The sequence below is a fragment of the Rhinolophus sinicus genome, chromosome 11 (genome assembly GCF_057876585.1).
Source record: "Rhinolophus sinicus isolate RSI-liver-muscle chromosome 11, RSI-T2T, whole genome shotgun sequence".
Taxonomy (NCBI): Eukaryota; Metazoa; Chordata; class Mammalia; order Chiroptera; family Rhinolophidae; genus Rhinolophus; species Rhinolophus sinicus.
In genome coordinates, this window is record NC_142511.1 from 17,830,494 (window position 1) to 17,902,323 (window position 71,830).

The window sequence follows — 71,830 nt, forward strand, 5'->3', positions numbered from 1 at the left end:
GAAATTTCCGAGCCAGAGGCCTGCTCTGGAATTCTTAACTCTTTCTCCTTTCCAGCACGGAACAGGAACAACTGAGTTCTTAAGAGTTCTCTCTGTCATTCTGTCCGTGCACTGGATTAAAAAGCCGTTGGGAACAGAGCGCTGTTAGAAGATACAGGAGGAAAGCATCTGTCCCAGACCCCAAATGCTCGTCTGATGAGGGACACTGAACACACACTAAAACCAAACACCTCCACTCCCCACTCCAAATTACCTCTAATACAAAGATGTAGTTAGAAACACCAATCAGTAATGACAGGACTGTAATTTCAGTCATGGCCAGTGATGGCCTCCACGTGTGAGGCACGGGCTGTGCACTGAGCACTTTCATCACTGTTCCGTTCAGAACACATGGCCCAGAACAATCCTGTCTATTAACCCCAACCAACAGTTGAAATGACAGACCACAGGGAGTGGGTAATTTGCCCAGGGTCCAGCAGTTGGCAAGTGGGGCTGAAATTGGGCTTTAAGACTGCAGACCTCACAAACTTAACCATGATGCTAAAGATCTGGAGGGATAATCTGTGCCTCTGACATCTAAAATTGCCTGTAAGTAAATGCAAACGTGCATGCATTTTCACATGTGTGTTTCCACACCAGGGATCTGGTCTCGGCCAATCCTTTCACTGGCTCAGGGTACTCACTGAGCTGGGAGACTTTAATCAAGTCACGTATCTCAAGGGTGGAAATGCAAACCTCCCATGTTCTTTCCTGCCCTGGAGAGTCACTGTGGTTTAGAATCTCTAGAGCAGTCATTTTACAAGTGTGGTCCCCAGACCAGCAGCTGTAGCATCCTGGCACCTGGGAGCTTGTTCGAAATGCAAAATTTTCTGGCCCCATTCGTGACTTCCACTGAATCAGAAATTCCAGGCTCAGCCATCTGGTGATTCTGATGCTCCCTCAAGTCTGAGAAGCACTAATCTAAAAGGACTTATGCTTTCCAGCTGCTGCCAAGTTTCTAGAGCCCTTGCTCTACTGATGAGGCAGGAGGCAGCCCGTAAGGGCTTGTCCTGGGACGAGGGCTCTCCAGCCCATGCCTGGCATGTAATAGATACACAATACATGTATTTTGGTTAAAGGAATAACTGACACCCAGAGTTCATGTCTCTGTTATCATGTCAGGAGGGGACTGTCACTAGGGTGACACCTTGGCTGGACTGAAATGCCAGGATCCTCAGGGGTTCAGGCAGACCGTAAACACCCTGGACAGCAGGAGGGGAAAACTTTATTTCCCTTAAGTCTCAGGATGAACCCAGACCCCGAGACAGGCTCACCATGCTTCTGACCTTTGGAGTTTTCAGCAGGAGTTATCAAAATTGTTAAAAGTTACCACAGAAATATCTGGCTCATCTAGTGGTGAGCTGATAGACGATTGTCGGAGTAAAAAGCTCTGGCTTGCAGCATTTGCTGACTCCCAAGGTGTAAATACTCCCATCATGGCCCATGGAGACACCACTGGCACTAGCAACTTGCTTGAAACTAAAAGGGTCCTTGTTTTAAAAGAAAGCATGCAAATACTATGAAGTCTGACAATTAAGTTTGTCATTGTTGCAATGATGTTGCTACCCTTTCTTGATATTACAAGGATTATTCATTTTGAATTTGTACCAACTGGACAAATGTTTCACCAAGTTTACTGTTTGAAAGTGCTGAAAAGGCTGTGTGGAAAAGTTAGACAACCTGAACTTTTCGCCAACAATTCATAGCTCTTGCATCACGGCAATGCACCAGCTCACACAGCACTGTCTGTGAGGGAGTTTTTAGCCAGTAAACAAATAACTGCATTGGAACACCCTCCCTACTCACCTGATCTGGCCCCCAATGGCTTCTTTCTTTACCCAAAGAGAAAGGAAATACTGAAAGGAAGATATTTTGATGACATTCAGGACATCAAGGGTTGTGTGACGACAGCTCTGATGGCCATTCCAGAAAAAGAGTTCCAAAATTGCTTGAAGGGTGGACTAGGCACTGGCATTGGTGCATAGCTTCCCCAGGGGAGTACTTCGAAGGTGACCACAGTGATAGCAAAAAGTATGTAGCACTTTTTCCAGGATGAGTTCACGAACTTAATTGTCTGACTCCGTACATATGTATGTGGAAAATCAAACAGCACAAAAGACTTAAGATGAGAAACATCTTCATCACCTTCAGTCCCGCTCCCAGAGGGAACCATCCACAACAGTTGCTGGGTTTAGTTCTACTGATGGTCGCGTCATAGCTCCACACGGTGAGCTCACACCATCATGTATTCGTCTCCCATCCCCAATGTCCACTGAAGCCCTGGCTTGAACGAGTAGCAACCTAGCTCATCCCTAGCACCTTCTACTCCCTGCCACCATCCACTCCCCGCTTGGTTATTTTGATGATACTTTGCAATTCTTCTATCAGTTACCTTTAAGTCTTTAAATAATAGTAGCAGGCCCTCTTCCAGTGTTTGTTCTTAGAAAAGGTGCTGTTATATGCACTTCAGGCTTATTAATGATTGAATCCTCACAGTGGCCCTCTGAGGTAAGTTCTATTTTCATTCCCATTTTATAGATGAGAAAACTGAGGCACAAAGAGGTTAAGTAACTTGCCCAAGCTAGTAAAAGGCAGAGCTAGAATTCATACCCAGACAGGGTGGCTCCAGAGTCCAGGCTTTTAAACCTCTCAGAGGAAGGTCTTATGAAGTTGCTTCATGTTGGGGAGCAGTTGCAGGGGGAAAAGCCATAGGAATATAAACATGTCAGCAAGCTGTAGCCTATTTGCTTTTATTGCTCTTACAATGAGCAGAGATAATGTCTACACAAGCCTGCCTCTGCCCTATCAGGTAGTTTGAGCTGGAATGGCTCAGGGCCCTGTCCACCATTAGAAATATGGAAGGTGGGAGTTGCTGAAGGTCTGTGGTCAAAATTTGTCTTTACATGAAGGCCCCAGGTAATTCTGAGAACATGTGTCTATCGCTATGGGCTTTTTTCCGACCCATTCACCCTGTGTGGTACTTGGTGGGCCCTTTCAAACTGGAAGATTTGAATTCTTTTTCAGGTTTAGGAAACTGTCTTCTCTTATTTCTTTGATAATTTCTCCCCTTTATTTTCTCTCTTGGATGTTGGACTTCTTAGATTGAGTCTCTATCTCTATGTTTTGTTTGTTTGTATTCTAGCAGATTGGTTGACCTTTTCTTTGAAGTCCTTATATTAAATATTTTATTGTAGCAATCACAGCTTTAATTTCTAAGAAACTTTCTTCTTTTTTAATTGTTTCTTTTTCCTCATCAATCTGTTTTGGATCAGATGCCATCCATATCTTCTTGGATTGCTCTGAAATTATACATTAGAATTATTCGAGTTCCCTGAGTTAACGCCATTTCCTTTGGGGCCAGTTGTTCTGTTTTCTTATCCTGATTTTTCTACTTCCTGGTTTTTCTTCGGTTCCTGAAGTTGGTATACATTCAGCATTCCTTTGTTCCAGCTCTGTTCATCTAGTCCTTACTCTGTCTCTGTGTGAGACTCTGTGCCTGGGACTGGGAATATGACAAGTTCCTGTCCTCATGGAGCTTTCCATTTCACAACAGACTCTATCATGATACAGCAGATTGGCTAAGCAATGGCTCACCCTGTGTTTGTATATTCCATACTGTATTTAACATTTTGGTTTCTTGTCTGCCAGCCCCACTAGACTGTGATCAGGGGCTCACATTTTACATATTTATTCCAAGGAGGTCCTTGGTAAAAGTTTGATACATCTTGGTTGAATGGAACTGAATAGAGTTCTGTGATTGTTGCTATATTTACACACACACACACACACACACACACACACACACACACACACACACACACTGATGCTGTAGAGTTGTGTTGGGGTCTTCTGGAAGGATGGGAGAGACCAGAACCAAATGGCATTCCACTGGAAGGTTTTGCAGAGGCATGAAAATCAGAGTACCCCACGGCCACTGCCCATCCCGCTCACCCATCCACTCACTTTCTAAATAAACACCAAGGATACCATTGCCTCTTCTCTCTCTAGTGGCTACAAACTGTCACTTTTGCTTGCAGTGTCTCAACATCCTACCTTCCACCTCAGCTCTATAATTATCATTAAAAAGAAGGGGAGGCAGGAATGCACTAACCAGGCAATCTCTGGTGTCTCCCTTCCTCTTCCTGCTCTCCCAGAGTGGGAAGCCTCTTTCCAAAGGACAATGGGCTGTGGGTCCAGAACCTCAGTTCATTCATTTGTTCATGCATTCATTCATTCAGTCATTAATCCTTTATTAAGGAAACGTTATGTATTAGATTTAGTGCCAGGATCTAGAGACTTAAAAAAAAAAGGATATGATGCCTTCCCTACAGGTTTCAGGAACTTACAGTCCAGGAGGCTAAAGCATTTGACATTTTTCCAGGAGTGAGCAGCAGGCCCCGCTTTCCTTGTCGCCCCAACCCTGTGTTCCCACTGAATTTGACCTCTGTTCCTAGGCCTCCACTTTAGGCTACTGCCTCCCTAAGTGGGAACTCAATAGATGTATGTGCTGGTTGAATGAATGAATGAATGAATGAATGAATGAATGAATAGCACTGCCTAGCATGGTGGGGATATGCCCAGCTTCTTCACCCTGAGGGGACCCATTGCCAACTCCCGAATTATTCTGGAATCCCAAGGACTATTTGAGACCCATGATAAACAGAGGGACCAAAACTCTCTGCAGCTTCATGCTTCCTACTGTGTTGCCCCGAAAATAAGACCTAACCAGAAAATAAATCCTAGCATGAGTTTTCAGGATGACATCCCCTGAACGTAAGCCCTAATGTGTCTTTTGGAGCAAACCTTAATATAAGACCCGGTCTTATTTTTGGGGAAACATGGGAAGGAGCTGACTTTCCTGGCCCAGGCGCCTGGCTAGGGAGAGCTGAGCTCGTTAAAATCGGGATCAAAGAGAGCTTGAGAAATGCAGAAACTCATTAACACAGGACCCAGACAGACAGGCCCTGGGAGTGAATGTGGTAAGGGGGGAGGGGTAAAGGGAGGCTCTAGGGTGCAAGGAGTTGCTGTTAATAAGTTTAAAGAAAGAAAAACATGTGTGAACATTAGGGCCAGAGCCCAGACTCTGGGATGCCTGTTCTGAAGCTGGGGCTGTGGTAACACAGAGGAGGCAGCCGGGGCTGCCTGGGGATGCTCTGCCAGGTGTGGTCACAGAGCCAAATGAGCTGTGAAGTCACTGGCCAATGATGAGCGGCGCTGGAATTCCCCATTTTCCTGCCTTCCTGGTCAGAAGCAACTGGCCTGCCCCTCCCGTCAGAGAGCTTCTTCCCTTCCCTTCCTGGAGAGGGGAGAGGGGAGAGGCCCTTGTTCCGAGCAGCCACCGGTCTTCTCCTATTCACGCTCTTGTGCAGTGGGCTTGGGCTGGAGTTGCAGACTCGGAGTTCTGTGACACAGTCGTGGCACAGCCTGGGAGCTCAGGCCAGGAATCCAGAAGAGGGATCAGGATGTCTGAAAAGGACGCAGGATACCGAGGACCGCAGGGGGCTCTGGGAATGGAGGGTTGACTCTGAAGGCCAAGTGAGCCTGCTGAGCGGACAGCACCCCTCCCACACTCCAGAGCAGCTCTTGGCAAGAGCACAGGCAGGCAGGAACAATGGGAGGAAGAGAGCATGTGCAGGGCCCAGAGGTGGGGGTGTCCGAGGCTAGGCCTCCAGCCCTGTGGGCATCCAGGGACCAATGAAGATACAGGGGTTGTGTCTGTAGGGGCAAGGCTGCTGGGCCTGCACTCAGTGAGGCCTGGCCCAGGGTCGTGCCAGGAAGAAGGCCCGGTCCTGGGGTGGACGAGTGGCCTAGTGCAGGGGTTCAGAGGTGGAGGCCAGGAACCAAAGACCCAGCTGTAACAAAAGTTACAAAGGGGTGTTTATCGGAGCTTCTTAGGAGGCCCCAGGAAGGTGGGCGGGTAGGTTTCCTGGGGCTGGCTGAGAAGCTTGAGGGACCTGTTTGTGAAACACCCGGGGTCTCTGGCTAATCAGGTTGGAAAGCGGTCCACCTGGCTCGTGGTTAGGGGCAGCACTGATCACAGTGGAGACATGGGGATATTTCTCCCCTGACACTCAGGCCCTCTGTCCTTGTGGTGAAGGGAGAATCATCTTAAAGAAAAGAGCAGTGAGATAGAGTTCTTTCCGTTTGCATGCATGTCCTAATCCCCCGAGAAATTAGCTTTCCCTCTTTCTTGCACCATCTCTCTCTCCCCAACAAGCCCGTCAGCCCTGACCAGACTGCAGATGGCAGTGGGGTCCTCCCGGACCAGAGCCCTGCAGGAGCCCCAGGGACAGCAGGGGAGGCCAAGAGGAAGAAAGGGCAACTCCAGAGCATGCCTAGGTGGCACCTCCCTGCCCAGCGGAAGCCAGGCTCCTGGACAGTTCTCTGTCTCCCTTTGTCTCCACCGGCAGGAGGGGCAGAGCCTACTTCCTCCACACTCTTGGAAACAACGAACAAGTTCCTGACCCTGTTCTCAGTGTGTGTGTGTGTGTAAGAGGGAGTGTATGAGTGTGAGTGTGAGTGTGTGTGAGTGAATGTGTGTGGGTGTATGACTGTGAACATGAGTGTCAATGTGTGTGATGTATGTGGATGACAGCATGTGAACAGGATGTGAAACCATGTATACATGTATGAGTGCTGAGCATGTGTGGTGGGTGTGAATGGGGTGTATGTGTGGTGTGAGTGTGTAAGGAGGCTCCCCACCCTGCTAGGCCCTGTACTCCCCACCATGCTGTGAGATCTTGGACAAGTTACTTCCTCCCTCTGAACCTCAGTTTCTTCATCCGTAGAATGGGTATAATACTATTTACATCATCGAAGTGTTGTGAGGAGTCCATCTTCAGAAGAATCTAACAGTTGGGTCTTGGAGAAGACCAGTGAGTTGTGAGAACTGTGGCATGAGGGGCCTGGGTAGGTGGACATTGATGTCAGATAGCAGAATATTTCCCATATTCTCTCCATGTCTTCACCCCAAACACACAGGCCTAGGATGTCTGAGCTGTCAGGACCTTAGAGACCACTAGAGGCCGAGAGAGGTGTCAGCCGGCTTCACAGAGGCCAGTTTGGGACTGGAGTCCTGCCTTTCTGACTTGGTGGGACTCATTCTGGCAAATACTATAGTGATTAGAGCACAGCCATCAGATCTGGATTCGAACCCCAGCTCTACCACTCAGCCACCTCACTTGTCTAATCTTGTTCTTTCATCCCCTAGATGAAAACAATACTAGCCCACACCTTGGAGTAGTGCTGGCCAATGCAATAGCCACTTGCCAGGTATGGCTGTTTCAATTTAATTAAAGTTACGTAAAATCAAAATTAATAAGAGTCATTGTCTCTGTTTCCCCAGCCATATTTCAGATGTTCAATAGCCACATGTGGCTGGTGGCCACTGTATTGGACACAGCAGACACACACTGTTCCCATCATCGCAGAAAGTTCTGTGGGTAAGCGCTGCCTTGGAGGGCTGTTGTGAAGACTGTACGAGGCAATGAGAATAAAGCGCTTAGCTCAGAGCCTGGCTCTGAATAAATGATGACAGCTGTCACTGTTATTATCAGAGCTTCCTGAATAGTCTTCCTCCCAGCTAAGGGCGGCCTAAAGGCCAGGACATTCCTTGGAGCCATGGCCATGGCTGTGGTCTGAAAGTATCACAGGATTTGGGGTGGTGAAGTGAACATGTCTTCTTGAGCTATACTCTGAGGATGGGGACAAATTGTTCAAGTCCTGTATTTTACTGACAAGGAAACTGAGGCCCAGAGAGGTGAAGCGACTCCCCCAAAGTCACCTGACAAAGCTGAGGCCAGAGTCCTGTTTTCTGACTTCTCACCCAATGATCCTGTCCCCTGCCCCCACTCAGGTACACCCAGAGCAGGCTGCATCAGAATTATCTGGGGGCTTCATAAAAACCCAGATTTCTAGGCCCCACCTCAGATGTCTTGAGCCAGAACTCACAAGGTAGAGCCCGAGGTCTGCTTTCTTACCAGGAGCTCCAGATGCTTTTGATCTTTAGCCAGTTTGAGGGCACTAAGCTGGAAGACCAGGGTCTGGCTGGCTCAGGCCCCTGGCGGCTTAAAGATGGCAAGCTCAGGATGCATAGGCCTTCTCGACCCCTCACACTCTCCTGAGCTAGTATCCCCAGCATGTCTTTCTTCCCCTTCCCCCTCTGACACACATCAGAAATAAACTCTCAGGGTGCCTTGGAAAAGGCGAGCGAGTGAGGACCTTCAGCTTCTTCCCATCAGAGGGGCCACGGCAGCCGCTCTCGCCAAGGTGGCAGAGGCTGGAGCTGAGGAGGCTGAGAAAGCACTCAGGCCACAGCACGGTGCTCACTGAGGGACTCTTCTGGCCTGGGCACCTGGACTTTGCCTGAGGCTCGTTGGCCAGGGAGGGAGCCAGTCACTCCAGCCCTGACTGCCAAGAGCAGTCCTGACAAGATGGCAGCTGTCCAGCCTTCAATGTTGTTTGGCTCAGGGAGACTGCTCTCTCTGACAGGAAGCCTTTAATCTCCATAGTGGTAATCACCAGTTGAGAGGGACCAGCTTCCCATTCCAGGGAGCTCAGTGGGATTGTGCAACCCGGCCCTTTGCAAGGAGAGCCCCCTTTCATCTGAGCATGCCAAGTGTCTTGTTATCCATGTAGCTGGGGAACAGAGACAACACTTGCCGGCATCTGCCCCCTGTGTACACACAGTTTAGCTGGGGCCGGGGGAGGGCTTAAGTGGGGGGTGGGATGGGCCAGAGTCATCTGGGGTGGGTGCTTTCCAGAAAGTCTCCCTGCTCTCCACATCTGGCTTCAGACACTGCCACATTCCAGGGGGAAGCTCTCAACAATGGGGATTCCCTTGGGACGAGGTGGGAACTGTCTCCTACATCCTCTGTTGAGGGCTTAATAGGTCTCAACTAGGGGACCTTTGCAAGTGCCAGCCTCCTCTTTCTTCCATCAAAGTCAGAGGAGATTCTCTGTCTGGCTGACACTGAGCCAGGGAGTGGTCAGGTTCAGAGGACCATGACACCCACTCCCCAAAGAAACTGGCATGGAGAACATCTGCATGTGGTTAAATGACCCCTCAAGGTTCATTCATGCATTCATTCATGCATTCATTCATTCATTCATTCAATGCTCCTTTACTGAGGGCTTCTTATGTTTTCTAGCTCTAGCACCTGCAGCACACAAAAGACAAGAGCACTTGTTCTTGTGGAGCTAACATTCTTATGGGGGAGAAGGGAGATAGAAAAGAAACAAACAAACAAGTTAATACAGAATGTAATCTGAGTTAGAGAAAAGGGCTATGAAAAAATATAAAACAGAGTAAAGATAGGAAAGAGCAGGGCTATTTTTTTATCGGGTGGTTGGGGAAATAGGCTCAAGAAATACTGACTTTTTGTACCTTTTTCCTGGAGTTAAAAACATCCTGACTCTCTCGTTGTCCCCTCCACTTGCAGTATCTTAGAAATCAGAGACCCTCGTTCGTCCCCTCACTACCCTCTCTGTATGCAACTTTCCTGAGAGTCAAATATTCCTGTATCTAAAGTTACCTATCATGAACCACAGAAATTTTATGATGTAATAAAAATTGGCAGGTTGATGTTATATCTGTTACCTTGAAGGCCACTTCATTTAAACCTGGGGCTGACAATAAGTTCTGCTCACATCACCGTGGGCTTGATCTCAGGAAAATGTTCTCTTTAAGCCATTCTCTTAACTGTCACTGTCCTGAACCGACTCTTTGGGATTGGCCCTGCCTGGTCCCGCCTTTGTAAGAGGATGGAGGTACAACGCTGTAATCTGTGATAAGGGAGGATCTGCCCTGAGGCCAGTCTGCCAGTACTGATACTGGGCACCCCCGGACTGATAGGCATTCAATCAGGGCACAAAGGCAAGTCCTTTCCTGGAGAGGCAGGGGTGTGGTGGGTTTAGAGGCAGAGACATGACTGGAGTCCCTGCTGCCTTGTGGCCTGGAGAAAGCACCAGATTGGGAGTCAGGTGGACTCAGAATCAAGTCATGGTGCTTCTACTTCCGGGGTTGCCTTGGTGCCTCTGAGACTCGGTTTTCTCATCTGTAAAATGAGGATGTTTACCTATCTTTAAAAAACTGTACACAAGCCCCTGGCATATGTTATACTCTTGATAAATGAGATTAGCTTCTTGGGCAAATAGCGTAATCGCTCTTAGCTTTGATTTTTCATCTGTGAAAACAAGATATCAATAGATCAGCCTCATGGGGTTATTGCAAAGATGTGATATGTAAAGTTGCCTGTCACAGGGCCTGGGGCTCAATAGTGTGTGTCTAATCTACACTGGGAGCTCATCCCAGAGTGAACCAGCAGGTAGACAGGTGCATAGAGGGGCATAAATATTGCTCAAGCAGCCCTTCACATTGCAAGGATGGGCCCTCTTGCCTGGCTACTCGCTTAGTCAATGAAGAGAAAGTATAGAAGGGGAAGTGAGAGGAAGGACTTCCTGGGTGTTTTTGGTGATTTAAATTCTGGTTTAAGAATTGAAACTGACAACATCAGTAATGCACCAGCTGAGCAGATCACATACTCAAAGGAGGGCGGGGTGGTACAAGATCAGAGGTTGGTGAAAAGTGCTATCTCATAGCCTCTACTTCCCCTGCCGGAGAGATGGTTCTGCTTTTAGATGTTCGCCATTAGCCTTTCCATCTGCTGACTCATCCTCACACAGCTCCAGCCCCGGAAAGCTGAGCATGTGGAAGGAGGCCTATTAATAGCTTTTTCCTAGGACACTCATCCTGACTTTTTCTAAGACAGTTTGACGTGAACCTTGATGCCCTAACACCTCATTCTCAACCCACCCACCCCGCCCACCAGCACTCTCATTATACAGACTGCGAAGTAACAATTCTGGGCACTCAGTAGTGCCCAGAAGGCTCTGGAGCTTCCATTCGGTCACCTCTAGATGTGTTGGGATTTCAAAATGGCGGCCTATTCATTTTGGTCAGAGAGCAAGGCATGGGAAGTTCTTTCTATAGTGTTCCCAGAGGGCTCCAATAGTATCCCCCCACAGCTACTAAATGGGAAGCTATAGCAGTGAGGAGGGGGATGCAGAACACACCCCCAAAAGTAACCCAAGGGCCAGCAGAGGGCAGAAAGCCTGGAGGGCAGAAAGCAGCAGTGCCAGCTGGCATGGCTGGGTTTGTCGGGGAAGAGGCTGTGCCCTCTGGGTTTCTGCCCACAGAAACCCAGACACAGTTGGAACCTGGCTTGGCAAACAGGTCACAGAGAGCAGAAAGCACCTGGACTGTGCGTGGTATGGGGGCTGTGGGGCCGGCTGCAGCCCCACACAGAACAACCTGCGTTGGGGAGTGTGTCCCAATACAGTGAAGAATGATGACTACGTAGAATACAATCTGTGCTAGAACAAATTGACACTCCCTGGGCAAGCCTGAAGAGATAATAAGTGGTCCGGGTTCTTGGACACTGTTTTGGGAAACTGGCCAGCACATTCTCCGTGAGGGGCCTTTGTACGGGTGGATGAATTAGAGAGACCTCATGTGATACAAGTAGTTATTTTTCGTCTCAGCTTTACTGCTCATTAGCTGTGCGATTTTGGTCAAGATGCGACTCCTCTGTGGGCCTCAGTTTCCTCAACTATAAAAAGACGAGGCCTAAGTTCTCTTCCAGAAGCGACGTTCCTGCTTACTATCACGTGTCTATTCAGAAAATGTGGCTCTGTTCAGAAGAGAGAGGAACAACTAAGAGGGTCAGTAGCTGGACTGGTGGGGATAAGCAAGCAACAAAGAGGACAGAGGGTTGGAGTTCTCTCTCTCTCTGTCCCTCAGACTCTCTCCCTATGCCTTTCATTAGAAAGGCATCCCTGGGCCGGCCCAGTGGCTCAGGCAGTTGGGGCTCCATGCTCCTAACTCCAAAGGCTGCCAGTTCAATTCCCACATGGGCCAGTGGGCTCTCAACCACAAGGTTGCCAGTTCAATTCCTCGAGTCCCTCAAGGGATGGTGGGCTGTGCCCCCTGCAACTAGAAACAGCAACTGGACCTGGAGCTGAGCCGCGCCCTCCACAACTAAGATTGAAAGGACAACAACTCGACTTGGAAAAAGGGTCTGGAAGTACACACTGTTCCCCAATAAAGTCCTGTTCCCCTTCCCCAATAAAATCTTTGAAAAATAAATAAATAAATAAATAAAAATAAAATTAAAAAATAAAGCCCTTCTTTGTAGAATCAACAAGAAGTACAATTCCCATTGTATACCACACAAGAAAAAACATATTTAAAAAAAAAAAAAAAAAAGAAAGGCTTCCCTGGGGCTCTTCCCCAACCACCTCACTGGCAGGCCCATGGGTGCACTGGAAGCAGAGTCTAGCTTTGGTTTTGCTGGGCCTGAGGCAGGCCTTCCGCTTCAGGCACTGTCAGCTGATTCTCTGCTTCCTCTTGCAACCCCCTTCTGGCCCACGGTTCTTCCTTTTTCCTCCATCGCTTCTATATTCAAATCAGGATTCAGAAGACTCCCCAGACTCTGTGAAGAAATGGAAGTGACGTAAAGGGGGTCTGGGTAACGAACAGAAGGGTTGGCCTATTGGGATGCGTGTGGTAGGAAGAGAGGCAGAGAGGAGAGAAGCCTTAGAGCCAGAGGAGACCTTGGCAGAGACTGTGAGTGTTCCTCTGACTCCTGACAACCAGCAAGACCTGCGTGGTCCCCAAAACCTGCCCTTTTCTGTCTCTGGAGGAGGTTGGAGGCATTCACTGAGATAGCCTGTTGCTCACGAGCCCTGGCAGAGAGTTGGGGAGGGGGGCAGGGAGGCACAGTCACCTCTGGCAGGAAAGTGTCCCTGGGGACCTGAGGTGCTAGGGGTCAATAGATTAACTGCTGGGATGGGAATACCCAATGCCCAGCTTCAGGATACTTGGACACCATCCCAGGAGAATCTGGGCTAAGAACCCCCTCCTCTGCCCCCTGAACTTGGCATGAAGGGAAGATGGAAGCCACTGAAATGATTTCCTGGCTGGCGCTCCAGCCTGCACGCCTGTCTAACAATTGCTCAAGCCTGCAGAAACCACCTTGCACACGGCCCTTGCATCCAGATTTCTGCAAAGTGGTGCCAGGAAAACATGGGGGAAGGGAGGGGCATCTGGCTGACGAACTCACTTTGAGCCAAGAGGGAGTTTTGGGTTTGAAAATGGATTGTCTTTTGCTCTGTTGATATTTCTCTGGCATTAGTGTGCTGACTGAAAAAGAGGCTTTCAGCCAAAAAGTAAGTCTTTCTGGAATAGGCCAGTGAGAACTAAACCAGCACAGAGAGAGGGCATTTTTCTTTTGGCACAGTATGCACAGCTGCAATAAACAAGTGGAGAATACCAGCTGGAGAAGGGACCATGGTCTAAGAGCACCGATTCTGGAATCAAGCTGGCTGGGTTCGAATCAGAACCCTTTGATTGGTTTGTGTGATGTGGCCTTAACTTCCTCCTCTGTCAGGTGGGGACGGTAATAGGTGGGGCTTAGACTGAGGGGCTTTTTGTTCTTTGTTTTTAAGTGGCTACAACTATACCTGGTACATGGTAAGTGCTTGGTAACTATTACTTATCATTTTATTACAGACATTTAGGGGCATTGTCTCTATTGTTAAAGACATTTATAACCTCGTTGAAGGGATAAAAAACAAACACATGCAAACTTATATAATAAACAATACTTTAAATGACTCAATATACCAACACACAAATGGGGTATGTGATGGAGTGCCAAATGGGTGGTACAGTGTCCTCAAATGCCAGGCTGGTCCTGCTGTGCCCACAGTCCATTTCCAGGTGACCAGTCCTCTCCTCCCTCAACCCTATGGAAGGGGCAGCCCAATGGGACTGTACAATCCATCACCTGCTCACAAGGGTGAATATTTGTCCCAGTAAGTGGCCAGCTGCAGGCCAGAGGGACCCAGCATGGCCTGGTGGGAAAAGATTACTTATTCCAATCAAATTCTCTCTAGGAAATCTGAGCTGGACCCATGGAAAAAATGAGATATACGCTGAGGGAGCAGAAGTTGAAAGGACACCCTGAGGTAGAGGGGACACGGTGGGACATTACAAGGGAACAACAACGGTGACTCACAGGCTACCCATCCACAGAGATGGGACCAAAGCAGACACACAGCGTGAGCAGAAAACACTGTGAAAAGGTGACCAGGAGGCTCTGGAAGAGAGACAATGGGAAGGGATGACTCCAGGAGCTGCCTCAGTTCCTTCTGAAGAAATGTAAGGGAGTCTTTGATTCTTGGGACCGAGAAAGCTGGAATGCATGGAGCATGGAGGGCTGTGGCAGCCTGAGCAGATGAGAGAGGCTCCTGTGTCCTGTCTGAGAGGCCAGAGGACATGGAATGGGCAGACGGGCTGGAGGGAGGAATGCTAGGAGGACGATCACGGCAACGGGAAAGCATGAAGCATATTGGGAAATGTGAGTAGACTGGTTTGGTTAGAGCCGAGGCTCAGAAGATCAGAATTTGGAAATATTCAGCAAGATGCATTGTTGTATCAGTTCAGAGGCTTTCAGGTGCACCAGCAGGAAACCTGACCAAACCCGAGTTACACTCTGATGGGAACGGACTGGCTCATGTTTGGGACAACTCGGCAGGTGTGGCAGACTTCAGTCAAAGTCCAATCCAGGGTTCAAAGACCACAGCAAGGACCTTGCATTTACGCCTTCCCACTCTTCTTCTGAAGGAGGCATTATTCTAAACCCTCCGGCCTGGCTCTAAGTCAATCTGCTGAATGATCAATTTGCCAAAAACATAATTTAAGGAATATTCTTGTTTAAAACAGTCAATTAAAATGCCATATTTTAAGTTTGATTCAGAAATTGGCTTTCAGATAATTGGCCTTCAGAAAATTGTTTTTAGGCAAATTGCCCTGCTTTCAGCTATTCTTGAGAACAAAGACAGCTGGTAGCAGCCCCTAGGGGTATAAACTTCTCTATTTACGTTCAGGAGGAGAAAGAGCCTCCATGCCCCAGCCCGACTAGCAGAAGTCCTGGTGTTCGCTCTGGTGGGTCATCTGGGCTCACATGCCACACCCTGAGCCAATAACACTGGCTTGGAGAATATGCCGGCTAGAGTGGACCTAGCTCAGTGCCTTTTCCTAAACCATTCACTAAGGCCAAGGTGATGGGGTAATGGTGGTGAGTTTAAGCTTTTCAAGCCCTACTCCTGAGCTGGAGGTAGGTAGAATACCACCCTGGGCACATGGCTGGGAAACTCCATGGAAAGACCTAGAAGGTCACAGATGCAGAGGAGGCAATTCATGATGCCGATTACAACTCGGGGACAGTCTTGAATAGCCAACGAAAAGGTTGGGACTTTATTCTATAGGCAGCCAGGTGACTCTGGAGGTTTGTAGACCTGGGATGCAAACTCTTCCAGGTGGTATGTTAGGAAGACTAGTCTGACGGTTGAATGGATAGGAAGAGGGGAAAGTCTGGCAAACTCGTGCAGCTGTTAGAGAATAATAATCAGGAGGTTAGGGAATGAGGCTGAAACTAGGGAACTGAAGTGAGAAAGGAAAGAGAGGGGCAACCAGGAAGTATGTTGAAAGAAGAAGTGATTGAAATGAGTGTCTTATTAGACATTATGGAAGTGGGTGGATGGTGGCAGAGGGAAAAGTCAAAAATGGCTCCAAGGTCTCTACCCTGATGAAATCTTGGAATGTCTGCCTCATATCCTTAACCTTTTTCTCTAGAAGCTATCCCCTCACTCACAGGCAAGGGTCCTTGTTCTGGAACCCTGTTGTTTTGGCAGCCTAGCACTCCTTCTATTGCTGTGAATGGACCTTTCCTTCCTTCTGGAAACTGCCCACTCCCCATATCTCTCCATGGTTATTGTGGAGGCCACTGTGTTAATACCCAACCCCATCTGGGTGCACCTGACCTGAGATGGGTCAATCTAAACTCTTTCTCAACTTGGCACTAGAACTGAGAAAGTGATGTCTGCCTCTCTCGGGGAGATTGAAGATGGGATTGGCGCAGTTGATGACCTGCTGCTGACCCCGTTCTTCCATATAACCAAGGAGCAGAGGAAGCCAGTCTACAATATGGAGAAGAATGAAGCAAAGGCAGACATGGCTTCAGAGAGCAAGCCTGGGAGCAACTGGCTGGATCCTTGAAGGCTGTCCGCTTTCTGCATGTACTTCCTGTTCATGGGTCTGTGAGATTCCCTCTGGCTTCTTCATATACAATTTAATCAACTATTTCTGCATTCGGGAAAATCAGAAGTAGCTGCTGGTTCTAAAAAGAAGCTACAGTTGACCCTTGAACAACGTGGGGTTAGGAGTTGAAAATTTGTGTATAACTTTGGGCTCCCCCAAACATAACTACAGTTGTCCCTTGGTATATACAAGGTACTGGTCACAGGACACCTATGGATACCAAAATTCCCAGATGCTCAAGTCCCTTGTATAAAATGGCGTAGAATAACGCATACAGTTGGCATTTGCGTCTGCAATTCTGAACCGTGGATGGAAAATACTGTTTTCAGTCCTTAGTTGGTTGAATCCACGGAGGCAAAACCCAGAGATATGGAGGGATGACTGTATATTTATTGAAAAAAATCTGCATTATAAGTCGACCCATGCAGTTCAAACCAGTGTTGCTCAAGGGTCAACTGTACATCAGTTTGGAACTTAATTGCATTACCAGTGAGTTTCCTGGAGATATTCAAGCTGGACCATCACTTGGAGGAGCTGTCATAAAGAAAGGCAGATGCGCAAATGAGCTTGGTGAGCAGACCCTTAAGCACAGAAGGAAGCCGTGGAAGTGGGTGAGATCTCCCAGAGAGAAAATGTGGAAAGAAATTCAGAGGAACTTTGCAGAACAACCACATTTAAAGATTGGTAAGTGTAAGGGGATCCAGCAAAGAGATAGAGGAATTTACCAGGATTGGGGGAGCTAAGTTGGTAGTGTCCCAGGAAACAGGGGTGACTTCCAGGAGGCTCTGGGGTTGGTTGATTCAGCAACTCAAAAGTGGTCCTTAGGACCCAGGCTCTGTCCACTTCTCCACACTCAGCACTGGCTTCATCTTAGGGTGGATTGATTCCTCCCTTCGCTGAGTAACTGGAACGGTGGAAAAGAGACAGTGACCATTTTCCCAGCCATGGAATCTAAGCTTCTCTCTGCAAGCTGATTGGGCCACTTTAGATCATGTGCACACCGCTCGCCCAGTAAGACTCACCAAAGAAATGCCATTTATTGATTGGCTTAGATCAATCAGGTCCACTCCTTAAGCTGGGGGTGGGATCTGCGTCCTCTGGAGCATGTGGCAGTGGAGAGGATGGTGGCGCCATCTGAGACTCCAAGGCTCATGTTCAGGGTTCTGTTGGGGAGGAAGAAAGGGAAAGGAAAGCATCAGAGGCAATGAACAGCCCCCCACATGGCACACAAGGCCTGCGTGAGCTGGCCCTGCCTACCTTGCTCTGTAAAGTTCCCAGAACGTATGTACTAGGTGTCTCTCCCTCATGATCTTCTCATATGCTGACCCCTCTGTGCGTAATAGTTTCCGTGATATTTGCCTAATCCCTGTTCTTACATCAAGTCTCACTTAAATGTCATTCCTTAAAGGGAACTTTCCAATCCTCCTACACTAAATTAGCCACACACACCACCACCACCCCCGACTTGTGTCCCTATTGGAATCTAATTTCAAGTTGTAATTATGTTTATATTACGTTCATGTGTAGCTCTGTGGGGCAGAGTCCGGATTTTTCTGTTCACCAGTGAATCCTCAGATATTGGCACACAGCAGATGTTCAAGAAATATTTGATGAATGGGTGAATTAGATAGTTCATCTGCTTCTCTTTCTAATGCATATCTATTGGTTTTTTTTTTAAAAGCAAGTAAGACATCCTTTGAGGTCACTTGTATATAAATACTTCTACAAAACAGTATCTTTTCAAAAGAATGATGACTTTAAATGAACCTAAATAATAAGAAATTCTTTAAAATCTTAAAAATCACGTATCTTTATTATGTTCAAGGGATTTATACTTCATGTCAGTTACATAAATAAAGACAAGACTAAAGGGAATTGGTGAACTACTTAAACACTGTATTTGTTCCACAGCCTAACTCATTACTTAATTATATTATCAAACATGCATGCCTCCTTCCTCTGCACCAACCATCTGGGCTGGGCTGTAAGACTTGGCCCTGTTTCATGGAAGTTTACATTAAGGTCATTCTATCTACTAAGGCAAGAACGGAATGAACACATCTTAACAATGGTTTTCTACTACAAAGATTGAAACAAATAAGCTTTTCTGGTTAACCTTTAGGTAATTCAATTAACTTCTATCACCAGAACATTCTAGTCTGCTTTTCTAGTCAGAGTTTCTACACAGGAGGGGCTTAAGCACCAGCAATCTGTTAGAAAAGGAGGCTGGAAGCTTGTCTTGAAATCGTGTTTACACAGCAAGCATGCTGTGTCTGCTCAGATTGTGTGGCTATTTGGCGTGGCTAGAGATGGCTATTGGAAATTATGGGATAATTAAATCATTGTCTCCTCACCACCCGTTGGAGCTACCACTGATGCTAGTTAACTGAAGCATAATTGTATTTTGTTTATCAGTCTTTGGATAGCACAGACTTCAAAATCTGCTAAGATTTCAAAAAGAAAATTTCAAAGGGAGGAAGCAGCAGTGGTCTGCTCTGATAACTTGTTTATCCATGTATTTTCCAATTGCTTCGTCCTCTTCTCTCAGAGGGACTCTCAGGGCTGATGTCCACGACAGGCTATGAGACAGAGACTATGTAAATCTTTTTGAGGCGGGAAGGATTAGTTTTTGGCCTGAAAAAAAAAAAGGAAAATTTGTTAGAATGTCAAGTTAAACATCTGTAAACTAGCAATAGGGAAGCATATATTTGCGTACTTTGCAGGGACATGATGGCATCAAAATCAGACGACTGTGTGCGCAAATAGAAAGGATGTAATTTAATAGTTTCCAAATGGCCTTTCTTGTTTTATTACCACCCATCCATTTCTCACACATTGAAAAATGAAACTAGTTTATATTTATCCTTCTCACTTATGCTGAATGAACGTCTTTTCCTCAAGGAAAGCAGAACCAGACATGTCTGGTTTAATTACATAATTGTGTATTCATACACTGTTTTTGAAGATAAATGCTTTGTGACCTCAGACTGAATCAGCTCTCAGAGCAAGGAGACATGTAAGGCCTGCCATCTGCTGTATGTGGTGTGGTTGGAGCATGATCGGGCCCAGCTTCACGGTCATACCACATACGTACCACATACCAGCTGGACTGGGAAGAATGTGTGGATTTGGACTTCATTCTCTCTCTCGTTCCTAAATTCTGCTCAGGAAGCTAGGTTTCCTGGGCATGCAGTCCTACGTGATGAAAGCTCACAGTGCTAATTACACTCCTAATAATCGCTAACGTTTACTATGGACCTGTCACGGGCCAGACAGTGGGCCAAATGCTTTGAATCTGCATCTTTGGAGCCCTCCCAACACTCTGAAGTCTACTTTATCATCTCATCATTTTGCAGATGAGGAGACTGAGCAGAGAGCCCTTCAGTCACGTGCCCAAGATCGCATAGTGGAGGTTTGAACCTGAGTGTGCCTGGCTCCAAAGAGGCTCTTCTGAGAAACAAGAGAGCTGAAGTTTCAGGACCCTTCATTTATATTCCCCTTTGCAAGGCCTGTGCCTAATTCGTGTTTGTAATTTTGTATTCTTCTTTCTTAAAGAGTCCCCAGACTGTGTTAGCTCTTGTCCCCACAAAACCTGCATCCATCCCTGGCTTGACTTCAGGGCCTCCATCCTTAATCTCCAAACCATAGTTTCTAGTCCATCATAAATAACCTGAAGGAAATTTCACTTTGGGTGGTGAACACACGACGCAATATACAGATGATATATTATAAAATTGTACACTTGAAACCTATATAATTTTATGAACCTATTGGTTAATAATGACCCCAATAAACTTAATAAAAATATAAACGTAAAACACACACACACACACAAATATTCTGAATGTCAAGGACTGTCTTATTTCCAACACAAAGTAGGTGCTTAATTCAACTCAAGGTTTGAATGAAAGCATAGAAGACTGAACAAATGTCCTACTTGAAACCCATGCTGTGGATTGATCACTACGACAGCTCAAAAACCATGGGAAGCCAGAGCACCCTGTGAGCCCCTAAAAGAAATCAGTTCTCTCCTGACATAGGGCACAGAGCAACAGTAGAGCTTTTCGCCAGTGTAAAGGAGCAGGCAGGAAGCGTCTCTGCATTCCTTTACAACTGGCAAATCATGGAGAATGCCACATTGGTGAATGTGCAATGACTTCCTCTTTGCAGGCACTTCCATAAGAGACACCTCATTTCACTTAGCATACCCCATTAACAAAGGGAGACAAACAAATTAAAAGGAAGTCCCTGAGGTGTCTGAGACGCAGTGTGCCTAAGTGGATAAACAACCTAATTGAATCACCTGCCCTGATGAAAGCACCCTGTTCAAGGCTGCCTTTGAACACGTACTTCTAGTTTTACAAGAGTTTGCTGGTGTCATGTCAAGGAAAGGCTGGGAGAAAATGTGTTTAAAACAAGAGTTTTTGTTCGACACACAGATGGTGAAGATTGGTACATATTGGAAGTAACTACTGAAGGTAGTTGGAGAGTGTATATTCCTCATGTCTACAGCGTAAGCTTGTCTCCCAGCAAGGAAACCAGGGAGTTCTCTAGGACTCCTTCAACCTGGAAATACCTGTGTCCTAATGGGATGTATTTTCCCCATGATTTATGGTGAGCTATGTGTCAGAGGAGGAGATTCTAAAGAGGGTGGACTATCCTTGAGAACAATTAGTGGTGGTTCCCAGGATTACCTATGCTTTTCTGGTGACCTGATTCCACCCAGGGCCCTCTGCCCACTGGTTTCATGCAGGTATGCTCACCTGATTCAGAGGAATTTGACTCATCTGAATCTCAATGCCTTGGCGTACAAAAGAAACGCCTTGGTGTCACATACATCCAGGCTAAAGGTACTTGTTCTTGTCTGTAACGGTAGGACAATTAGCAAAATCACTAGTTGTTTATCAGATATTGGGGCTACTCAGTTTTGTTTCAGAAATTTATTGTCGTGTAAGATGTATCATGACTTAAAATAGGTGGCTTTCTGCACAAATCATCAACGAACAATGCAAATATAGTCAATACCCTAATGAGATAAAAAGGGGAAGGAAGAAGAAGAGAAGGGAGCAAAAGAACACAAAGAGTAATAAGGTAATGAGGCAGTCACTTTCCCTTTCATGTATGAATACACATGACAAATAGTCAGATACATATGTGGTAATTAAAAGTATGACCCAGAAATCCCCCTCCTGGTATTTATCCAAGTGAAATGAAGACCGATAGTGACACAAAAAATGAATAGTTACAGCAGCTTCCTTCATCATCACCAGAAGCTGGAAACAACTCAAAGGTCCCTGAGTTGGGGTATGAGAAAAACAAACCATGGCACATTCAGACAATGGCCTATTACACAGTGATAAGAAGGAAGGAACTATTGATACAGGCGACAACTTGGATGGATCTGAAGGACATCACACTGAGTGAAAAAAGCCACATTCAAAAGGGGACACATTGTATGATTCCATTTATATAATATTCTGGAAAAGGCAAAACGATAGGGACAGAAAACAGATTAGTGGTTGCCAGGGTTAAAAGGGGAGGGGAAGTTTGACTGCAAAAGGACAGCATGAGGGAATTTGGGAGACTATGGAGCTGTTCTCTATTTTACACAATCTATGTATTTGGAAAACTCAGAACTGTACACCCCAAAGAGTGAATTTCAGTGTGTGTAAACTAAAAAATAAAATAAATCAGTGTTACACTAGTACAGGTACAGACAGATCAATAGAACATCATCGAGAGCTAGAAATGGAATGAAGTATAAATAGTTTCACTAAAGATGTCACTTCAAATCCACGGAGAAAAGATGCATTATTTAATAAATGGTGCTGGGAAAACTGGCCCTTATCATTAAAAAAGATACCTACTTCATACCTTAAATCAAAATAAATTCCAGAAGGATTCATTCAAGATTGAAATGGGAATAAAAATGAGAATACGAGAGGAAAATACAGATTTTTAAATGATCTTGAGGTGGGGAAGGACTTTTTAAGGATGATATAAAAGTCAGAAATCATAAAGAAAAAAATGAATTCATTGGGGCGGCTGGATGGCTCACTTGGTTGGAGTGCGAGCTCTGAACGGTGGGGTTGCCAGTTCGATTCCCACATGGGCCTGTGAGCTGCGCCCTCCACAACTAGATTGAGGGACAGCGACTTGGAGCTGATGGGCCTTGGAGAGTCACAATGTTCTCCAATATTCCCCAATAAAAATAAAAAAATAAAATAAAAAGAATTCATTTGACTATAAAACATTTTTAAAAATTCAATAAAATAAACAGTAACTCTTAACAGTTAGTTAACAGACAAATGACAAAGTGGGAAAAATATCCACAACACGTATGGTAGTACACATATGGTAGTCAAAGATATCTGTAGTGGATGCTGGGGTGTACCATCCAAATCTCACCTTCCAAATCCCACCTTCAGTACTGGGGTGTTAATCCCCCATCTGTAGGGAGTGTTGGTGTCACAGCTGGTTGCTCTCCTGCAGCTGTCCACAGCTGAAGACAGCCACTTTGCCGGAGGTCATCCCCCTCCCTGGGGCAGCCCTCATCCAATGACTGGTCAATAAAGAGGTATAAAGGCTTGGCCTTCTTGCCTCAATGTAGAACTATTGAAGGGTCATCCCAGCTCCAGAGCTCTCCATGAGGTCAGCTGAGTGAGGCTTTCTGCCCTATCCTGCTTTTTTTCATTCTCTTATCGGTGTTGATCCCAAGGGCACACCCCCAATAAACTCCTGCATGGGACACTGTCTTAGAGTCTGCTTCTGGGGAACTCAGCCTAAGAGAATATATGTAACATATAAAAAAAATTTACAAATCAACAGGAAAAGAGAAAAATGGGCAAAAGACACAAACAGCCAGTTTTTATATGCATCGTAATTCAAATTACCCGTACCTTTTGTCACAGCAAGTTTGCTTCTAGGAATTTCTCATAAAGAAATAATCTCACAAGTGTGTAAATCTATATCATCAAGGCTGCCCAAGGGAGCACTGGTTAGAATAGTGAAAAATTGGAAACAACCTTAATATTCACCAATTGATTAAATAAATGTCATACATTGCAATTATTAAAAGCAATTTAGATATTTATAAAGATGAAACAATAGCCAACATTTAAATATATTCCTTAAAATACACTCTGTAAAATAGATTGCACAATACATAGTATATAAACCAGTCTGGAAGGTTATAAAAAAAATTTCAGTAGTTAATATTTTTTAGGATTATAAGGGATGGCCATTTTCTTCTTTGCATTTTGTTGTATTTTCTGAAAAATTTTTATAATGAGTAAGTATTACTTATACAAGCAGAAGAAAATAGTTATTTTTAAAAGGATTTTATTGGATAAGACTTTAGTATGAAGTTCAAGTATACTGACTGAAAGTTAAGCATATTTTTATTTCCAATTATTTTAATTAAAGCAAAACAATTATTTTCAAAATTAACCTTAAAAGCAACATTAATCTTAAGTTATGGCTTTACTGTTCATATTAATTCTTTTTTTTTTTAATTGGGGAATATTAGGGTACAGTGTGCTTTCTCCAGGACCCATCAGCTCCAAGTCAAGTCATTGTTTTCAGTCTAGTTGTGGAGGACGCAGCTCACTGGCCCATGTGGGAATCAAACTGGTGACCTTGGTGTTATGAGAACTGCGTTCTAACCAACTGAGCCAACTGGCCACTGCCATATTAATTCTTGAAAGTCACACACTACCTGTGTTGGACACCTGTTGTTTCTGTGTTTTATTTGCCTGAGCAGTATTTACTCTCCTTCTTCAGGTGCGGGATGCTGGTTTGCCTCTGGGAAACCATTCCTCCCTCTCCTGAGGCCATGAGGTTCCTGTAAGGCTTGACCCACAACCCCTGTGGAGGAGCACATAATCCATGCACACTTCCCATCTCTCTGACCATAAGGGCGTTCAGGAGAGGCACATGTCCCAGGTTGGTCCAGTGAGAGTCAACTGCAGGACTTTGCTAGAGCTATTGGGAAAACAATGCTGTTTTTCAACTTGGGTTGCTAAGCTGGTCAAAGATAAGCTTGGAGAAATGTTGCAGATGAAGTCAACACCGAACAAAGCAGAGAAGAGAAATGGAGAGAAAAACATTTTTGACGACAGTGTTGGTACCTTTTAATCAGGCTGGTGCCCAAAGATTAAATCCTGAACTTTTCAGTTACATAAACCAATAAATTCTCTGTTGTTGCTTAAACATTTTTGAATTGGGCCTCCTTTGCATCTCAAAGGAATATCTCCATGGGAAGCAAAATATTTTCATTGGTTCAATCTTTCAGTCATTCAATTAAAATGTATTGAGTACTGTCTTAGTTCAGGCTGCTAACAAAATACCACAGACTGAACGGCTTAAACGACAGACATCTATTTCTCACAATTCTGGAGGCTGGGAAGCCCAACATCAAGGTGCTGGCAAGATAGGTTTCATTCTGAGGCCTCTTCTCTTAGCTTGTAGGTGGCTGCCATTTTGCTGTCTGTTCACGTGACCTCTTCTTTGTGCATGCTGAGACAGAGAGCAAGCTCTCTGGTGTCTCTTCTTATAAAGACACGAATCCCATCATTAAAAACCCTACCTTCATGACCTCATCTATTCCTAATGACTTCCCAAAAGCCCCACATCCAAACACCATCAGAGTGAGGGTTAAGGCTTCAACATGTGAATTTTGCGGCGACACATTCAGTCTATAACCAACATCTAGCACCCACTATATGTAGCAACTACACGAATCCTAGGAATATAGGGGAGAAAGACACACTTGACAGGAAGGGTATTTGATGGAAACTCAACCCCAGAGGGTGATCTTTGGGGGTGCCAGACTCTTTTTCTAGGAGCCTTCCCAGCTGCCTCTAGAAGGTAGGCCATGATTTTTTTTTCTCTCTTTGGACAATCCTGCTGGAGCAGTAGCATCTGCCTTCTCTTTGGCTCTCTCTAGTATCATTTCTTTAGATATTTCCATTTGTCTGTCAAGTCTGCCTTTACCTAGAAGGCCTGGGGTGGGCAGTCTGGACTGGCTCTGCTCCTAGTAATGACGCAAATGCCCTTTGCCCTGGTGCCCTGCTTCCTGTGCTCTCTTCTTGTTGACTAGTATTTCCTCTCCACAGAACATTGTGAGACCCAGGACTTACGGAAAAGGGATAAAGGAAGAAAGGCTGCTTCGTGCCTAAGTCAAAAGGGGTTCTGTATGCGCTCCATCCAATCTAGATCTTCAGCTCCACATTGGAGGTTGGGGTCTATGTCTCCAAATCAGCCTTTGCTGTCACCCATCGTCCTTTGAGCATGGGTTTTCCTCAAGAACCTTATGGGGAGGGTTCGCTGGCCAGAGGACAGGGTCTGGGCCTTCCTGGGCTCCCTGGCCAAATGTTACCTTACTCTCTCCAGTGACCATTCTCAACCCACGAATGTGTATAAGAACTTCTAGGGAAAGTGCTCAGAATGAGAAAAGAGTTGTGGGTGTAACCTTTCTTAACATCTTTCACTCAGCCCAATGACTGTCTCAGAGGCCCTCTTAGAGAATTTCTAAGGTTGTAGATCACATCTCCGGGAGGGGAAAATAAGCATCCTCAGCAGATTCCATTAGAATAATGGTAACTAATGAGGTCATGTCTGGTAATTATAGAATTATCTTAATTAATTATTAATGTATGCAAGGCTTGAGAACACTGGCATTTTCATTATGCAATATTAACTTTCCAAATCAAGTCCAAACAGTACCTGGAGAAATTGCACAAACGAGCAGTGAGCCCCCGACCACACTTGGAGATTGAGTGCCCTAAGCTGGACTGAGTGATAAACAGTTCACTTTATGGAGCTATGCTTTTTTTTTCTTTCCTCTCACTCCTGGAGAATCATAGAACTTAGCAACCTCTTAATCGAGTGATTCTTCTTTTGGCTGCACATCGGAATCTCCTTGGGAGCTTTTGCAAATTTCACTTGTCCAGTGCCCACCTCTGGAGACACTGCATCAGTGGGTCTGGGGGGTGGGGGGCAGCATCTGAATAACCAGATTAATCTGTAAATAAGCAGAAAAGGAACTGAGACCCAGAGAGGGAGAAAGCAATTTGTGTAAGGTGACAGTGACCATTTGTCGAAGAGCCACGACTAGCACCCAGGTCTCCTGACACCGACCCAGGGTTCTTTTTACAAGTAGACGTGTAAAGAAATAGGTAGTTTTACCAAACTGCCTAGTGATCCTCAATCACCCAAGTGCCCACCTTGAAGAATGGAGAGTGGCTCCAGACTGTCCCTGGGAGCTCTGCTCAGTGATTTATAGCATCACCAAGCATTTGGGTAACAGCTGTCAGACATATCTGTCCATCATTTTCAAAGACAGGGCCACTGCCCTTTGTAGTCCACTGCAGTTGATGAGTTAGGGAAATGCATGACATGTGTCTCCCCGTTTCCTGTGCACACAGCCTTAATACGCTGTGGTTTGTGGTTGTGGTCACTTGTTTACAAAAACTGGCTCTCAAAGTCATGGTCAGCCCAAAGCCTTAGTTGAAGAACTCACCGTTTACGCGATAGCTTCCCAGGGGGCCTCTCTGCAGCTGCCCTTTCCTAGTCTTCTCCCAAAGTCACCAAGTTTGAATGTGGGCATTTTCACTGGATGCAGGAGACACAGCCCACACCATCAGTCAAGAAAGAAGTATTTGTTGAGAGGTAGTACTTGCTCGGCATCGTGCTTACGTTTAATTCATGCTATAGTTAGAAAGCACTTCAGGGTGCTGGGGTAAAGGAATTTAAGCTGCCTCAGAACTCCCTTTTGGAAAAAGAAAGCCCCCTTATTCACAGCACACCTAAAAGAATACTAAAATGCATCTTTCTGGAGGGAAATATCCTTCAAATACTCTGGAAAACTTCCACCCAACCTCTACAATGGGCCTATTTGAAGGAGCTGAGCTACACACCATTGTCAACCATCTCAAAAGTACCACCTAATTTAGCAGAAATCTGGCAACTGTGACTCATGCAGCTGCCTGGATGCTGGACTTGTCACCCATTACAACCACCTGTGTTTTACAGTTCCGACTGAGTGATTAAAGCCCAGCCAAGGTGACTCACCTGGAGTTCAGAGTACAACCGGAACAAAAGGGAAACTTGCTCGGTTTCTAGACTCAAAGGACACTATAGCTGGAAGGGATTTCAAGAGGTCATTTGGTTCACTTGCTTGGCTGCTGGTGAACAACGAAACTGTCCAAGACTAATGATTGTCTGGGGGCAGACTTCATAATGTCTCCAACTTCTTGGTTCAAGTTCGTAATTCCCAACAGTTCTTCCCGTAAGTCTAACCAAATTCTGTCTTGCTGTTAGTCTTTCAATGTTTCTCTGTTGTGAGGCCTCACTTGTTCTATTGAAGAGTCTACCCCCGGGAAGTCTTGAAAGACCCACTCAGAGATGCTGTGTGGGGAGCTTCAGGAGTTAAAGGCAGACTATTCTGTGTTTTGAGATCTTTCCTGCCCTGCCCGAATGCCAAACAATTATACTTCCCTGATCCATCATCTCCAGGGACTGTTTTCCCTGGAGGAGATTGAGACAAATCAGCGGACTACAAATACAGGCAGAGCTCAGAGATACTGCAGGTTCCATCCCAGACCACCGCGGTGAAGGGAGTATCGCAATAAACCAAATCACCTGAATATTTTTGGCTTCCCAGTGCATATGAAAGTGATGTTTACACTGTAATGTAGTCTATTAAGTATGCAATAGCATTATGTCCAAAAAAAATGTGCATACCTTAATTAAAAAATACTTTATTGCTAAGAAAGTGCTAACCATCCTCTCAGCCTCCTGGAAAAATGGTGCTGACAGACTTGCTCAATGCAGGATGGCTACAAATCTTCAATTTATTAAAAAAATATAGTATCTGCAAAGTGCAATAAAGCAACGCACAACAAAACAAGTTATGACTGCCCAGGAAATATGGAGCAACAGTAGCCATGACCATGGGAACCTGTGGGTGAAGGTTAGGCTGATGGAAGGCATTTTTCTGATTCTGAGGGCTATTATTGAAATAAAATCTGATCCAGAGGGAGGCTGCTGTGTCTCCTTTCCAGGAGGACTTACGGATGGCCTGATTCCCCTGTGCTCCCCAATGGGAGAAGAAAGATGGAGACATTTTTCTTGGACTCTTTCCAACTTTGCAGTAGTGGCTCCTCCCTGGTCTGAAAAAAAGCAGCAGTTCTAAGCGTTTCGAAAGATCAGTGTGTGTGAGGAAACGCATAAGCAAACTGCAGTTCAGTGAGATTCCCTTTGAATTTGGCTCTCACCCTTCATTAAACCAGCTTGGACAAGCCTGAAATGAGAGGGTTCTTACATGGCTCCTCCGGCAAAAGTTTGAAAGCTAACAACTGACATTTTCTTTTTTGACATTTTCCCACCTTACTGCCTCCTTCAATTAGACTGTGTAATGGGAGGAGATGCAGAGTTCTAAGATTATTCCCATATTTAGGATTTTATTTCATTAAATCTCCTTTGGGGGTAAACTATCCACGAGCATTTGCATCAATTGTTCTTGAATCACTACCTAATGCGAAATGCTTCAGTTGGGGAAGAATTTCTCTTAAGCCTATAGGTAAAATGAGATATTGCCAACTCTCTTCAGAAGAGCTTTAAAGAAAAAAATATGACAAATCTCCAACCTGTTCTTTATATCGACTCTGTTCGGGACACGTTTCACCAATCTACCAACAACCATGTCCATCAGTTAGGAAGCATTGACTGAGCCCAGCTTTAGGCCAGGAAGTGTGGGGTTTACCCCAGAACAGAAGGTTTAGTTTCTGTCTTTATCAAGTATCCAAGCTAATGAGGCTATAAGACGAACTCATGCTAATGTAAGGAAATACACATTTAGGGGCTAAGTGGTGACAGTACTTTCGTAGATTGAAGTAGTCAGGAAGCTTTTATTAAAGGGTGCACAGCCTGAGCTCGCTTTCAAGAAAGTGCAGATTTGGGAGAAGCAGAGTGAAAAACAAACAAAAAGAAACAAAGAGAAAAAAAAAGTAGAAAGTTAATTATGAAAATTTAAACTAGTGTTTACAAACTTTTCGTTACAGATCATTTCAATCGTACAAAAAGGTGCAGAAGCCCTATGTACGCATCACTCTCCATCAAACTTGATCAATTCACGGCCAATCTTACTTCATTTATCCACTGCTCTCCCCACACACACTTTTCTCCACATCCTGGATTATTTTGAAGCAAATCCCACTCATCATATCATTCCATCTGTAACTATTTCAGTATTTTACTAGCATTTAGATGCAAGCAGGCTCAAATTATACAGGTCAGAGCGTGTTTCAAAAAAATAGCACAAAACCTAAAATCTTGGCACAATAAAAAAGATCCTCCAAGCCGCAGCCAATGACACGTTTATTCCCAGTTCTATTTTGTTCAGCAACATCCCAGCGCATCAGAAGAAGCCATCATTTTCTTTTGGAGGAGGTTGAAATAAAATGTGTATGTTCAGAAATGCAAACTTTTGCTACAATGCTTGGACATTAATGGAATGTCGGAAGCATATGGACAAACACTTGTTCCTGTACATCTGCTGCAAGGAAAGTATATTTCTTTCTTCTATTTTCAACATAGATCAGAGGGGTATTTCAGGAAGACATGCCTTTCTTAAAGCAGAGTCCAACAAAAATGGCCATTGGAATCTGAGGATGAGGGGAGAGTCTGGGGTCAGGAGGTAGAAAAGCGCAGCTGGGGAGGGAGGAGAGCGGGGTGGGGTGGGGGTGGATAGGACACAGAGACTCTCAGGGCTCCTGCTGGATGTGAAACTGAGTGGGAGGCAAAGAATGAAAGTGGAGCATGTTAATCTTGGAACGAGGATGAGTCATGCAGCAAATGAGATGCGTTCCCACTGATGCTTTGAATAATCCCCCTTGACTGGGAAAAGAAACCAAACGAATGTGGCTCTTGATCATGGTAGAGAAAGGATATGTCATACCCAGTGTGTAGTTGAAGACTGGGCCCCCTTCCTAGCTCTTCCACTCTTACTGGGTGACCTGGAACAAGCCATCTGGCTTCTCAGGGTCTCAGACTCCTTCCTCATCTTCGACAGAAGGAAAGCAGGGCTAGGATTATCTGTGGATCCCTGGAGACATACAATATTCAACAATTCAGTTAACTGACATATATTGTAAAAGAACAGAGAGATATGGATTTGGGGTGATGTTTGGGTGGCAGTTGCTAGTGGTAGGGAGCAGCAGTAACAATTGAGACAACTCAGACCATGCATAAGACCATGTCACATGGAGAAATAAAACGATGGCACTAGCCCACATGTATCAAGAACTGATGTATCAATTTCTCCACCAAGCAGCTTACATACATGATCTCACTTAATTATCACAACATGCCTATGAGGTAGGTTCTACTATTTTCACATATCATGAGGTAACTGAGGCACAGAAATGGTTAAGTAATCTACTCAAGAAACATTGCCAGTAAATAGGAAAGCCAGAATCGACCCAGATCACTCTCAATTCCAAACTCTTTACCACTGCATGACATACTCTCCTGTTATGTTAGGCTGCACAGAATATATGAAAACCTTGTATCTTTTCTTTCAATCAAAATTCAGGAACCTCTGTTAAATATCTGACACAGGAGTCAGCTTGAAGGGGGTCCCAGTGGTAAAAACGGGGACAAATTCAGCACCAAAATTTAAGTACAGTGATGAATGAAAAACCATTGAAAAAATAATATGTTTGGGTCCTTTACTGATAATAAATAGATAATAAATAGAGAAATAGAGAAATCAATCAATGAATCAATCAATAAAATACTGAGGGTTGACTGGTAAATGTGGAGGAACTGCTAGAACTGGAAAATCATCAACTGGTAATTATCAGAGTAAAGATGATTCCATCTTTAAGAACCTACAATGGAGGCTAAATCTAAGGAGGAAATGTGAATGACCAAGATAGTTGCACAGTCTGAAAGTATCTCCCCAGAGACTGCTTATCAGTTCAAGGGAGTAAAAAAAAACAACAACAAAAAAAAACCAACAACAAAAAAAACTTTATACAGTGGAAAAATTTGAGCAACACCTTGATGGGTGAGAAAAATGTACATTACCAAAAACAGGCATAGGAATATTGTGTACCTCCAGCTGTGATACCTTTAAAAGGACACAATGTTAATTTTGCAGTATTCCAGCCAAGAATGCATAAACAAAAACATCAGATAAATGCAATATGGGGATGTTGTAATTTTTTTATAAGGGGAACTATTTTCTTTTTTTTAAAAAGTCAACATCATAAAACTCAAAGACAAGCTGTGGAAATGTTCCAGATTCAAGGACAACTAAATGCAAGCCTGACCCTGGATTTGATGTTGTACAAGAGCGGGGAGTGTGGACAGTGCTATAAAAGACATTAGTAGATCAACTAACAAAATGGGAATATGGACAGTACTAACGTAAATGTATAAGCTAGTAAATGTTCCATGGTTGTGTTGAGAATGTTCCTATTTTTAGGAAATGCACAAAGTATTTAGAGGTGAAGGATCCTGGTGTATGTCACTTACCTTCCTTTATATGGTTCAGAAGAGAGAGAAAGAGAGAATGCAAATGCTAAAGCAAATGGGGTAAAATGTTAACAATCGTGGATCTACGTAAAGCCTGTATGGGGTTCCTTGAAACATTTTCTAAGTTTGAAAATATGTAGAAATAAGGGGGCCTTTTTTTTTTTTTTTAAGTCGATCTGATATCACATTAGCAATTATCAATCTCTGAGTTCTTGAACTGTGTGGTGGAAAAACTAAAGGAGTGATCTGCATTGAACCATGAGAATAATTGTCATCAGATGGGAAAAGCTTAAGGCTGAGCGGCTCCTTGGAGTTTAGGGGGTTCACCAACCAACATGAGGAGTTATGTGAGTCACACAGAAAACAGGCTTACAAGGGAACAAACATCAGACGAATTCCACTGTGAGAAACACCAAGAAAACCAAATCTCTATGTGTGTAAGGAAAAGATTTTCACGTCCAGGCCTATAGTGTACTTATTTCAAAACAAGTTTACCCGGCAGAAGAATTCGCCTGTTCAAATTCATCTTTCATCTTTTGCTCCTTAAAATATATTGGGACTAGAAGGTTCTGTGGCAGCTGGGAAAGGCAGTCGATACAAGGAGAAAACTGCTGGCATTGACAAAGACACAATACATGAAAGGCCTGGGGAAACTCTAGAATAAGTAACAAATCAGTGGACAACTTTTGACAACGGGATTATTATTATTGCTACAGACTTGAGTTACTTACTATGTGCTAAGCCCTGGGGATACAGAAAGATGAAAGAAGGGATCCTTGTCTTCAAGAAGCTTTGCGGAGAAAGACACACAAAGGTACATGACAAGGCAGCAGATGAAAAGTACCAAATGAGTGTGTGCTAGAGTTTATGGAATAGGACAGTCAGGAAAAGCTTTGTGGGCATAGAGCACCAAGTAAGTGGTAGGGGCAGACTTTTCTTCCTCCCTCCCTTCCTTCCTCCTTTCTTTCCTTTCTTCCTTCCTTCTATCTCTCCTTCCTTCTTTCTTTCCTTCCAATAAATACTTATTCTGTTTTCTAAGTACAAGGTACACTTAAAGAGAACAGTGAGATTAAAAGGAAATGAAAGAAAAAAAGATGCTTAGAGGAAAATAAAAAGGCACATTTGGGGATTAATTAATAATAATAATAATAGCTAAAATGTAATGGGCCCTGTAATGGGCAGCCCCGTGGCTGCCATAACAAATTAGCACAAATTTAGTAGCTTAAAGCCACAGACATTGATTCTCACAGCTCTGGAAGCAGAAGTCTGAACTCTAGGTGTCGGTAGGTCTGTGCTCCCTCCAGAGGCTCTAGGAGAAATTCCTTTCCTTGCCTCTTTTAGCTTCTGATGGCTGTTGGCATTCCTTGGCCATCTCTGCCTCCGTCGTCACATGGTGTTTTCTTTTGTCTGTCTAGTCACCTTGTGTGTCTCTTATTAGTACACTGTCATTGGATTTAGGGACCACCTAGATAATCCAGGATGATCTTTTCATCTCAAGATTCTTAATTATATCTGCAGAGGACCCTTTTTTTCAAATGAGGTAGCATTTGTAGTTTCCAAGAATTAGGACATGAGCATATCTTCTTTTGGGGGGAGGGGGACACCATTCAATCCATTACAAGCCCTTTCCATGTGTCAGGTATTGTCCTAAGCATCTTATATGTATTAACTCATCTAATTCACAACAACCCAATGAAGTAAGTTATTCTTTTTGGTCCATATTGAGGAAACGGAGGCACGGAGCCATTAGATAACTTGGAACCATTATGGCTAGAGTGGAGAGTTTGTGTTGAGGATGAGTGAGAAATAAATTAAGGTCATATGCAGCCTGCCTTAAATACCTAGATAAAATGTTGTGCCTTATTCTGTGGGTAATGGGCTGCCACTGAAGATTTTGAGCAAGAACGTCATATGAGTACTGATGTCTGAGAATATTGATCAGAAAGCACTGTGTTAAATAGATTGGAGGAGAGTGGGAATGGGAGACCTATTTGAAGTGCACACGTAACTGCTCTGAGAGATATGTAGGCCTAGACTGAAGGTCTGGCCACAGAAACAGAGAGGAAGCCTTAATAACGCTTCCTTCTTTTTATCCCAACATGTGCAGCTAGACTCTCTTTTCCATTAGACTTAGCCCTTCCATCTTCCTAAGCTCCCTACCAGGAGGCAGTCGAAAGAGAAGACAATCTCCGTTTGCCCCAATTTAGCAGACACTGGTTTTTCCATTAAAGCATTGCTCTCAAATTTGAGGGCTACTGAGCAGCACCTGGAAATGCAATCCCAATAGTTTCGATTGTGGTCACTTTTAAGACAATGGCACTTTGGGCACTGAATGATGTCTCTCTTGAGGTTAGGAGGTGGTCATCTCTGACCTATGATGGAATAAGCCTAGAAGCCAACGTAAAGCATCACGTCACTAACAAGGACTCATGGGAATGGTCTGTAGATACAGCCACAATGAAGCTACACCTCCTTGCTCTCTTCTAGAATCAGCAGACAGACAGAGGGAAGCATCTCTATTCTCAACTCCCACCTGCGCTTCTTGGTAACTATTGCTGCTCCTGATGCGCCCTGAATATTAAATACCCCTTATTCACTTTTAGTCTTTTAGACTTTTTGTGAGGATTTGATCAGTAATGCCTGATGGGAAAGGCATTTCCTGTTGGATAATGAAAGGCATGAATGCAAGAGACCCCCAGTCATACTGTTGAGTCCTCAGCCCAACCTGTTATTCAGACTTCAGAGATCCTGAATGCTAGTCAGAGTAACTAATGTTTCCAAAAGCTGTAAAGTAATTATTTTACTCTGACACAGCAAGAAAACACTGAAATGCTTATTCACACCTAGTGTTTGATTTATTTTAAGGAGTGCTTTCCTACAGGACAAGACACTTGATTTCATTAAACATTTTTAATATAGAAGTGATGTCATTCATTACAAAATAAAATTCAAATAGGACAGATGACTATAAAATAAAAAGTAAAATTAAAACATTTTTAAGGTTGAGGATACTTTTTTTGATGGGACTCTCTTAACTCCATGTAATATCCTCCTTCCAGGGTTAGAAAATAAGCTCTAATACCTTGTTCCTCAAAGTATGATTTGGGCGCCACCATCATTGGCATCCCCCAGGAGCTTATCGGAAATGCAGAATCTGTCTCCACTGCAGACCGTATTGAATCAGAAGCTGCATTTTTAACGCCACGTGAAGGGTCAGTATTTTCACTGTTAGTCCTTTGGCAGACATCCCAGGTTGTTAAAGAGGTTGAAAGTAAGAAACGGATGAAAGAGGTGGGCAGAAAAATTAACGAATTCATTCTACAGAGTTGTGTGAACAGGACCCAATTTTGGAACACACCACTAGAGAATCAGACATTGGAGTGACCTGTTAAAGAGGTGTCACTCACAAGTAGGCCACCTCCCCTTTGTCCTTATAGTAATTACAAATTAATAAGACAGTCATAGAACCAAAAACTTTTAGACCTGAGACAAATTATAGAATTTGTAGTAGTAGCGCATGTGAGGTCTCGAGTCTCAAACTGGGTTTGTTTCCTCCAAATTTGGGTATGAGGTTAAAAATAAACATGTTGCTCGTATGATTAGGGCCTCACAAGCCATGGGACCTTGCGCAAATGTTTTCATTCCTTGAGGTCTCCGTCCATAATCTGCAGAATCTGCCCTGCAAACTTCATAGGGTCATCATGTACTTAAAATAAGGACATGGAAGGACTTTGAAAACTGTGAGAACCTAGATTATCATCTTGGCAGATTTCAAAGGTGGATCCCAGTTTCATCCAATTAATTGCATCTTGCGTGAGATAATATCACAGCAAAAGGGTGGTAGCCTGCTTGAAGTAAAGAAAAAGGTGAGTTAATTAGTGTTTTCTACACTGTCCAAAAGAAAAGGGTCCTCTGAGTCTCATGTTCCAGTGAGATAGGGAACCCCAGGGGTTTAATAAGGAGCTGATGAATGCATGCATGAATTACTAAGCTTGAGAAAGGCAATGAGCATCCATTCATCCAACAAATATTTACCGAGCCAGGCTGTCTCGGGACACAATGGTGCGCAGAAGCGCACACTGCCCTTGCCCACACGGAGCTTGCAATCTAATCAAACACTCACATGGATAAATGTAAATTGCATCATTGCTTTGTGCCGCAGAAGATCAGGGCAAAGAGCCAAGAGAACTTGTACTAACGTGGTTTAACCTGGTCAGAGGGTTTAGAGGAGACTTCCCTGAGGAAGTGGACCGTGAGCTGAGCAGAGAGCTGAAGAATGAACAAGAACTCAGATGAGGGAGAGGGGACAGAAGAGTGCCGCAGGCAGAAGGAACAGTCCGTGAACAGGCCTCTGGGCAGGCGGGAGCCTGAGGATGCTTGGTGATCAGAGAGGCCAGTCCTATTAGATGGAGTGATGGGCTGAGGCTGGGGAGGGCAGCCAGGGCCAGCCGTGCCCAGTCCTGTGCACTGGAGTTCGGTTCTTCTCCTTAGAGTGCTGGGAAGCCACTGACGGATCACAGCTGTGCTGGTGGTGCTGGTGGTAGAAGATGTGTATTTCGCCAACAACCAGATCTAGGTTTGGAAAAGATCCCTCTGGCAGCAAAATGGAGTGTAAGTCAGGGGCAGGAGGACAGAGTGTATGTACAGAGACAGGCAGTGGAAATGCTCCCCGCCGCAGAAGCTCTCGCTCCTCGGTCTAGTTCTCTCCTCCCCGCACAGCCTTGCTTCCAAGAGGCCCTGCCTACCCAGTGCAACGAGTTCTCCCCTCCAGACAGAGAAAGTGGTCTGGCCAGCAAATTAGTCCATTTTGAGTCCATGTGAATCAGTTTCCTCCAGGTAAAATGATAAAAATGCAGTTTCTGAATCTGCAAATTGAAAACTCATCCCTGGATGCAGGGCGACCCCAAGTACAGGTAACCTGAAAGGCCCACCTGGGTATCAAGCTAGGCAGCAGCATCTCCTTTACTCATAACTTAACTCCAGTTAAGACACCATCTCTTACACCCTTCCCTGAAAAGATGTGAAAAGTGAGGCCTAGAGAGGTTTAATAACTTGTTCAAAGTCACACAGTAACTTTTGAGGACCAGGTCCCTGAACTTTCTAAAACTCATGAGGTGTGTGATGCTTTCAAAATGCTCTACAGGTCAGCATCGTCTTTATAGACATGCAATGGACAGTCCTAAGAACATACTTTTAAATTTTTTTTAACTTCTTCACATTGTATTCTAATTACAATCTCCATCTCCTAGAGTAGAAAGACTAAAGAAAGAACAGGCATTCAATCTAAACCATAAAACTGACTATCTGAGCCTTCAACAATTTCTGATATTACATAACACTGCATCTAAGAAATTCACAAATACTATTAGTGAGCCTTTCCGTATAGGTGTCAGTGCCTTTATTTCTAGATTTAATTTCCAGGCATGACTGGAGAACTTAGATCCAGTTTTCAGTCTCCAAGAAAAAGTTTCCCTTTGCTATTCACTCTCACCTGCCATTCTTTAGCTTCAACAAATACAAAAAGCACAGGGATTGTCCTGGGCTTCTCAGTGCACATTCCGCTCTCTGCACTGCTCCTGGTTCTCCTTAGCTTCTGCGTAGGGTTTCCTGCTCTGACCCTTTCATATGCTTCCCCCGATACCTCTGTGATGTTTCTGCATTGTTACTTGTTTGTTCCTTGTTCGACTGCCTGGTCCCTCAGGGAGCAGTTAAATATTCAAACCTTGGCTCTCCTGTTGCTGCTAGAGATTTTAGTTTATATTTGTAAGAATTATTCAAGTGCATTCCAAAACAAAACAAACAGATCTGATTTCCCCATCATTTTTGCTTTAAGATTGAACACTAGAAGTGATTTCCTGTCATCCAAAATCAAATGCAATGTGGCTTTCACATGGTTTTCTTCCTGTCTTTCAATGGTACAGTTTCATATGGTCATAATTTTTTATAACCAAGATTCAGAGATGTTTCTGTGTTCAGCAGTTTTTACAGGAATCCTTTTAAACCTACGGTTTGCATTGATAACCTGCAAGCTAGCTCCTTGAGCTGGGAAACTCCAGGTTGGAGGAGCTTGGCATTAAGAGCTGGGAGAGATTTTACTTAGAGGGCTCTGAGATTGCAGAGTTTGTGTTAAACATTTGACTTTCTCTCAAATTGGCAGTCTTTTTCCAAAACGAGCATTATTCTCTCATCTTTAAAGTATGCTGAGTTTAGTCAGTTTGGATACTAAGCAAATTATCAGGAGACTTCTCAAGCGCTAGGAAGAAAAAGCCAAGGCATTTTACTCAACCTGGGGCCACAACCTCCAGGGGAGCTGGTGAATAATAGAATGGTTTCCCTTCATTTAACCCACTCCTGGCTGTGCTAATACTATGCGAGGACAACCAGCTGAAAAAGGACAAATTTGAATCAAGGCACCAAATTATTTTTTCTACACAATGCTAGGGGAAAGAAAACTTTTTTGACTGAAATGTTTTGCTACTATGGAAATGATATTACTCTTTCTGGAGTGTATGATTGTAAGTTTTTACAACCTGGAAAATGTACTTCCGACTCCCTCCTCCTCACCCCCAACCCTACCAGGTTATGAGAAAATAAAGCACATTGTCTGGGAAATGGCTTACAAGAGAGAAAAAAAAAAAATGCCTGCACAAAATAGTTTCTCATTAGTGACTACTGAATTGAACTGAACGGAACCCAAGAGTCTGTTTTTATATGGACCCAAACATCTCCCAATTCTGTCTGCTTAGTTATTTATTCAAGGGATTGCTAGCCTGTTTGTTGAGCATCCCTGCCTTCTACATTTCCTTTTTGGTTCCTCTTTGGGCATTAAATTCTCACATTTGGAGGAATCTGTTTTTTTAAATAAAAGGACACAGCAGCTCTCAATAGGAGGCAAAATGATCTTCTGTCTCTTGGCCATTTCCATAGGACATCTTGACCACTCAATAGGAAATTGAGTGGCTCCCCAATTTCTGTATTAGGAGGAGCTGGTCAGCAGTTTTGAAGCTGTGTTTACATATATGATCAGATAAATGTCAATTGTCCATACCAAAGGAGAAGAGATTATGGAAGTCCCAAAATCTATCTCCCCACTCCTTAGCACTGCCACCATCCAGACTTCACTTGAAACGGGTTCAGTAAGGGCTAGTTCCCCTTAAAATCAGCTCGTGCCGCCCCTCCTCCCCCACCTTTCCCGAATTTCCTCACCTATTTAAGCAATATCTTCCTTGTCAGGTTAAAAACATCGCAATTATCTTTGTTAAATTGTCCTCCTCAGTTTTCACCCTCCCACTATCCAATTAATCATCAAATCATACCGATTCCTCCTTTGTAACATCTTGGAAACTTGCCTCCATTCTTTTCTATTCTGGCAGAACAGAAATACATGAGGACCCAGCTCTCCAGCCTGGATGGGTGGGAAGATAAGAAACGCATCACACAAAAGTGGGGAAAAAAAAAAAAAGAAATATAAAACAGTACAGAATAACATTGCTCCAAACAAACTTTACATACAGATCCTGGGGCACTGGTTAGCACTGCATTTGTCTTGTAGCAATCCAAAACAGTCGGGGGTCCTTCCTTCGGCTCAGAGGCTGTGGTGAGGACTTTGGGGGTCCAGCTCAGGCCACCCTGATTCCAGCCACTGTCCCACCCCACCCCCACCCCTGCTTTAGCATTAGGAAGCCTTCATTCCCAGACTAATTGATCTCCACTCAGAGCATGGCGCATGTATATCCAATCTAAACTAGTGTTGGCACAATTTATTAAAAGTATTTCATCGTAATTTAAAAATGTTTGTATTTTACCTCCACCTGGACAGAAGCACATTCTTCTGTATTCTTACTGCCCTTCCCCTCCCCCATAGCAACCAACAGAGGGTTCTGCTGTTTATAATCTATGTTTGTGAAATCATAGAGCCTTAGAATTTTAGAGTCAGAAGGAATCTTAGTCTAGAGAGATTAGTTGACTTGCCCAAATCCATATAGTTGGCTAGTGGGAAAGGACCAGAATCCAGGTTTCTCACACTTGAAGTCTGTATCCTAAATTGTCCTTAGATAATCAATGACAGAAATATCTGACTTTACACAAGGTCTTCTGGGGATGGTGGTGATAGGGGTGATTTGCTTTACTTAAACATTTACAAAGATTCCGTCCACGCCACTCGCGGGACCGCCTTGAAGTACTAGTAACTCCTCAGCTCGGCGTTGGGCAGAGTCACAAGTTACTTGCAGCACTAGTTTAAGAGTCTGTCGCCTAATCTAGGTTCTTCTGACAGGAGGGCGCACACCGGGGCCCCGCACACAGGGGCTCCCCCTCCCTGGAGGCTGTCTGTCACCCAGCGGCCGTGCGGCCCGCCCCACGTGGACTCGGCTCCCGGGATCAAAGTCTGTTTGCTGCCCGGCCCCGCAGGTGTGCGGTGGGCTGCGAAGACCCGCAGCTCCAGAGCAGGGACCTCGCCACACCTGCCCCTCCCCCTACTGCTGCACGCGGCCCGCGCCCCCTCCCCTCCCCCACGACGCCCGTCGCTGCACCCGGCCGCGGCCCCCCGGCCCACGCCCGACTCCAGGAGGAAACGGCCCCGCCCCCATCTGTTGAAGCCGCGACACCACCCTCTCCCACCCCGCCGAGCCTCTATCCAATAGCGAGCGTGGATGGGCGGGGCGCGGCAGCTGTCGTGAGGAGGTCCTGGCCAATCGGGACGCATGCCGGGCCTGTTGGGCGGGGCGTCGAGGCCTTGTCACGCCTGGGTCCGTGTGAAAACGGGGGTTCCGAGTGCAAAGCAAAGTTTTTTTGTAAACCGTCTGCAAAAGCGGGGGGGCGAAGAAGGCGCCGGAGACCGGGCCGAGTGCAGCTGCCGTGGTCGCCGCCTTTTTAGCTCCCCTGGCTTCGGTTCCTCGGCCCGAGCCACAGCGGAGGTGACCAGTGGAGGGGAGACCTGCGCGGAGAGACCGCAGATGCTTGGAGCCTTCGCAGCGCGCAGCTCCCCGCCGCCCGCCTGCTCCTGCTCTGGCTCTTGGTGCTTGGGCTCCGGGAATCCCAGCTCCCCGCCGCCGCCGCCTCTGTCGCGGGGCTGCGGGTGTGGGGGCTGCTGGGGCTGAGCCGGGCCTCCGCGCCGGCTCAGAGGACGGACGCCTGAGGAGGTGCTTGCCGCTGGCTCGCCGGGGACGCCCACAGGCGCGGGGGCTCGGCGGCTTGACCCGGGGCTCGCCCCGAACGGCCCCGGAGGCCCCTCACTGGTGTCCCAAAGGCCCCTCAGCAGTGTTCCGAGCGGCCCACTGAGAGCCCCGCGCCACCCTCCCTCCTCCGTCGCGGGGTCTCAGACAGACCCTCGGCGCCTCGCCGCCACCGTCTCCCCAGTGTCCGGGCCGCGTTCGGCGGGCCCTTGAGCCGCAGCCATGGGGTGCTGGGGTCGGAACCGGGGCCGGCTGCTATGCATGCTGATGCTGACCTTCATGTTCATGGTGCTGGAGGTGGTGGTGAGTCGGGTGACCTCGTCGCTGGCGATGCTCTCCGATTCCTTCCACATGCTGTCGGACGTGTTGGCGCTGGTGGTGGCGCTGGTGGCCGAGCGCTTCGCCCGGCGGACCCACGCCACCCAGAAGAATACGTTCGGCTGGATCCGGGCCGAAGTGATGGGGGCTCTGGTGAACGCCATCTTCCTGACCGGCCTCTGTTTCGCTATCCTGCTGGAGGCCATCGAGCGCTTCATCGAACCGCATGAGATGCAGCAGCCGCTGGTGGTCCTTGGGGTCGGCGTGGCTGGGCTGGTGGTCAACGTGCTGGGGCTCTGCCTCTTCCACCATCACAGTGGCTTCGGCAACGACTCCGGCCACGGCCACTCGCACGGGGGTCACGGCCACAGCCACGGTTTCCCTAAGGGGGTCCGCAGCAAGAGCAGCCGCTCCGGGGACAGCGACAGCAGCGTGAGCCCAGGCGAGCAGAGACCTGACCAGGAGGAGACCAATACGCTGGTGACCAATAGTAGCAACTCCAACGGGCTGAAAAGGGACGGGACAGGTAAAGAGAGAAACTCGCCGCCGCAGGTGGTTTGGTTTGGGGAGCCCAGACCCTAGCCGGGCCCCGGCGGGATGGCCTGCACGCCCCCTGGTGCCCAAGTGAGCTTGCGTTGTGCCGCCGCCTTCCCGCTCCCTCCAGGTCCCGCCCCCTCCCGCCGGGGAAGGCGTGCAAATAGGACCCCTTTCAGCCCGAGTGTTGCGTTCCAGGGGGTAGGGAGCGCATCTGGGGGTGTAGGTGGGGACTGTGCCTCTGAGAGCGGAGTAGGGTCGGAAGGTGACGGTCAGCCCGCTGCAGTCCGCAGCCGCACTTGGCCGTCTTTACGGGCTACCTTTCCAAGAGACTGTTGAGTTTTTACAGGATCAAAAATGCTTCCTAATTCAATTTCTTGGCCCTATTGGGAAATGGAGAGAATCCCCAATTCGTCTTTTGCTGTTGGCTGTTTGAAACGCAAGTAGTTCTTATGCCCTTTAAACAAGTTTCTCAATATTGTATGCAGAGCTACCTGTAGGCATTACTTTCCTGAACTCAAAACCCGGGTTAAAGGTTTCTTTTATGAACGGCAATGTATGTTTCAGTTAATTGTCTAAAATCTAAACCTAATCCTGAAAATCCTACAATTAAGACTTGTCTAGGCATGTTAAAATAAGAGTGATGGTAATTTATTCATCTTATATTTTTAATGAGTGCTGTTCATTCTAATTATTAAGTGCTCTTGAAAGAAATTTGGAAATAAACGTTGGAAGAAAGGAGACAAAAAGGAATCAACCAATACCGTACTAGCCAAACTCCATCACCTTAGCAGTTTGGTGTATCTCTTTCCATTTTTTTTCCCATTTATATTTATTTACCTACTTGTATGATACTACACAGTTTTCCTTTTTTTCGAGATTCAGGATATTATGGTAATGAAATTCAAGCTGTATATTGAAAAAGGTTTAATAGATGAGTGAATTTCTTCTCATTCCTATTCTGCAGGGTGTTATTCCAAGAAAATTAAGCTGCTCTGATGTATATATTAATACATTTGGTTTAAGAGTAGTAAGGTAGATGGTGATCATTTATTTCCAACTTGTCTTGAAGGCTCTTGTCAGTTTCTAAACCCCCCTCCACCAACAGACTAATAAAAGTTTAAAAGTTAAATTTGACACCTAAATGACAAAGACTGACTAGAGCTTTGTGTCAAATCAGGCCTTTGTAATAGACATCTCCATAGTTGCATTTAATTTGGGGGGATAGCATTCAGTAGTATTTTTTCTTTTTGGCCAAAAAGTATAACAAAATGTTCCCAGGACCCCCACCCCACAGCAAAGATGAGCTTTTTTTTTTAGAGTGAGGGAGATTGGAGGGTAGTTAGGAGAATGGAGAAACAATATCATCTTAATGACTTTATTTAGCCCTGGCCATTTTGTCCTGGCTTGTTCCCAGTATGTCAATTTGTATTAAATTGCCCTGAGCACATTTTAAAATTATGGTTTATGAAAAATTTTTCACCTCCTTATTTAAATGGAATGAGACAAGGATGTTTATATAAACACTTTACGTGTATTTGATTCAGAATTTGTATTTCTTTGCAGATCCAGAGAAGTCCAGAAATGATGTAACGGATGTACAATTAAATGGGAATCTTATCAGAGAAACTGACCAAATGGAATTAGAAGATGATGATAAGGCTGGACAACTTAACATGCGTGGAGTTTTTCTGCATGTCTTTGGCGATGCTTTGGGTTCAGTGATTGTAGTAGTAAATGCCGTGGTCTTTTACTTTTCTTGGAGAGGTTGTCCTGAAGGGGAGTTCTGTGTGAACCCATGTACCCCTGACCCCTGCAGAGCACTTGTAGAAATGATGAATAGTACTCATGCAACAGTTTATGAAGCTGGTCCTTGCTGGGTACTATATTTAGATCCCACTCTTTGTATTGTAATGGTTTGTATACTTCTTTACACAACTTATCCATTACTTAAGGAATCTGCTCTTATTCTTCTACAAACTGTTCCTAAACAAATTGATATCAGACATTTGGTAAAAGAACTTCGAAATGTTGAAGGAGTTAAGGAAGTTCATGAATTACATGTTTGGCAACTTGCTGGAAGCAGAATCATTGCCACTGCTCACATAAAATGTGAAGACCCAACATCATACATGGAGGTGGCTAAAATCATTAAAGACGTTTTTCATGATCACGGAATTCACGCTACCACCATTCAGCCTGAATTTGCTAGTGTAGGCTCTAAATCAAGTGTAGTTCCGTGCGAACTTGCCTGCAGAACTCAGTGTGCTTTGAAGCAATGCTGTGGGACACGGCCACAAGCCCTTTCTGGAAAGGATGCAGAAAAGGCCCCGACAGTTAGCATTTCTTGTTTAGAACTTAGTGAGAATCTAGAGAAGCCCAGGCGGACTAAAGCGGAAAACGTCCCTGCTGTTGTGCTCGAGTTTAAAAACACGCCAAACAAACAACCTGAATCATCTTTGTGAGTCTTGAAAAAGGTGTGATATTTGACTTTCGCTTTAAACTGCAAGAGGAAAAAGACTCCATTGAAATTCTAAGTTTGCCAAGTAGTGTAATTGAAGTCCTTGTCTGGTCACACAGTTTAATTCTATTTTTGTAAGAACATAATGGGACTGCTTAACAGAGTTCTATATTACGAGTTTGTAATTCTTAGTGCAGAGTACAGCTACGCTGTACAATTTTGGGAAGCCAGTTTTAACACTATGTTACATTTTTGTTTAAAGTAAGTATAAACCTTATACAACATAATGACATTTGATTTCCAGTTTTTCCATGGTGAAAAATTAATTAGGGGGATAAATAAATTAAAATTGTTACTGGAATTTCTCTGCTTTTCTTTTCCCCCAGTGTTATTTATATATATATATATATTTTTTTTTTTTTAATTTTTTTTTTTAAATCAGAATTAACTGCTAGAACTTTAAAATTCACAACTTTATTTCCTTTGACATTTTAGGAAATATATACTTGCCTTTTGAGATCATTACATGGCATAATGGCAGCATATTTTAAGAGTGACTCCTAGATATTGGGAAAAGTTCCTTTTTTTCTTCACATAGGCTCTATTAATACTAATGATCAGTTACTATCCTGTATTCTATATTGCTGAGGAGTATTCTAATAAACAGTGAAATAATTAACAAATTGAACTATAGTTTACACCTAATAGGGCATATGGGGAGTAAGAGCACAGAAGAAAGTTTACCAAATTAAATATTTAGATTATTGTAAGTTAATATTCAGACTACATTTTAAAATTATTCTGAGAAATTTTCTCTTACCAAAGTTAGTCTAAAATACAGACATGTTCACCAGCATTACTTTCTTTGAAAGATTGGCATCAGAAACACTGAGCTGAAAGTTTACTCACCAAATATATACAGGAAATATTTTTAAGGACAGTGAACTCAATCTAATAATTACATGTTAAATGCAAGCTTATAAATAATGGAATCTCTTAAATTTTGGGTATTTTAAAAAACTTCAGAGTGAATGTAATTTCCTAGTGACCAATTCTGAATGGATTCAAATGCAGCTTTTCCAACAACCAGCAATGCTTGTGTTTTGCCAAGAGCCACTGATGTGGGAGAAGAAAGAAATCTGAAGGTTAATGCAGTTTGGATATTAGATTCTTACAAAGCAATATTAGTTAAGGGAAAGTTAGTAATTCAGATTCTGTAAGTCATCCTGTCTTGACATTGCTCAGATCTTCCAACAGTGGCTTATTTTTTAAGAGGCCACAATAGCTTCACAGGAAATTGTTCTTGGCTATTTTATTGTTGCTATGGATTTCAAATCCATGCACAAATGTTATTTAAGGGTATTTAAGTTATATTTTTCTTGATAGAGGTTATGCTTTGTGAAGAAACTATAGATTTTTGTCCTCAAAAGGATGAATATTAATATCAGTTATCATGTATAGCTCTATTTTTTTAGACATAAGGTATCCTGACTACTTCAGTGACTTTTATAGCTGACTACTTTTGGGATGGCTACCTTTTGGGGTTTGAAATAATTCATTGTTTAATGGGTCTTAAGATGAAAGCGCTGGCCTTTGACAGTTAACTTTTTAAAGGGATGATCTGGTAGGTGGTGTGTTTCTTTTCTAGTATAAGCCTATTGCTGGCAATGGGCCTACTTAAGAGCAGCTGATTTTTCCAATGAGAATGAGGTAATTTTAGGAACATAGTTTGTAAGTTCACATTTACTATAATGGGCCAAAACCATAACCTGCCAATTTGCAATACATCTTGATCTTTTAATACTCTTATCTGATATTGTGTAATTCAATTCCTAAACTGATAGTTACTTTGGATTTTGCAGAAATGTTTTTTTAAAAATGAAATTGGGAAATCTCATATGGGTGAATAAGAGAGAAAGCTTCAAATTGTACTGTATCGTGTACATTCCTGATTTAATACTTTAAACTACAAAATACTAAGATCTCAATACAGTTTGTTATAGAAACATTTCAGTAATGATACAATAGGAAAACTGATAAAATACTATATTCAGTGGGGTTTTCTTTACCAATACTCTGTTGGGTCTATTTCTTAAAGGTTGTATAATGTATAAGAAATCAACTGAATGAGGATTTTTTAACTGGTGTATAAGCATGGGGCAAGGGCTTTTTTTTTTTCCCCCCCAGAAGTGCTTTGAAGGTAACAGCCTTTAGATTTCAGTTAGTTCACTTTTCATAATTTTAAGTAGCTTATATGTAACAAAGTGATACAATAGGAGTCTCTTTTTTCAAAGGACTTTGTCATAATAGCAAAATCAGTGGGCACTGACTCACCTTTTGAGTTTTAGCAGAGAATTATTTATTTCTTTACAATGCACTTTCTAACCCATTTTTAGCTATATTAGCATTATCTTTTTTAAAAATGCTTTTGTATTTAAATATTGTGGGACTTAAGTGTCTTTTCTAAAATAGCTTATTCCTTCCTGAAAGAAAATGAGGGAAATACCCTGAATTATTAGGAGACTTAAACCCAATATTTAAATATGCTGTTTTATAACACTGCATCAGTTTTAGGAGGTGCATCTCTCCTGCTGGCTCTTTTATATTTGAGCAAGATCAGTGTATTTAGAATATACGTTTAGCAATTTGTCTGTTATCTCCGTTTAGTGAGAAGAAGATGCTGCATGTGTCTGAATTAAAACCAACCCAGAAATTTTTCCAAGCCAAATGCAGCCTTAGTGATGAGAGAGATTTAATCCTCCATTGTCACCTTTTAGCTTATGTGATTGGTTAAATTTTTTTTTTTAAAGGCATCTGCATTGTAAAAGTGTGGACTAGAACTTACAAAACAGGTCAAAAAAACTCACAAAAACTTTGCTGTATGTATTTTACTATCTTAGAAAACAATGTTTGACGAACTAAGGTATGTAATTTGAATAGGAAAATCTTCCATCAAGAGCACCTTTGGAAAATCACAATAGGTAGAAGATTATGTTGACCCGTTTGTGTCTTCTTTAGTAACCTCAGTTAAATTTGAACTTTTGGAAGTTTTGAGGGAAAAGACCCATGGAATCTAATGTGAAGTATTTAGTAGGCTAACTGGTATTGAGTTGAAGATTTTTACTGTTTATAAGCAGATATTTGAATGATATAAATGTCATCTACCTGCTGTCTTAAGATGTTCTCATACATAAATATGGAGAATAATTCTACAATATAGAAATATTTATTTTAATAGAGTTTCAGTTAAGTCATAAAACAGTGTTAAAACTCTTGGGAAGGTGGAGGGGTTTTTTTGCTTGTTTTTTAAATTGAAACTGTCAAATACAGTGTTTGACCATCTGAAATGGAAATTGTAATGGCACTATTTTGATGTAGCTCTACCTATACTAAGTGGCAGGCAATGCTATTTTGTTTTACTAACAAGCTCTGGAATATTTAGCAGTCATTTTCACTGGCACAAGAGCTTTTTGTATGTCATTCAAATTTAAACTTTTAAACCAAAAATGTTATGGTCCAGTGTCTTTGGCAAAAAGATGCTGAAGGGAATGTAACATACAATTAATATGTGGTTTATATATAAAAACACACAAATTGCCATGTTATGGTTCTGCCTTGAAACAGCACAATGAAGTATATCAGTGTATTCTGTGATTCTTTATGAAATTTCCATGTTGTGTTGTTTTGTGTCTCCCATAGCCTGTCCTTTGGGCCAGATGTGGCACAGTTAAATGCAACTATCATTTCATTAAATGCAGATGCACATAAAATGTCTTTAGTGCTGCAAATTTTACCTAACATTTGGTATGTTTTATGACTGTGCATTGTTTTCCAAAGCTGTTCCTACCTCACCATGAGGCTTTATGGATTGTTATGTATTATAAATGTTCTTTATGAGACAGACTACTGTGTTTCTTCTCATTTATTAAAAGTTAAGTAGAAAAATAAACTAATTTTTAAATATCTACTGCATCATTTTGTGCATATGGCCTCCCCTTCTATGCTAGTCTGGGTTATATAAAAGAGAGTTGGACTTCAAGTATTGAAAGGGAAATTGCAGCTTAACATAAGTGTTACTTGTGTGCAGAATGTCCTGGTTACAGGACAGTGAGGTAGAGGAAAACAAATGTGGGCAAAAATTGCAAGAGAAATTGAAAGGGTAATAATAGTGTAAAAGCTCACCAACATGAAATACTCAATAAATTATGTAGCTATAGGTTAACCTACTTCTTTGAGACTTGCTATTTATTTGTAAGCATAGTTACTAATAAGGATTATTAAGTATTTTGTAATTATATAATCCAGAACTATTAACCCGAGAGTATATTAGTACATTACTTTGTTTATATGAGTTCAGGACTATCATAAATGTAGTCTCATAAAGAATTTCTGTAAAGAACTTGTACTTGTGACTGGGAGAGAAACAGTTGAAAAATCAATTGGTAATGTCAGTAGACAATTAGTAGAATTGATAAATAGATATTCCAAAGGGATAGAAATCTTTGGAAAGGATTCAAGTAGGTTAAAATTGAAAGGAGGGGAAGTGGGTGTGAGGCACAGGGACATGGAATAGTATAGAGGGTTGAGGGTCCAGATGTAGGAGGTTTTGTTAAAAGTGCCATGTCAGCTGGTTTGAATTTGGTTTTATAGGAATGGAGGAAGCCATCAATAGTATTTGAGTGGAAAAGGCGTTGTACAGGCTAGATTTGGAATGGAAGTAGACAAAGTGAGACAGGACAAATCAGTTTACTAGGCATTCAATGCTAAGAGCATGAGCAGTTCCCAAATAACACACTCACTCTACATATACCACATTTCTATTGATTCCACACGCATTGTTTTCATACTTGAACATTTCTGAAATCAGACATGCACAGATAACAATCCGTGGTATCTTATTGCTGTTGGCCAACTTTGTTTCTTATCTGGCTGTGTTCTTACTAGTAAGGGTTCAGAAAAGAATTCTCAGGCAATATGGTCTTTTAAGAAGTATTTGCCAACATTCCCTAAAACAGTCTCATGTGCTATGCATTGCACATCCGAATGAGAGCTACTCCTTTCGATTAGATTAAAAAATACTCTAAGAAAGTCAGTGGCAACATTTGGTTTTAAGGAAATCTCAGACTTTTCCAAGCCTTCAGAATTGACCATTTTTTCCACACACATACCCACCCACCACAGCTGTAGCCTCCTCGACTTAACGATTTTTTGACTTGGCCATGATGCAAAAGTGATGCTCATTCACTAGAAACCGTACTTCGGATTTTGATCTTTTCCTGGGCTAGGGATATGCAATGCAATACTCTGGTGTATGCTGGGCAGCAGCAGTGAGCCCAGCTCCCACTCAGCCACACGATCGTGAGGGTAAACAACCGATGCTCTACAGTGCAGTATTAAATGCACTTTCAATTTAGAATATTTTCAACGGACAATGGGTTTCTCAGGATGTAACCTCATCGTAAATGGAGGAACACCTATCTAGCCTTTATTCTTTTAAATCAAGTAACTTACAACACTGTTTATTTACAAACTCGTTTCCCTTTCAAGTTGTAAACACTGAAGTCAAGGCTGTCAGCTTACTTCCTCAGGCTCTAGCACAGACATTAGTCATTCAAGGTGTTTGAATGGATATTGAAGAATGGCTGGAGTGGAAGACACAGTAATAATATTATGAATAGCTAAAATGTACTGAGCATTTATTACATTCCAGGCACATACATTTTCATCTAGTCCTTACAAACCATTAGGCATATGAAATTCCCATTTTACAGACAAACATATTAAGCATCTTACCCAAAGTCATCCAGTTAGTAAGTGATGGAACCAGAACTGGAGTTCAGTAAGAGAGCTAGGATGCAGCGAGTGGCTTGCTTTCCCATCACTGAGCTGTCAACAACCTTTAGAAGTAAACTTAAAATGAAGAGTTCTTTTTCGTTTTCACTCAGTGAGCAGCAATAGACAGGCAAAAGAAGTGAGGAAAAGAAATGTTAAAGCATTTGACATTTATTTTAAAAACTCAGAGTAGCCACCAGACGACAGATCAGAACTTTCTTACCAAAGTTAGAGTTTCTTATGTTATGGTTTAGTGTCATTTTTATTTTTAATTCCGTGGGGGAGAGGAATAACAATCGATTTTAGAATTTAGGGGCTCTTGGTTTTAATTCACTCTTGTGGACGCGTGCCAATCTTTACAAACTAGTAGTGTTTTCACCTAAGCTACCGTACAGTGTTGTTTGAGGTATTTACTGCTTCTTCTAGAGCACAAAAACTGTGGCTTAAATATCTTTTATGCTGAAAACAGTGGGTCTTTAGGAGAATGAGGAGCAGAGGTGACTGAAGGAAACTTGGGTGAGGAGACACGGAGAGGACCATCTGCTTTTCAGCATTTGGGTGAGACAATTTATCATAGTGCAGAAGGGTCCTGTGCATTGAGTTGAGCAACCCTGGCCTCCTTCCACACAAATGCCTATAGCAACTCCCCTCCCCTGCCCATCAAATGTTTCAAATGTCCCCTAAGGAGGTGGTATGACCCTATGGGAAAACATAAAAGGCTATCCCACTGGCTACTCCGCCAATCTCTCCCATATGATCCAAATGCTACATCTAGTCTCCTTTTACATAGATTGGTAACAGATCCTTGGCATTTCGTTTGAACTCGTTTCATCCTTCCATGCAGGAACCATGCTTCCATGCCTGCATCGTCAAATAGAAAGTCTGAGGGTTTGATTTCTGAGGCTTGTAACTATCGATAGAACCAGGTAGACAGGAGCTCCTCTGATTGGCTAAGAAGAGTGTTCTGTGCAAGAAAGCAGCGCAGGTGGGGCCATCTGAGTTGGTCATGGAAACCCTTGGCTCTCTCTTTAGAAATATAAAGTAAAAACGGGTTTCTGGCAATATAAAGGGGTTCAAAACCAGTGCCTTTTATTAAAGTACAAATTTGAATATTCAAATAGAAATTGAGAAAGACCCACCCAAATTTTTCTTTCTAATGACGAAAATGTCAAGGACAATATTGGACAAAATTTATCAGGACTTTTTATAGCCTGTAAGAAGAGTGACAGACAATAACACCTGCCCTAGGCTCTTGCATCAAGTTTTCAATTCCTCTGGAAGGTGATGGTAATGAGGCAGTATTTGTTGGTAAAGCTATTGGATCCTGAGTTTCTACATATTATTAAAAATCAATGAGCTGAAAAAATTAGGTAGCATATTATGATAGATGCTCATGCCCCAATCCCCAGAACCTATAATATATTGCTTACATGGAGTGTATTACATGGAGTGCAAGTGTATTTACATAAGTTAAGGACTTGGGGATGGGGTGTTCATCTTGGATAATCTGGAAGGGCTCAATATAGTCATAAGGGTCCCTTATAGAAGGAGGCACAAGGGTCAGGGTCAGATTCAGAGAGAAGATGTAACGACAGAGACGTAGATGACAGAAGTAAGGGTTGTGGTTAGAGCAAGAGATTTGAAGATGCTACACTACTGGCTCCGAAGATGGAGGAAGAGGCCACGAGCCAAGGAATGCAGGCAGCCTCTAGTAGCTGGAAAAGTCAAAGAAATGAGCAAAACACGACAAGAAACTCCATCACTAGATGATATCACTGGACGGTACCCTGGATGGCACGAAGCTCTGAGGGGCAGGGTATGGTGACTCAACCATGGGTGAGGGTTGCCCCATCTTCTAGCAATAAGTAAATCTTGGGAAACTTGAAAAAATGTCAATGAAATGGATTCTCCCCTATTGCCTCCAGAAGGAACAAAGGAACACAACTCTGCTGACAACCGTATTTATTCCATAAAACCCATTTTGGACTTCAAACCCCCAAAACTGTAAGGTAATACATACAGTTTGTTTTAAGCCACTAAGTCTGTTGTAATTTGTTACAGCAGCAGTAAGAAACTAACATACATATATTAGTGCATAAATATAACTTATACACTAAATTTTTATATTGACCATAGCAAAACCTTTGTTCTCATTGGAGTTAAATTACAGACTAACTTGCAAGTAAAAATTTTATCAGACAAGGGCTAGATACTATCAACGGTGGTATAACTTTTTGTGTCACGCGTATGCAATAATTTACATTGGATAAGTCAGTTAATGAAACACTGATCTGTGGTTTTAAGGGAGGGAGGAGATGCTGAGGTTGATTGGATATGTGAACTACAATGAGGGGTTTTCTTTCATTAGACAGGTGCTCTGAGTTTGTTGAGATTTCAAGCTTAAGGGATAAATAATTCCTTAAGGAATTTGGTGGGAGTTCAGACGTCCTGTGTCACAATGAGACACAAACTGAATGAAAGGAGAGTTCCCGGTGCGTGAATCAACCTTGTAAGGATTAGAGATGTCATCTCAAAAACCCTGAGGCTTCTGAGGTAACCACAGGCCAGCATTCACCACAGCAGGCTCCATTTTCTTCTTCAGTTTCCTCCTTTTGTCCCACACAGAGCCTGCTTCTTCCTCTTTTCCTCCTTCCTCCACTCCGTCTTCTCTCTATCCAGTTCTTCCCCACCCCCAGTCAGGTCCCTTATTAGGCATTAGGCAGGTTGGATACCTCTTGGAGTCTCAGTTTTCAGATCTGTGAGATGGGGATAATGCATCCTTTATAGGGTCCTTGTGAGACTTACATGAGACAAAAACAAAGATTTGCCGCATTCTATGTTCTGGCACTGTGCTAAGTGTTTTAGGCTGTGTAATCCTTACAATTACTCCATGAATTAAATGCTATTATTATCTCCAATTTAGAGAAGAGGAAACTGTGAGAGAATTGAGTAACTCCTGTAAATCTAAGGAGTAGGAGAACCAAAATTGAACTCACCTCTGTCTAAGAGGGTCTGTGCTCTTTGGTGTTTTTTTTAATAATTAAACACTTTTTCAATTACTGTTGACATCCAATATTGTTATTAGTTTCAGGTGTACAACATAGTTATTTGGGGTCTTTGCTCTTAAGTATGACATCCATTCCACAGAGTATCTAACACTGGCTCTGATCTCTGGGGGCTTCTCCAAATTCAGCAGTATGCAAAGTGGTCAGCTCTGGAGTCAGCCTACCTGACTTCAAAGCCCAGACTCACTGACTGACTGGGGCTTGCGTAAGACACTTAGACTTTCTCCTTTGTTGCCTTATCTGAAAAAATGAGGATAATGATAGCTTCTCCTAGAGGACTGTTGTAGATAGTAAATGAATCGGTCTGAGTAAAACACTTTGAACAGCGCCTGCTCCTTGGTGCTCAATAAATATTAGCTACTTATTTTATTCCCTTCCCATTTTGCACCTTTCCCCCTTTTTTCCCTTCTTTCTCTTTTCTTCTCCTCCTCCTTTCTTGTCTCTCTCTCTCTCTCTCTCCCCCCTCCCCCTTTTCCTAAGCCAATTAGTGACCCTTAATAAGACAGATTAATCCCATTCTTGACTCTTGAGCTTATACTGTTCTCTTCAATGGGACCACAATTCTCTCTCTTTCTCGAAATAATTAGACTTTTTTTTTTCTTTAAGTAGCTTCCGTAACAAACACTACCTGCAGGAGACAGCAGGATCTCATGGACAAACAGATGTTTCCCTAATGGTCTACACTAGGATTTTTACTTCTATAGGAAGGGTTTGGGGGAGGAGGAGAAATGATTGAGGCTGAAAACAAGACAGCCTATTTCAACAATTCATGTAGGCTGTGGAGGAAATGGGTGTGAGGTGTTTTCGTCAAGGACGGCGTTGGGTGTGTGCTGTTTGCCTTCTTGCTGCTGGAAAGCCTGGTGGTGCTTTCTGCTAAGGGCCAAGCTTGGACCAGTATCTCTGAAACCTTTCTAGCTGAGATGCGGGGATTTCATGGGACGTCCTTTTAAGGGGCAGTGCTACGGCCCAGTGGAAAGAGCCCCAGATGTGACTTTCCACTGCACTGACCCAGCAGGCCTGGCCCCACCACCTATAGTTCCAGGAGACAGGTCCAAAGGAGGCAATGATATCACTTCCATTCTTCTTTTCCTCGTCCTCTTCCTTCTCCTTCTTTTAAAGTCAATGGATAAGATCATTTTCACCTTTTTTTTTTTTTTAGTTGTCCTTTCAATCTTAGTTGTGGAGGGTGCCATTCAGCTTCAAGTTGTTGTCCTTTCAGTCTTAGTTGTGGAGGGCGCAGCTCAGCTCCAGGTCCAGTTGCCGTTGCGAGTTGCAGGGGGAACAGCCCACCATCCCATGCGGAAGTCGAACTGGAAACCTTGTGGTTGAGAGCCCACTGGCCCATGTGGGAATCGAACTGGCAACCTTCGGAGTTAGGAGCAGGGAGCTCCAACCTCCTGAGCCACCGGGCCGGCCCTCACCTATTTTTTTTTAAACTAAACTATTTGAGAACCTCTGAGTGTGCAGGCAGGGAGTGCGCCCGGGGTCTGATGGGCAGTCTCCTGAGTCAGCAGCTAGAGCATTTCCCCAACCACCACCAGCTGCTGTGGGGGCTCTAACCTCCGAGTACTAAATTGCATTTTCTCTCTCTTAATTATAACTTAGAGACAAGTCACAGAAGGAACACCTATTTGAAATACTAGTTAACGAACAGCAAAAAAAAATAATGATTCTTCAGATTTGTTTTACTATCTCCTTCCTCAAATCACTGTGTCGCCTTCTTGTGATAAATATTATTAACGGTAATGAAAATGTCTACGCTCCTCCAAAATCCAATGTACGGAAGAGAAAAGATGGTACTGATGCCATCCCATCTGGTTTGTCATTTATTGGAAGTCAGGACTGCTCTTGCCCACAGTGTGGGATTGGTGGCGAAGGGCTTGCAAAGAGCAACCTGAAACCTCCCTTACCTCATCATTTAAAGCAAAACACTAGCATTTTGTAAGCATTAAAAAAACAACAAAAAACGCAGCTAATTTTGTTAAGTGTATAAATTAGGTCCTGAATGCACTTTTTGTCTATTTTTTTACGCTGGAATACATGGTAATATATCAACTTATATCTTAAAACGATATGTGTGTACATGTAAGTATATGCATCTATAAATATTTTTTATTGCTCAAATAAATAAAAGTCAGTTGAACAACTTAGGCCACTTTTTAATCAGTGAAAAGTTAAATGTGAGATCACATTTAAAAGGAGCTTATAGAACAATTTTAGTGACACATTCATCTAAAGTAAAAAGATTGGTTCCTTATAAATCACTTACTCTGTGCAAAAGTGACAAAGCACCAGGACGCGGTGCCAAATAAGATCCTGGTGGTGCTGGGGGCGATGAGATTACGCTGGAATGTGGAAGGCTGTGGCAAGTCGCCAGGCTGGGAAGGGTGGCGGTGTGGGTTGTCCCTGGGGTTCCTGGCTGTCCCTGCCCTTTTTCAGTGGCAGGAACAGCGCCTTGACGTTTTGTTCGGGAGCAGCTCTGCTGAGGGCTTGGGCAGCCGGGAAAATCAAGGGACATTGTGGGCACCTCTTCTCCATCAGGAGCCAGCATTTTGTGTGCACGGACCCGCTCTGCATCTGGTGTGGTGGTTAAGGCATGAGTCTTGGAGACAGGGAGATGACAGTTGGAGTCTTGTGACCTGTCCATTTCCCGTCTTTATCACCCTGGTCCCTTTGGTCTCTGCATGGGAGTATTGTGAGGACTAATGCATTTACAGTCCTTGCCACGGGGCCTGGTATTAAATAAATGCTCAGTAAAATATTAGTGGTCTTCACTACAATCCCAGGAGGCAAGTATTCTCCACTGACCAACCACAAAATGAGGCTTCTGTTAAGTACTAAAGTAGATTGATGATACACTAGAACGAGTATTCACCTAGGCTAGACCTAGATTCAATCCATGCCCCCAGAGCTCTTGATTTGCCCTTCACGCCACACTTACATCCTGTGGGGTTTTCAGGATTTCACTGTTCTTCTCCGAAGTACAGATTGGTTTATTCATTTAATAAATATTTACTGAGTGCCTATTATGCCTTAATATTTAGATGTAAAGGTCAGGAAAGCCTGAATGAATGACCAAGAGATATTTGAGCAGAGAGTGAAAGGCAAGTAAGGAAGCAAGCTGCTCAGGTTTCTGGGGGAAGAGCCTTCCAGGTAGAAGGAATGGCAGGGCTGAGGTCCCTGAGGAGGGAGCTGGCCAGCTCTTGGAGGACAGAAGTGGATGTTACTGAGGGAAGGTCTATGTTCATCAACAAAAGACAACCTACTGAATGAGAGAAGATATTTGCAAATGATATGTCTGATAAGGACTTGATGTCCAAAATATATTAAGAACTCATACAACTCAACATCAAAAAAATAGACAATCCAACTTAAAAAATGAGCAGAGGACCTGAACAGACATTTCTCCAAAGAAGACACACAGATGGCCAACAGACATATGAAAAGATGTTCAACATCACTAATCATCAGGGAAATGCAAATCAAAACCACAATGGATATCACCTCACACCTGTCAGAATGGCTGCCATCAATAAATCAACAAACAACAAGTGCTGGCGAGGATGTGGAGGAAAGGGAAACCTCGTGCCCACTTGGTGGGATTGCAAATTGGTGCAGCCACTTTGGGAAATAGAAAAAAAATTAAAAAAAGAACTACCATATGACCCAGCCATTCCACTTCTAGGATATGTATTTGAAAAAAGAGAGACAAATATCATATGATTTCACTCATATGTAGAATCTGAAAGACGAAAAAACAAAATGAACAAATAAAACTAAACAGAAACAGACTCACAGACACAGAAACCAAACTGATGGTTGCCAGAGGGCATGGGGGTGGGGGATGGGTGAAAAGGATGAAATGGAATAAGAGGTACAAACCTCCAGTTCTAAAAAAACAAGAAGTCTTGGGAATGTAAGGTACAGTGTAGGGAAAATAGTCAATATTAACGTAACAACTTTGTACGGTGAATGATGGTTACTAGACTTATCGGGGTGATCACTTCGTAAGCAATGTAAATGCCGAATCACTATGTTGTACACCTGAAACTAATATCCTATTGTATGTCAACTATACTTTAAAAAAAGAGAGCGAGGGAGAGATCCAGATTTCTTCTCCAAAGCAGATGATTGTAATATTTGGACTTCCTTCTATTCAGTCACCAGCCCTTGTTTGGGTCAAGCAACTTGGAGGTATAGGGCTGGCTTCACGGTGTTCTGGTTTGTTGCATAATAGCAGTGACTGCCTTGGTGACTCAGCAGGGTTCTGTGCATAAAAGTCACCCCAGTGGGTGACAAGTTCCAGCCCTAAGGCCTCCCTCGTTCCAGAATCCTCCACAGGGTGAAGGAAGGGGCCATTTCTCTGAGCCTGATCTTAATGTCTAGGTTCCTTAGAGCTTTGAGCAAGTAAATACTTTATCTCAGAAGTAGGGATCTTCCAGCTTGATTTTACCTCCCTGGAAAAAAAGTCTGATGAGTGCAATGAGCGAGAACATGGACTTTGGAACTGGAGAATTGGCTTAAGTGCGTGCGCTGGCATTTACGAGTTATATAATTGACCTGCAAAATGAGGACGTTAGTACTTGTGTCTTAGGAGATGGGGTTCAAGTGTGGTGATTAGGGAACATGCCTAGCTCAGTGCTAGCCCTTCGTAGAAGCTCAATAAATGGTCACTACGATTATTTTTACCCTCTTGAGCCCTCCTATCCTAGCAGAACAGACATCCCACTACTCTGTCCAATTCGCAATCCTTATCCAAATACTGATTAAATTGTGTCCCTGTACATCCAGAATCGCAACTGAAAATAGGCTGGATGATCTCCATACGTGAAATAAAAGTGCATTGGGGGAATTAGGCTGGGAGTGGGGGTGGAGCCATATCAGATAAACTAGCTAAATTGAGTAAATTTATGGTTACCTACCCTTACTTTCTAAAGAAAGGGTTGAGCGTCTTTTCCATTTGACCCTGGAATGCGGTATTCTTGCGCAATTCTTGAAGCTCATCATTTGCAGATGGATTCTGGTGAATGGAAACCTGTTTTGAATGTGGCAAGAGAGATCACTATTTCAACAAAATCGGCGTTTTGTGTGTTTTAAGAATGTGGATTCACTATCTCCTAATGTTTGGGTTGCTCGTCCAGATTTCTCATAGGTATGTGTATTTTTGTGTTTGCAGAATCATTTTCTCTCTGTCAAATAGTTCTGTGGCTATCTATGGAGTCATCGATTCAAAGGCTTTTTCACTAGAGTTTTCCTCTCCCCATGTACATGGGTTTGTAGGAGGTGGAGGGATGGTCATTCACCAGGGATTACATTTTTCTTGGGGAAAACCCACTTAGGGCAGTGGAGGTCACTGAGTGAGTGCCAGTCACAGCAACTGAAGGCCTGCAGAGACGAAGAATCTGCACTGTAGCTGCCTTCTCCTCTGTCCGAAGGCACCTCTGGTCAGTGTGGACAAAGCTTGCTCAACTCAACTCTGGAGCTTTAAGAAATCAACCAATTTTTAATTACACAATTTATACCCAGATGCATTCCCCTAGTAAACAACTGAAATAATACTGATAAGACTCAAGGAATTTTCCCTCTCTTTGTTTTCTAGGAGTTTTTAAAACATAATGAATTTTGAATTTATCCAAGTTCTGTTTTTTCCATTGTTATGATCACAAGTTTTTCCTTTAATCACTGTCCCCCTGTGATCCTCAATTTGGTGTGTAGCATTCAAGACCTGTTCATATATAAATATAAATATATATATATATATATATATATATATGCATATGTATTAATATCTATATACCTACATATGTAGGTATTAAATTGATATGGGTATTACATTAATATCAGTGTTCAAGCCATATACATGTATATGTTATTAATATATAATTAATACCTATATTAATTTATGCAGGATTTTCTATGGAGGGTGTTTCCCAACTGAATCATTTTGCAACTTGCTCTTTCTCTCAGCAATATGCAGTTCATCAGGCTCTGCTTTTCATTGGTAACTGATGGGTAGTGTTTCCTAGTGAGGAGTTTGTTTGGTCAGGCTCCTCCTGACGGCTGTAGAGGGTGGTCCAGCTTCTCAGTCTTAGAGACTGTGCTGCAGTGGACATCTTTAGCCATGTTTTCGTGTGCACATGGTTCTGCCGTTTTAGGAGGTTCATTTTAAGAAGTGTCACGGGTTTTATGCAATTCAAATCTAATAGATACGGCCAAATTGCCCTTCAGAGTGCCAATCTAAATTCCCACCAACAGTGCATGAGTGTACTTGAAAACTTTTCATATTATTAAACTAAGATTTTTGTCAAAAGTTTGCAGTACTTCAATTTTGTTTTAATTTGCATATATCTGAATGGCAATAAAGTGGAGTCCCTTTCCATGCCTTTATTGGCCACTGATATTTCCTCTTCAGTGAATTTCTTATTCAGATTTTTCCATACTTTTCTTATTTAGGTTGGTTGTCTCTTTTATATGAATTTGTAATCATTTAAAAAATGTATTCTTGATACTATTTGTTTCTCCTCGGCTGTTGCTTATTGTTTAATTTTGTTTATGGTAGCTTATACCCAGAGAACAAGTCATGTGAGGACACAGTGAGAAGATGGTCATTTGCAGGCCAAGGAGAGAGGCCTCGGGAGAAATCAAACTAGATTTAATACTATTAAATCATCTAATCTGTGAACATGAGATTCTATGTCATCCATGTTACTATTACCAAAAGTAATTACCAAGTTTATCAAGGGTTTAGTTCTAGAAATTTTTGTTTGTTTTTGCTTATTTGTTTCTATAGTAAACATTTCATACACCTAAATATAGGTACAATACACTATACATACAAATAGGTGTATATATACATACATACATACGTACATACATACACAGACACACATATACACGTATGTGTTTAGCTTACTACTTCTTGAAACTCACTTATTCCCCATAGATTAACTTTTCTTCTTATTGAAATAATCTTTATTTCAGAGAGGTCTAAATTGACTGGACAAGGAATTCTAGGTTCTATTATTTCCCCTTACCATCTTATTTAGTCTCTGCAAAGGCCCTTGAAGGAAGGTACCCTAATCCCTATTTTACTGATGTAGCTTTAGAAGTTTGGGGAAGCTAAGTAGCTTGCCCAAAGCCACACAGTTAACACAAAACAAACTGGGATTCGAGCCCAAGTCCTGTTTGTTCCAAGCTCAGCTACTGAGGCACTTTCCAAAATACCAGGCTAACATATGAAAGTCAATAAAAAGCACTCAGTTGTTAGTTTCCTTCTGTCCTGTCTTTCTCTTCTCTTTTCTGAAAATGCGCAGAAATTTTTCTCCCCATAAGTGAATCTATCAGCCAATGAATGAAGTTCACTATATTTAGATTTTCATGAGTAGGAACTGGGAAAAGAGGGATTTTTCTCAGATCAGGAGACAGTAGAAATGATGGATGGACATGACTGTTGACCTGGGATTGGCCTGTAACCTGTGGTTGGGGACAGAGCAAACCTGACGGCTCCTGGCTCAGCCTGGCATTCTCTATGAGGCAGTGAGGTGGTGTGTGCCTGGCAAGGCCACTCGAGCAGGGCCTGGGAGGTCAGCAGCTGGCAAGAATCCTGCAACCTAGCACGTGAGAAGGTAGGAAAGACTCCTGAACAACTCAGTGCCTGGGGCTGGAACATTCTGCCTTGCTAGCTGTGGTTCCCCTCCCCCTTTCCTGGCAAAGCTAAATGATTAGGTGCATCTCAGCAGCAAAGTCAAAATTAGTTTTGCTTCCCTCTGCAATGAAAGTCCAGCTGAGTTGGGAAGGGAGGGGCCCTTGAAAGGTATTTCCACCTCAGCCTGACTTATTAGGTTAGTAGAAATGGAATTTTTGTTCTTCTTGGTAGGTTATTAAAACCCTTAAGGAATGTGCAGAAGGCAAATTTAGTTTGAGGAGCCCAGTAGGCCAAGGAGACGCTGAATAAAATAGTCTAGTTGTTTGGATAGCTGGAGTGTTGGTAAGAGGGAGCTTTTGACTGAGGGCTGCCCCAGTGCTGCGCTTCATGGCTCCTAGGGGCTCCATCCTAAAAGGGTCTGCAGGTGGCGTCTGCTCACCGCTCAACCCCAAAGCCTTCTGTGCCTGGGCAGCTCCTCACCTACGGTCTGGGGAATCCAGAAGCTCAGCTGGCCTCTTGCCCCTTGGACTTGATGTTCACTGAAATCCCCTCAAGTTGAGGAGTGCGGGAGAAAAGAAAGAGGTGAGACTGGGTGACAAGGGAGGTAGGAGAAGGTCACATCGGGCACGTTCTGATATTCTCTGGAGCAGTGAGGGATCAGCAGGGTGAGGTCTGGGGAGAGGAGGCAGTGCTGCAACCTGTCACTGGGAAGGGTTTCATTGAGCAGCTGACTCAGAAATGCAGGGCTGACAATCCCTAATTACAGTCCCATGCCACATTGAGTCTTGTCAAAATGCAGAGCCCTACTTAGTCCCAGAGCCTCAGCCCCTTCTAAGTGGGAGAGGCCTTTCCAGAAAACAAATCCTCATACCTCCCCACACTCAGCCTCACAAAGGCAAGAATCACCTGTGTAGAAGAGGTGTTCTCCCTTCAGGAGCCCAGGGAGTGTTTTCCAGAGACAATCCTGACCATGTCAGCCCTCCTCCAGATCTTTAGCAAGGCCTACAAGCCTGTTAATCTGGCTCCTGCCCACCTCACAACCTCATCTAACACCCATGACCTCTAGGGCTAGTTATTAAATCAATGCAATGCACGGTATTGAATGCCTACTTCCGGCTGGGTGTTGTTCTAGGCATTGAGATTACTCCCATAAACCAAATAAAGTTCCTGCCCTTGTGGTGTGTACATTCTAGTAGAGGGAGAAAGGTAAAATTTAGAGCAAGTTGGCTAGCAGTCAATGTTAAGGAGAAAACCACACAAGGTCGATCAACGAAAGCCTCACTGATAATGTGCCATTTGAACAAAGGCCTAAAAGAAGAGAAAGGGCAAATCAGACTTCTGGGGAAGGTTTCAAGGCCAGCAAGTGCAAAGGTCCTGAGGTGGGAACATGCCTTCTATGCTGCTCAAGAACAACAAGAAGGCCAGTGTGGCCGAAACAGGGTGGGGAATAGAAGACGTGATCAAAGAAGTACCAGGGCGTTTGCGCTTTGGTTTTCACTCAGAATGAGATAGAAGGTTTTGAACTGAGAAATTATATGATCTGACTTATGTTTTAAATGGATCCTCTGACTGCTTTGTAGAGACTAGAATAAAGGAGATGAGGGGTAGGACCAGGAAGACCAGTTAGGAAGTTCTTGAAATGACCCAGGAGAGGGGTGTTGAAGGCTTGGACCCAGTCTCAATGGTGAAGGTGCTGAATGCTGGCCGGATTCCAGACACACACGGCAGAGTTGTCAGGATGGCCTGACAGATTGGATGGGGGAATGAGAGGAACTGAGGAGTCAGAGATGACCCCAAACGTTTGGGCCAAACAACGAGAAGGATGGATCGACCACTTACAGAGAAGGGAAGATGGCAGGAGAAGAAGGTTCTGGGGGCAAGATCAGGAATTTGGTGTTGGACCTGTTAAATTTGGGATAATTATTAAACATTCCAGGGAAGGTGTCAAGCACGCATTTGGATGTTTGAGTCTGGAATTCAGGGGAATGATCTGGATGGAAACATAAATTTAGAAGTCATGAGCTATAACAGGTATTTAAAATTATGAGCCTGGTTGAGGATTGGCCTTATGTAAATTCATGACTACCAACCACATTGGGGTCTTGCGGAATTAGAGATGAGATGTTCAGGGACAGAGCCCTGGGATATTTCAATGCTTTGGAGTCAGGAAGATGAAACAGAGCCAGCAAAAGACACAGAGAAGGAGCACCCAGTGAGATAGGCGGAAAACCAGGAGAAGGTGGTGTCCTGGAATCCAGGGGAGGAAAGTGTTTCAAGGAATGAGTGATCAACTGGGTAAAAAGTCCTGAGGAGCCAAGTGAGATGGGAACTGAGGATCGATTGTTTGGCAAGCAATTGGTCACCTTAAGAAAGTGTGGAGAAGTGAGGGAAGTGAGGTCAAGAGAGGATGGGAGTACAGAGTCTTATTAACTATCCTGTCCCTTGCTTTTTCTCACCTTCGTGTCATCTTCCTTCCGTTCTCTCTTCAATTCCACGTGCATAAAAGAAACTGCAAAACTGTCAGTGTCTGGAGTATTTGAGACCTGGCATGTCATCAGTTTGGCTCACATAAATTCTTATGAAAGCTTTCTACAGGTTTGGCCGTTCTCACATCAACCCTCGCATGTTTGGCGCCTGGACTGTGTTCCAAGGCTGGACTCAGCTGGGACTGCCGACTAGCGTGCCTTCCACACAGCGGGGTGGCACCAAGGCAACTGGACTTCTTACATGGTACCTCAGAGCTCCGGAAGTGAGAGTTCCCGTGAACACAGCAGAAGCACACGGCCTTTTCTAATCTAACCTCTGAAGTCACATATCAATACCTCCACTGGACTCTTGGCCGAAGCAGGCACAAGCCACCCAGATTCAAAAGGAGGGACATAGACTCGACTCCCCCATGGGAAGGATGCCAAAAGCTTGACGCTAGTCTTCTAAGTCTCCTTCATGATACTTTTTTTTGTGTGGGTTTTTTTCAGTGTTCTTATCTCAGTATGCACTCGTATGTATCCACTATGGTGACAGCTTGAGTCAAGGCTTGCAAACTCCAGTAAATGACTACCACAGTCAGGCAGGGGAATGAAGCTGACCAGGTGTAAGAGACCTTAGGGCTGGTGAACCAGACGTTGTTTGCGCTCTTTGAAGCAAGCAGCCACTTCTTGGCACTGGCTAATTGTTGTTCCGAGGGAAGGCATGCCCAGTATTGCCAAAGCTTCCAATTTTTCAAGATAGGTCCAGAACTAAGGGTGTTTATGTAAAACTTATCACGATTAAAAAGGCTGTGCCGGCCACCTGCTGCCTGGCGGATAGTAGGCTCCTTAAATCATTGTGGAAGAAATAGAAATAGAAGAGGACCCTTAAGGTCCTCTCACACTCATCAAACAAGGAAACTAGACTCCTACCACAGGTTGGCATTTAGCACGATCCACACAGCACCTCAAAGGGCAGGTCACTCTGCCTCTATTTGGCTTTCTTTTTCTTCTAAATGCTTAAAATGATCTGAGATATGTAATTGATTGCCTGGGCCTCCCACATACCAGGTTAAGCCTCATTGGTTTTGCTTGTTCTGTACCCAGGGCCTAGAGAAATGCCTGCCGTAGAAGGTGCCCAGTGGATTCTTACTGAAGGGAGGTCAAGTGGGTGTGACAGGTGCCATTTAGGGGGCCAAGCACCTTGTGGCAGGTGCCAAGGTAAGTAAGGAAGCTGGGATTAACACACACACACGCACACAATTTGGTGCAGAAGTACAACTATAGTTGACACTTTGGTAGTGAAGATACTCCTTGACATACTTTGGAGTCATGTTTTTGCAAACACTTGTGCAATTTAAAAATGCATTTTTCAAATGAGTTTCCATGCACGATATTACAGGAAAGAAGGGGATTAAGAGATTTTGGTAATCCTTGGGAGACATTACAAGCTTCATGATTCCAGCCTGATTCAGGCAAAACGGAATATTTAAATACGTGATTTAAACACGGAACTCTGGGGTGGGGAGAGTAAGGAAGAGAGATTTGGAAGCCACGCAGGGGTGGGGAAGGTGAGGCTTGGCCTCCCTAACTGCCTAGAGAGGTTTCATAGCAGTAGAGACTGTTCAGTTTTTCCTGTTTTTGTTTTAAAGACATTTGGAAGTGTCACCCATCTCCAGGTGGAGCTCACCTAGCTCAGCTGGCCGGGAAGTCAGAAGTTTTATAGCAAAACAGAATGGGGTGTGGTGCCAGTGAGCAGAGATACAGCACAGAGGCACGTCCTGAGACGATGGCCTCAATACGCAGCTGCTCGTAGGTGACCAGCCATCCTCCTACACTGCCTACTGATGTCAGCGATGCAGGGCACTCAGAGGTGGCAGCCTATTGTGACACCACTGCCAACCCTATGTTGATGAAAGGTGTGGGGAGAGAAAGCAAGCTTTACACAGAGAAACGCATGACCCTGCAGTCTTTTCTCTATGGAACTGGGTGTTGACCCCAGAGTTCCCTGACCCCCAAACCCTTTCTCTCTCCACAGGTTCGGCTGGTTAACCTTGTCTTTTTCACATGTCACTCATTTCTCAGACAGCAGGCAGTTAGGACAATGTCTGGGGTTGCCTCTCAAGAGCTATACACCATCTCTTTGATCTGCTTGCCCTCCAAGGCAGAGTTCTAGCAGCAGTTCGGGGCTGCAGCCCCTCATCTTCATGCTGCCCATTAGGAGGGACCGTGGGGCTGACTGGCCACCTGCACCTGTACACTCAAGAAGTGGGTGTTTGAGAGAGTGTTAACCATTATTGGCACCACTGGGTGCTGGGTGCAGTGCTGAACTCTCTGCGAACGTAACTCTTTAACCCTTACAACTAGCCTAAAAAGCAGCAGCATTGTCCTCCTTACAGATGAGGAAATTAAAGGTTTGGGAGCACAGTGGGCTTGTCCACACTCACAGAGCTGGTTACTAGTGGAGCTAGGATTTGAACGGAATCAATCCGCCTCCATAGCAGCTCCTGTGGTATAATATCCTGTGGGGGAGTACGTGTGTGGGGGTGGGGGTGGTCTTCAAGTTGCCTGTATCCAGTGCTGAGGGTGTCCAGATCAAGCAGGCATCCTTTGATCTGCAAGTGTGAGTAGAACTCAGGCGGGAGGTGTTTGGAGAAGCTATGGGGAGGCGTGAACGAGAGCAAACAGGTTGGGGCAGTAGGTGGGGCACACTGCAGGCAAGATGACATGGCCCGGCTTGGTGACAAGCTCAGCTGGGCCCCTGAGGTTCAGGACAGGAGGGCAATGAGGGAGGGGCCACGCACAGAGGTCACAGCTGGGCCCATCAGAGCTCAGCCTGATCTGAGTGGTTGTTTTTTGAACTGGACCAGCCAAACTCCCCCAGCAGCTTACTGGCTTTCTAAGGTCTTCCCTTCCTTGTTCCTAAGTCACTGGGCTAAGAAAATACAGCATGTCCACCTGGCCAACTTCCCAGATAGAGCCTCATAAAGTCCCAGCACAAAGAGAAGTGAAACAGGAGGAAGAAATAATGGTTCTTCTGTTCATTCTACCATCCAATATTTATTGAGTACCTACTATGTGCTAGGTGCCATCACAGGTTCTTGGGATACCGTAGTGAACCCAAAAGACAGAGACCCCTGCCCTCAGGTTGCTTCTCATAGGGATTGGGGGGACAGTGCCAAACAACCATAAGAAATAAGCAAATTAGATAACAAAGGCTGTGAAATAAAGACAAACTGGAGTAGAAAAAGGGGGACCAGGAGTGAGTGTGTGGCTGGGGTTGGGGTTCATTCTGGCTGCAATCTCAACAGAACCACCAGGGAAGGGACGGAGTTGCTCATTAGTTCCAGGGGAAGAGGGTTCCAGGAAGAGGGAACGACCAGGTCAAAGTGCTGAGGCTGGAGGCCCGGGCCTCCGTGTCTGAGCAATAGCAGGAGAGCAGAGGCTGGAGAAGAGAGGGCAGCAGGAGGAATTGAAAGATGTGAGGATAGGGAGATCCAGGAGCCGTACAATGGAGGCCGTTTCTGAGCTGAGATGTGACATGATCTGACTTCTGTGTGTAAAGGACCCCCCAGCTGAAGGAAAAAGGTGAAAATGGAGACCAGCTAGAGCCTGGGGGGATAAGCAGGTGAGAAATGAGTGGGGCTGGAGAAAGGTAGATGCAGTGATGAAAGGAGGTGGGATGCTGGATATAATTGAGGGAGGAGCCAATAGGATCTGCCCATGATTGGATTTGGGGGGTGAGAGAAAAAGAGGAGGCAAAGAAGACCTAGGGTATTTGACCTGAGCAATCGATGGAGTTTCCACTGCTGAACGGGAAGATGAGGAGAGTAGGTTTGGGGGGGAGGAGACAGGGAAGAGCATGAGTACAGTCTTGTGTCTACTGCATCTGACACGTCGGTCACTCCGGCTGGACGTGTCAGGTAGGGAGTTAGGCATAGGAGTTAGGACTGCCAGAGAAAGGTCTGGACTAGAACTCTGAGGTATCAGCCTACGGACTGTATTTAAAGCCACGAGCCTGAAGGATATTGAGGGAGTGTGAGAGCAGACAGAGAAAGGACAAGGGCTGGGCCTCAGGGACTCTGGTGTGAAAAGCCCTGCAGAGAAGGAGCCACCAGGAAAAGAGGAGAGCCATGAGGAGAGCTTCAGGGAGCAAGGAGGGAGCAACTGTATCAAGTGGTGCTCAAGCCAGTCTTGCTGCTTTTGCTGTGCTGGGGGGCTGCCATTCCCCTCCCTATAAAATACGAGTGACAATGTCCATTCCCGAGGGGTGCGATGAAGAAATGAAATAACGTATTGGAAACACAGGGCACTTGGAAAGCTCTTCCCGACTGGGAGTTTCTTTCTATGGGAGAACGCATACAAATAATGATAATGGTGACCATGGCGCTGTTGCTTATCTGTGTCTCAGAAAAAAAGTGTTCAAGGCCCTTGTTGTTGGGCAGCATGGCAGGGGTTGGGAAGCCCACGTGGGATAACGGGAAGCCATCCGTGCTTGCTGGGCACAGGCTGGAACGGAGGGGCCAGGGGACCAGGAGGGCTTCCCACAGTTGCGGGACTTCACGACAGTAGGTACTGGATGTGGAGATTTGGAGGGTGGGGGAGGAGGGACATTTACGTGAAGAGAGGATGTCACAACCTCACAGAGGTGCAGAAGGGATTGGTGGGGACCTGCTTGATTACAGTGACATGTATTGGTGTGTGTGTTCAAGGAACAGGGACAGTGGGCAAGAGGTCGACAGGGAGGTAAGGTTAGGTCACATTACACAGTGACCATATGCTATAAAGCAACAACTAAGCCACCAGACCTGGGGGGGGGGGGGGGCGCGGTTAGTACACAGCCTTTGTACAAGCACCTCAGGCCCTTCCCAGCACGGCCTTATAATTGCTCTGTTTGCTGTTGAACCCCCAGCTTAGTGCCCTGTTTGAGGGAGGCATGCGTGATGCACATGGGGGTCCCTCTGGCCGTGCAGAGGACGCTCTGTGCCCAGCTCCCTGCAGGCACGCAGTAACTGGGAATGGAACGAATTCATGAACCCAGGTCTGAGTGTTCTAAGACCTACCTCAGAGGCGTTGGGGCCCATCAGCTGTTCTTTCAAAGCCCCTGGTAGGAGTCTTGAGTCCAGATGGCTGGGAGGGCTCCCTGCTTGTCACTGCTCCCAAGCCCAACGGATCCCAGGATCACTGCTTGTCACTGCTCCCAAGCCCAACGGATCCCAGACTCACTGCTTGTCACTGCTCCCAAGCCCATCAGATCCCAGGCTCACTGCTTGTCACTGCTCCCAAGCCCAACGGATCCCAGGTTCACTGCTTGTCACTGCTCCCAAGCCCATCAGATCCCAGGCTCCCTGCTTGTCACTGCTCCCAAGCCCAATGGATCCCAGGCTCACTGCTTGTCACTGCTCCCAAGCCCAACGGATCCCAGGCTCACTGCTTGTCACTGCTCCCAAGCCCATCAGATCCCAGGCTCACTGCTTGTCACTGCTCCCAAGCCCAACGGATCCCAGGCTCACTGCTTGTCACTGCTCCCAAGCCCATCAGATCCCAGGCTCACTGCTTGTCACTGCTCCCAAGCCCAACGGATCCCAGGCTCACTGCTTGTCACTGCTCCCAAGCCCATCAGATCCCAGGCTCCCTGCTTGTCACTGCTCCCAAGCCCATCAGATCCCAGGCTCACTGCTTGTCACTGCTCCCAAGCCCAACGGATCCCAGGCTCACTGCTTGTCACTGCTCCCAAGCCCATCAGATCCCAGGCTCACTGCTTGTCACTGCTCCCAAGCCCATCAGATCCCAGGCTCACTGCTTGTCACTGCTCCCAAGCCCAACGGATCCCAGGCTCACTGCTTGTCACTGCTCCCAAGCCCATCAGATCCCAGGCTCACTGCTTGTCACTGCTCCCAAGCCCAACGGATCCCAGGCTCACTGCTTGTCACTGCTCCCAAGCCCATCAGATCCCAGGCTCACTGCTTGTCACTGCTCCCAAGCCCAACGGATCCCAGGCTCACTGCTTGTCACTGCTCCCAAGCCCATCAGATCCCAGGCTCACTGCTTGTCACTGCTCCCAAGCCCAACGGATCCCAGGCTCACTGCTTGTCACTGGTCCCATGCCCATCAGATCCCGACATAGGCAGGCCAGGGACTCCTTGCAGAGATGCACTCCAGGCACAGACGCCATCACAGATGGCAGTTTCTTCATTCTCTTCTCTGGCCTTGAGGCCCTTCCAGTTCCTCCCTGCTCTGGCCTCCCTCATGCTCAGATAAAGGGCTATTTTTGCTATATATTCCTCCCACCCCACTTACCTCTCCTATCCCCTAGGAGGGGCAAGTGCGGGTGGGGGGAATATATAACACAAATAGCCCTCTGGGGACAGGCACAAGGCAACCAGCTGGCAGGCAAGGAGAGGACAAGGAAGCAAGTGACTCAGATGGAACCAGCAAGACACAGCGGGAGAGTAAGAAGGAGCAGGTGTGGAGAGGGGTGGCAGTGGGGGTGCAGGGAGCGAAACCAGACCTGCAGGGTCAGGGGGGACCTGGGCAGAGATGAGGAGAAATATTGGAGGCCGGGCACAAAGAGAAAGGCAGAGCGACAGGGCGCCCAGCATTGCGCAGGGGGTGGGGCCTCTCTGGCTCTGGTTTGGGGGTGTTGATGGGGTTGGGGGGGACTCCACTTGCAACAAGCAGAAGTTCTGGGCCATGAAGGCGGGGAGAACAGAAGGGACACGTGTGTAGAAGAAGGGGACGTATGGGGACAGTGATAATTTTGAAAAAGGGTGAAATTACAGATTTTTAAAACTTCAAAGTCCCCCACTAATCTGGGCTCCTAAGCATAAACAACTCTTACTACAGTATGTCCTTTGTGGGTTGGTCACAGTGTAGCTTATCTGTGAGCTGCTGACAGTTTAGTCAATCAGGAGGGGTGAGAGTGTGAGCATATGTGACTGTGTGTGAGTGAGGGTATGTGAGGGGGGAGAGTGTGAGTGTCTGTGTGTGAGTGAGAGAGAGAGAGGAGGGTATGAGTGTGTGTGTGTGTGTGTGTGTGTGGCAGAGAGAGAGAGGAGGGTGTGAGTATGTGAGTGTGTGTGTGGGGGAAGGTGTGAGTGTGTGTGGGGGATGGTGTGAGTGTGAGTGTGTGTGTGTGTGTGTGAGGGTATGTGTGCATATGACCCCTCAGAACAGCCATGTAGGGGCCCTCATGGGTCTACGGCAGGATTAGCTGTGTCTGGCCGGTGGGGCTGACCTACAGAACTTTTCCTCCAAGTTCCTGGAGCTGTTATGGAGTGGCTCACCCAGGAAGGCAGTGGGTAACCAAGCCCTCAACGTTAGAGGTGAGAGGTGGTGACCTGCAGCCCATCAGAGGAGGGGACAGCCCAGCCCAATGCTGTCTGATTGCTCGGAAGAAGACTCTAAACAAAATGAGACCATTCTCATGAAGATTCTGGCCCGTCCAACCAAGTGCAACTCTCAGGGGAGACTTGTCCAGAGCCCCTGACACTCAAGCTCCAAGAAATTGAAGGCAGTAGCTGGTAAGACCCAGTGGGGCAGAAACCCTGGAGGCATCCAGGGGTGGGGACGGGGGTGTTGAGAGTTGGCAGAGGGTTGAGGCCTTGTGAAAGGGGGCACAATAAAAATAAAAGCCAGTGACATTTTATGGTGGTTCATCTGTACCCAAAGCATGGAGTGGCCTGGAGGAAATTCAGGTACATGAACTAGGAACAATTAAAGACTATTGATCGTTTTCATTAGACTAACATTTACTGAACACATATTTGTCCATTCCAGGCACTGGGACAAGCCCTCCCTCCCAGTCCTTAGGAATTCACCATCCAGTGGGCAAGATGAGTATAAAAATGGGTCATTATGAGTTGCTCGTAAGTAATGATGGTGACGATGGCAGCAGTGTACTGAGTGCTCGCAGGTCCACGGCACTGTCCTAAGCACTTGACACACACTAACTCATGCCGAGATTGACGTAAGCGTAGGGCGAGGGGGTCGTCAGAGAAGGGCAGCTCATAGGGCCCAAGGGCAGGGTTCCTCGTCCTCACCGTTCACCTCAACCTGGAGAGAAGCTGCTCCACAAGAGGAAACAGCATGTTCTGCAGTGTTCTAGAATGGGTCAAGGAGGACATCTGAATTCCCAGCAACCCCCAATCCCTGCTCTCCCTGGAACAGCTGCATTCCTGGCTGGCCAGTCTCCGACTTTCCCTGCTTGGGGCTGGCTGGATCAGATTTGTCTAGACCAGAGCAACCATTGCCTAATCTCTCGAGCCCATCTCTGAAGCCCATGCCCTCTGGGCCTCCTGGAGAAAGTAAACCGTGGGCTCAGAGATAAAGGCAGACAGAGGCTCCTGGGTGGTGTTGGGATAGAGCGGGAGGGGTTGGGAGGCTGGGCCTCTGGAGACCTCCCAGGTGAAGGGAGGAGGAACCAGCCAGCTCCTTCCTGCCCAGCTCAGAGCCGTCCTCTGGGCGTCAGGACATAGTACCGGCCATCTAGAGGGGGTGGGGAAGTTTACATGGCTCAGGGCAGAACATATACAGCCCACCCCCTTCTCTTCCCACTCCTGGCTCCATCCTGTATCTAGAAGGACCACCAGTG

General features: G+C 44.7%; 1 protein-coding gene and 2 long non-coding RNA genes across 3 annotated transcripts; 1 reads left to right on the top strand and 2 right to left on the bottom strand.

Annotated features, from left to right (window-relative positions):
• Positions 1-15,239: 15,239 nt before the first annotated feature.
• On the bottom strand, positions 15,240-23,195 carry LOC141569316 (uncharacterized). Its single transcript, XR_012492818.2, has 3 exons — positions 20,965-23,195; positions 17,224-18,835; positions 15,240-17,105 (listed from the first exon to the last, which is right to left on the bottom strand). It is a non-coding gene; the product is annotated as an uncharacterized LOC141569316 (long non-coding RNA).
• Positions 23,196-26,997: 3,802 nt separating this feature from the next.
• LOC148756629 (uncharacterized) lies at positions 26,998-40,365 on the bottom strand. Its single transcript, XR_016022755.1, has 3 exons — positions 39,257-40,365; positions 39,061-39,149; positions 26,998-30,308 (listed from the first exon to the last, which is right to left on the bottom strand). It is a non-coding gene; the product is annotated as an uncharacterized LOC148756629 (long non-coding RNA).
• A 195-nt stretch (positions 40,366-40,560) lies between these two features.
• On the top strand, positions 40,561-48,195 carry SLC30A1 (solute carrier family 30 member 1). Its single transcript, XM_019738094.3, has 2 exons — positions 40,561-41,761; positions 43,336-48,195. Exons 1-2 carry the CDS (start codon positions 41,140-41,142, stop codon positions 44,232-44,234), a joined length of 1,521 nt encoding a protein of 506 aa, XP_019593653.3. The 5' UTR covers positions 40,561-41,139; the 3' UTR covers positions 44,235-48,195.
• The last annotated feature ends 23,635 nt before the right edge of the window (positions 48,196-71,830 follow it).

What these genes read in the sequence shown, in the direction of transcription:
- SLC30A1 (XM_019738094.3), top strand. Translation starts at nt 41,140, where the DNA reads ATGGGGTGCTGGGGTCGGAACCGGGGCCGGCTGCTATGCATGCTGATG. An exon ending in GCTGAAAAGGGACGGGACAG is followed by an intron (nt 41,762 to 43,335) that starts GTAAAGAGAGAA and finishes ATTTCTTTGCAG; the next exon opens with ATCCAGAGAAGTCCAGAAAT.